This window comes from Triticum urartu, chromosome 1A, assembly GCF_056163025.1.
Source record: "Triticum urartu cultivar PI428250 chromosome 1A, HENAU_Tu73, whole genome shotgun sequence".
NCBI classification, from domain to species: Eukaryota; Viridiplantae; Streptophyta; class Magnoliopsida; order Poales; family Poaceae; genus Triticum; species Triticum urartu.
Genome location: NC_141873.1, coordinates 551044953 through 551117041, shown reverse-complemented (window position 1 = coordinate 551117041; position 72089 = coordinate 551044953). Strand labels below are relative to the sequence as shown.

The following is a 72089-nucleotide window of genomic DNA, read 5'->3' as shown; positions in this document are numbered from 1 at the left end:
GCTTTGCTCAGCCCCTCTTATAGCGTTGTTAGTTGCAGGTGAAGATTGAAGTTTGTTCCTTGTTGGAACATGGAGATGTTGTTCCTTGTTGGAACATGTTTACTTGTTGGGATATCACAATATATCTTATTTAATTAATGCATCTATATACTTGGTAAAGTATGGAAGGCTCGGGCTTATGCCTGGTGTTTTGTTCCACTCTTGCCGCCCTAGTTTTCCATCATATCGATGTTATGTTCCCGGATTTTGCGTTCCTTACGCGGTTGGGTAAATAATGGGAACCCCTTGACAGTTCGCCTTGAATAAAAGTCCTCCAGCAATGCCCAACATTGGTTTTACCATTCGCCCCCTAGCCTTTTCTTTTCCCTTGGGAGTCGCGCTCCTGAGGGTCATCATTATTTTAACCCCCCCCCCCGGGCCAGTGCTCCTCTGAGTGTTGGTCCAAACTAGAGCTGTCGTGGAATTGTCACGGCAGATGTCCTTAGTGTCAGGACTTAGTCGCGAGGCCAACGCATCTATGTGGTAGCTTGAGAGGGGTTGAGCGGAACGAGAGACGCGATGTTTTTACTCAGGTTCGACCCCTCATGGTGGAGGTAAAAGCCTACATCCTGCTTCATTGATATTGATGATGATGATCACAGTTACAAGAGTGCTCTATCTCGAGAGCTATTGTCTAAACCTAACTTGTCCAACTTGTGGAACTTGTGAATCTCGTCCCCTTTGGGGAGCCCTGCCCCTCCTTATATATGTTAGAGGGGCGGGTTACATGTAGAGTCCTATTAGGATTAGGACTAGTCTATCTCTAATACAAACCGGATATAAGTCCAGGTCTTAACTCGTTGTAGGACAAATATTCCTCATGCCTTTCCCCTTAAACCGGCCCACCGTTAAACATGAACCGGCCTTCTGGGCCTTGGGCCTTGTCATCCGTTTGTCCCGCATGCCGGATCACCAGCGAGTCATAAAATCAGGTGGGTTACTTGTAAACCGCCAGGTCAGGGCGGGTCGCCAGTAACTCGCCAAGTGTCAGCGGGGTCTTCAGATAAACCGCCAAGTCCGGCTGGGTTAACTTCCGGCCGGTTTACACCACGGGGTATATCCCCGACATTAGCCCCCAAGGTTTAGCTTGGATTTATTCATGGTAAACTTATACTGCAAAATAAACACAAGAACAAATTTGACAGGTTATGCTCCGGGTTAAGAATTTTTGTAAACCGGTACCTGATCATCCTTAAGTCCTTGTTATTTCCTCCTTCTGGGAAATCCGGGTCAACAGACCAGCTTCATAATCAATTTGCCGACATTGGTTTCTCACAGAGAAATCTTGTGAAGAATAATCCACTTGAGTCGGCTTCCAAAGCACTGGTTTAAGAAATATGGGTCTTGAAATACTTATCTGATATTCAGCCGGCTTGAAGATGTAAAACTTGCCGGTTTAATATTACCAAACTGGTCGGTTTATAAATATTGATGGCACCGGGTCATGTAATTGATCTTCCTGATTTGCTCAAAACTGATAACATGAAGATGTTCCTCCTTATATATGCATAATACATGTAGCCCCCAAGTCTTAAGAGGACAACATAGTGATAACTTAAGACTTGCTCCAATAAGTGTTTCAACCTTGAAGAAATCCGGTTTGTTCATCTCAATCATATAAACTGAATACTCCATATATGTAGCCCCCAAGTGCCGGGTTGTCATGCTTGCAGCAACCTGGGACTTGTAATTGCTTATAAAACTTCAATCAGTGTAACCCCCAAGGGCCGGGTCATTATGCAATAATGAGCAGGGACTTTGTAAATATAAGCATGTAGATTTTAGCAGTGATGTGTAGCCCCCAAGGACCGGCTCAGTAAGATAATATTGAGTTGGGACTTGATATGTACTTCAATGAAAATAACATCATATGATATAACCCCCATCATGGGGCTTGAATCCACATCCACAGGGTTAAGAGCCTTGTGCTTTATCAACTGAGCAATGTACCCTTTAATATAATGGATAAAAAGCTTTGTACCTTGAATTGTTGATAGGAGCAATTGGTAGCCCCCAAGGGCCGGCTCATTATAATATGATGAGTCGGGTCTTTAATAAGACTAGTAAAAATGACTTTGCATTAGCCCCCAAGTATCATGGTGCATGCTTGCAGCGACATGATACTTGTGTATTGGATGTAATCCCAACTTGAATAATGTAGCCCCCAAGTGCCGGGTTGTAAGCCTGCAGCGACTTGGGACTATTCCTTCCATTGCAGAATAAATCATATCCATTGATAAAATAATAGTCATTGCGCTAAAGCGACTTTGAAAACCTCAGTAATACTGGTTATTAATAACCATAAAAATCCAGCCATGTTGGCTATTCAAAATAACATAATCCAGTGAAAACCTTATTCATTCAATATCATAATGAAAATTCAGCCAAACTTGGCTATTTGAATAATATAACCCAATGGTTTATAAGCGCATGATTCCAATGGCGCAATCCAAATATATATATACTGGCGACTTATAGTCCAAAGCCAGGACGGTTTAACAAACCTGTTTCTGCATACAACAAGTTTAAAGTGTCCTGGCGGTTTACCGCCGGACGGGTCATAATGCCCAACATATAACCCGGGTTTATAACCAAGGCTGCACTTAAGAATAATCAAATATGAAATAGATCATACCTGTGACATTGAATCACATTGTTGATTTTACCAACTTTTTGTAGTAAGGGTGATAACCCAAATCTTGAGTACTGATAACTCCTTCCATATTGTGCCGGTTTATGATAAAACCGTGCCGGGTTGTAATAAACGCCGGTTTAACCACATATAATACTGGCGACTCATAGTCAAACCAGACCGGGCTGATAGTCTCCGGATTATAACTTGATCGTGTACTGACAACTTGTAGTTGAAAGCCGAGCTGGGTTGATAAACACCAGTTTACTCCATAATAGGATGGTAACAGAAAATCAAACCGGGCAGATAGCCTCCAGATTAAGATTTGACCGTGTTCAGTCAATTTGTAATTTGATAGTCGAACCGGTTTAAGAATTGTCGGTTTAAAAACGCAACAAAAGAAATATTTATCAAAACAAAATTTCAAGCAAAGGCAATGACAAAACCGTTTTGCAAAAAGAAGCTTATTTGAGCCGATCAGATGGCGTTACCATGGTCGGACACGACCAAGCTCCCGATAGGTGTAGCTATGGTTCAAGTCAGCCAGGTCCCCAAATGAAACCGTGGCATTTATGCCGATCAAGTGGCATGGCAATGGTTCGGGTTCGACCAAGCCCCCAAGTGATTCTGTGGCCTTAGGCCGATCAAGAGGCATGACTGGTTCAGACGTGACCAAGTCCCCAAGTGATCTGGTGGCTCTCGCCTATCAAGAGGTATTGCATTGGTTCAGACACGACCAAGCCCCCAAGTGATATAACATGATGCTTTTGAAAAGCTAACTCAAGGGGTAAACCGGAGGCCCCTTTAGAACAACTCCGTGTAACCACACATGATGTAAAAGAACAGAAACCCCGCTTTATGAAGCAGAAGCCCCCATGTGATCAATAATATCTCAGGCCAGTAAGGCGGGATACCCATGCTTGAACCGCGCATCATGGCAGCAGGTCCTCTTTGGCAATTTTTAACTTTTTGCAAGAGATAAATTTTTCTTGAACCGGGATCTTGAACCGGATATTGAGAGCTTCAAAGCTTTGTGGGAGACATCTTTCCCTTGAACCGGATTTTAAACCGGAATCTTCATTTTCAGCCGAAAAATTTTCTGACGGCCTTTAAACTCGAACTTGCGAGAAGTTAATTCCTTTTTGAACCGGACATTGTTAAACCGGATTTGAGCGCTCCAGAGCTTTGTGGGAGAACAGATTTCCCTTGTACCGGATTGTAAACCGGAATCCTTTTCTGATGACCCGAAACTTCTTCATTGAGCCGGGATTTTGTGACTGTCATATACTTTCTAATCCGGAAATCTTCTGACAGCACGATGTGAATCCGGGACCGGGTTATCTTTCCCTCCAACATATTGGGGTTCTTGACTTCACTGAAAACCGGCAACGTTTGCTAAGTCATATCATTGTAGCCCCCAAGTCTCAAGGTGACTCGAGGAGTTGGCTTGAGATTCTCCATATTTGACCGTGATATAAACTGGCATAACTTGTATATCATTGGCGCTGATAGCCCGATGTGAATCCACAGAAGGTTGAGGTGACTGCGGCGGGTTATAAATGATCACGTATGAGCTATGTCAGCAATTCGGCCAATGGTTCCTTCCAACTGGCGATTTGAAGTTAACCAAACTGTAGTGGTGGCGACTTGTGCGCCTACCCATTGAACCATCCAGTGCAGACGGCGGCTGATAATATATGATAATTTACCTCCAATTTGTTGGAAGAAAACCGGGCTTCCCAAGTAGTGACTTGCTCATAGTCAATAAACAGTTCATCCAGACAAGTGCGGCCCGGTATGTTGTTGTAGACCAGGCCGCAAGAGACGGATGACAAGGACGACCGCAACATCAAAGGCAGTTCGGACAGATGAGTCGGCCGCGGCATTGTAAGCTGGTGCGACGGGGAAGATCGGCACCGGTGTCGTAAACCGGCTCGGACGGGCGAGTTAATCGCGGGCGCGGTCCCGGCAAGCTGATGTAAACCGGGCCACAGGGACGGCGACCTTCTCACGTTCATTCATCGGGTGGTAGGACACGGACGAAACGCCAGTGCAGAACATTGCTAGCACGTGCTCCGTGCCCGTAACATAGCGCCTCATTTGTAATGAACAATTGTCCTGCATAAACAGTATTGCAGACCAAGGTAAAGATAAACTGCTCTTTGATAAAAATAATATGTGCTAATAAAATATATTTCATACGGGTATCACCTGATGTGTTTAGGCCGAAAATAACCCGCCATGAAGTTGATGATAACTGTATGAAGCTGAAATTAATCACGGGTGAATCGGCCGCAGTGTGGTAAACCGGTGCGGACGGGTGAGTCGGCCGTGATGTTTGTAAACCGGCGCGGACAATGAGTCGGCCGCATGCGTGGACGGATGTAAATCGAACAGCGGGGGCGGCGATTTGCATGTGTATCCGTCGAGCAGCATGGCCCGAAAGAACTCCACTGTGAAACTATGCTGGCACGCGCTCCATGTCCGCGGTATAACAATACATTTGTCATAAATAATTATCCTGCATAAAAACATTGCAGCAAAGATAAATTGTTTTTTGACAAAAAACAACATGTGCTAATAAATCAAACTTGGATGGATATCACCTGATTTGTTTAGATGACGGATGACCGTTCAACGCGACAGAGACAGTTTAGACAGAACCCCGGTGGCTCAACACAGCAGAGGCGGCTCAATGCGGTAGAAACAGTGCTCCCGGCGGCTCGGACAGATGCGTCGGCCGCGGCATTGTAAGCCGGTGCAGATGGGTGAGTCGGTCACAAGCACGGTCTCGGTTAGTCAAAGTAGTCCGGGCCGAAGGGCGGCGACTTGCGCGCATCCGTCAGGCGCAATGTTGCCAGTACATGCTCCGTACTTGTGGTATAAACCACATTTGCAATGAACAATTATCCTGCGTTCAAAAACTACAGCAGAGCAGAGTAGTTGTTTCTTAAAGAATACTTAACAAAATATATAGGATAAATATCACCTGATTTTAGGCGACGGATGATCACCATACGGCGTCCGTAGATAATCAAGATTTTTTTTGCGTTGATCCTTTCAAGGTGCAGCGGGGGAGACCCCATCACTGCTCATGGCGCAGCTTAGCGGGTCAACGACGCGGGTCAACAAAGGAGCCCGAGCCCGTGGAGAATCTGCTTTGTCTCTTTCACTGCGCGCAGAATCTGCATGTGATTTGCTTTGTCTCTTTCGGTTGCCACAATACACTCTTCCACTACATGATGTTTCTCCTTGAACCATGTGGAAGTATACGCTTTGATTCAGCTAGTTTTCCTTGGACCGTGACTTCCCTTGCCTAGACTACCTAGACTGCCAGCGGCTTGGAGTCAGATACGGAGCAAGGTGGGTCACGGATCGTGGGTGGCTCTCCAAGTCGTAGCAAGTTTGACTCATGCACGCCCGGCTCTCCCTTGACTTCGTGAGGAGCGCTGGGCGCAGTGGGCTCAAACCGGCCCCCGGCGAGTTGAAGCGGAGCTGACTTGAGGCGCGGCTGCTGCCATGTAGTGGTGGCTCGAAGGTGACACCGACGAGGTGAAGCGGTGCTGTCGGCGGGTCAATGGCCAAGGCAAACCGGGCGGCACGGGGCGCTGTTGCAGCTATAGTGGAGGCGGAAACCACAGCGATTGATTACTCTGAGTCCCCGTTCTTCTCCGGGTCATGGTTGTTTTGACTTTTCCTTCTATGACCAGGTCTCGATGAACATGGCTAGCAAATTGCGGATCGCTTAGTGCAAGTACTATTTGATTCCTTGGATTTCTGCAGCTAGATTGAACAATCATCACTAGCCTTCATCCGTACTGATGTGGACGTGGACCCAAAAAGATCAGCAATCTGATTCAATTGCGAGTTTCTCGATCCCTGAGAAAGATCCCTTCAAGAACTCAACACCACCGTGCGCAGGCCCCACGATGGGCGCCAACTGTCGTGAAATTGTCACGGCAGATGTCCTTAGTGTCAGGACTTAGTCGCGAGGCCAATGCATCTATGTGGTAGCTTGAGAGGGGTTGAGCGGGATGAGAGACGCGATGTTTTTACCCAGGTTCGGCCCCTCACGGTGGAGGTAAAATCGTACATCCTGCTTCATTGATATTGATGATGATGATCACGGTTACAAGAGTGCTCTATCTCGAGAGCTATTGTCTAAACCTAACTTGTCCAACTTGTGAATCTCGTCCCCTTTGGGGAGCCCTGCCCCTTCTTATATATGTTAGAGGGGCGGGTTACATGTAGAGTCCGATTAGGATTATGACTAGTCTATCTCTAATACAAACCGGATATAAGTCCAGGTCTTAACTCGTTGTAGGACAAATATTCCTGATGCCTTTCCCGTTAAACCGGCCCACCGTTAAACGTGAACCGGCCTTCTGGGCCTTGGGCCTTGTCATCCGTCTGTCCCGCACGCCGGATCACCAGTGAGTCATAAAATCAGGTGGGTTACTTGTAAACCGCCAGGTCAGGGCGGGTCGACAGTAACTCGCCAAGTGTCAGCGGGGTCTTCAGATAAACCGCCAAGTCCGGCCGGGTTAACTTCCGGCTGGTTTACACCGCGGGGTATATCCCCGACAAGAGCCCCTTGCAGCGCCACCTCGGGGAAACTCGAGGGCTAGTTTTAGTTGTACGGACTGCTCATCTGAGTGTGCCCTGAGAACGAGATATGTGCAGCTCCTATCGGGATTTGTCGGCACATTCGGACGGTGTTGCTGGATTTGTTTTACCATTGTCGAAATGTCTTGTAACCGGGATTCCGAGTCTGATCGGGTCTTCTCGCTAGAAGGAATATCCTTCGTTGACCGTGAGAGCTTGTGATGGGCTAAGTTGGGACACCCCTGCAGGGATTTGAACTTTCGAAAGCCGTGCCTGCGGTTATGGGCAGATGGGAATTTGTTAATGTCTGGTTGTAGAAAACCTGAAGTTGACCTTAATTAAAATGCATCAACCGCGTGTGTAACCGTGATGGTCTCTTTCTGGCGGAGTCCGGGAAGTGAACACGGTGTTGGAGTTATGCTTGACGTAGGTTGTTATAGGATCACTTCTTGATCATAGTTCTTCGTTCGTGCTTTGCCTTCTCTTCTCTCTCTCTTTTGCGAACAGGTTAGCCACCATATATGCTAGTCGCTTGCTGCAACTCCACCTCATACCTTTACCTTACCCATAAGCTTAAATAGTCTTGATCGCGAGGGTGCGAGATTGCTGAGTCCCCGTGGCTCACAGATTACTTCCAAAACCAGCTTGCAGGTGCTGATGAGTCCGTGCAGATGACGCAACCAAGCTCAAGGAGGAGCTCGATGAAGATCTTGTCCTTTATGTTGTTCCGTTTCCAGTTGATCAGTAGTGGAGCCTAGTTGGGGTCGATCGGGGTCCTTGTCACATTTGGGGTTCTTCTTTTATATTGGTTCCGTAGTCGGACCTTGATTGTATCTGTTTGATGTAATGCTTTATTCATGTAATTGTGTGAAGTGGCGATTGTAAGCCAACTATGTATCTCTTTCCCTTAAGTATTACATGGGTTGTGTGAAGATTACCTCACTTGCGACATTGCTTTCAATGCGGTTATGCCTCTAAGTCGTGCTTCGACACGTGGGAGATATAGCCGCATCGAGGGTGTTACAAGTCGGCTCCTTGTTTTGTAGATTTACACGGAGATGTATTCGATGCCCAATGGTGAACAAGCTCTGGAGCAAGACTAAGAGGGCAAGGACAGTGCGGAGGAGAGCGGCGAGTGGGAGTCACCGGCCGACGATGATGAAGATGAGAGCGATGAGTCGGGCGATGAGGAAGTAGCCGACTCACCGCCTCGTTCTGAACGTCGATCCAAGCAGCACCATGATCCCATGGGAAGGCGCGGTAAAGCTGTGGCGTCGAGTGCTCCATCTCAAAAACGCGCTCGGTCTCCGACTCCAGAATTGGTTGAGAAGGTCACCAAGCAGCCCAAGGTCAATCCTTCGAAGGCTCGGAAGACCTTGCCTAGAATCAAGATGGACGTTCCTGTTGCTTCTGGGTAAATGTTCTTCCTGTATTTTCTTGTTCCGACCGACTTTTTTGTTCTGACCGAGTGGATGATGAACCTTTACAGCCCGACCACGGCTGCGACTGACATGGACATTGACAAGAATCCGGTCGACGAGGAAACCAACGACGCAGCTACCTCCAAAGCCAGTAAGTCTGCCCGATTCGAATTTATTTGGATAATTGGATTGTTTGTCAGCTATCCATACGACTTTCTCTGTTTATTGCAGTTCCACGGGACGTTGTTGTGCTCTCGGATGATGAAGAAGAAGTACCGCTGAGGGGGAGGAGGAGGAAAGACAAGTAACTGGGCGGGAAAGCGCATGAGGTCCAGGTTCTTCAGTCGACCGTGACGCCTGGGGCGGCAGTCGAGCAATCGACAGATTCGTCTCGAACCAACGTCACCTTCGTTGTCCCGCTGTCGACTGGTTGTCCATCAGGATCAGCTGCTCAGACTTCTGCTGCACCAATACAACTCCACGCTTCAGATCCTGCAGCTGCTTCGACTGCTCTGCCAGCATCGTTTTTTACTGTGTATCAGACTCCGGACGACCCATCGACTGCTGCCAAGGAAGCTCTTCTTCAGTTAAATCTTGTGATGGGGAAAATGAAAGTGGTGCATGAGACCAGCCAGGTGGCCTTCAACGCCGGAGCTGCTCTGCAAACCAATGTCCAGGTTAGTTGGTCATATTTCTCGTTTGATCACCCACTGGGGTGTGGCTGTTTTGAAATTGTATAAGTCACTTTGGATCGACTCAAGCTGAATCTTTGAACTAGCGGGGGCACTCTGAGTGCACCCACTGGGTGTAGTCCCCGAGACCATAGTTGACCGCGGGCAGTCGACTGTGGTCTGAGAATCTGAACTTTGTTTTTTACAACTCGCGTTGGGCGGACCATACCGAGTGGAACTAAAACCAGTGGGGGCACGCTAAGTGCACCCACTGGGTGTAGTCCCCGAGACCATAGTTGACTGCGGGAAGTCGACTGTGGTCTGAGAATCTGAACCTCTCTTTTTTATTTTCTTTTTTTTTTATTCGATGGTAGTCTTGGAGTAGCTGTCGCAGTGATGTCTTTCATTTCAGTCGACTGACAAGTCTTATGTGTTGGCCGCAGAAATCTTGTGATCTCGGTGCTCAACTCTCTACACTGAACCAGCAACAAATCAGCCTCAACCTTGATCTGGAACTGGCCAAAAAGAATCTCAAGACTGCTCGCGATGAAGTAGCTGCCATGGGAGGTAACCGATTATGAACTATTTATCTTACTGTTGCTGGCACTTTTCCTTTCCGTTTTTTTTAACCGAGTGACTCCACTCAAGAAGATGTACGTAGTGAAAACCGTCAAATCCAAGCCCGTCTGAAGAATGTTATTTCTTTAGAGAAAATGAAGTAGGCTTTGGAGAAGAAGGATCTGGATCTTGCTGCTGCACAGAAGGAAGCGCGAGAGAAAACTGCGCTTGCCAACAAGAAGCTTGCTTCAGTCGACAAGCTAGAAGAAGAGAATTCCAAACTGAAGACTGTTGTTTCTGATGCCAATCGGGAGGTCGAGCGACTGAAGAAGGACAAGGACAAGCTGACTGACGAGCTTGGGAGCCTCAAAGTTAAGAAGGGTGAGTTGGAATCTTATCTGGGCCAGCTTGCTGCAAAGCTGGTCTTAAACCTTGAAGGTACTGATGGTTGACTGACTTGTTTCTGTCGACTGCCAAGTCTAATTATATCGTCGACTCACCATTCACTCGACTGTGCAGAGTTTTGTCAAGACTTTGAAGCGGAAACTGGGCGGGTCGAGACGGGTCTTGACCCCATAAACTGTCCAGTCAAGGATGATGTTGCGATGAATGTGCTGCGGCTGGAATCTCGCATGGACAGCGCGGTTACTTATCTTGCCTGCCTGAAAGCGGCAATGACTCGGGTTGATGCTGAACTCTGGCCTCAGGCGGAACTGTCCCAAGATCTCGAGTCCCTGATGGCTCGACTGAATCAAATCCCTGACCGAGCGCAAGAATGGAAGAAGTCATCCGCTCACTGTGGCGCTGATGTCGCGTTGTCCCTGGTCCCAGTGCACTGCAAAGACGTCAAAGAAGAAAAGCTGGCAGAACTCAAGGTTGCTAACACCAAGAGACATACTTTCCAGTCCTTCATGGACACTTTCCTTGAAGCCGCCACTCGTATTGCAGACAGCATAGACCTTGACAGTTTCTGCGACCCAGCCAGTCCTTCTCCTGACGCGTGACCGAAAAACATTACGCTCCACCTTTATTTGCCTCGGAATGCCGAGTGACTGTGTAACCGTTAAACTCCTTCGGGCTTGATGCTCGAATACTTTTGATCCGTTGTCTGGAACTTTTAGGATCTATCTGAACTTGGTTTATTTCTGAATATGCTTGTATTTGCCTTCGCGTGGACTTTGCTCTTTGAGATGTAGCCCTGAAGTGGAGACTTCAATCGACCTGCGCCTCGTCGTCCCTGCGGACAGGGATGGAGCGCACGTTGTATTTGTGGCGTAGCTCGGAGAAGAAGGTCGCGGTCGACCTGCACCTCGTCGCCCTTGCAGATAGGGATGGAGCGTACGTTGTACTTGTGGCACAGCTCCTAAGAAGAAGGTTGCAGTCGACCTGCACCTCGTCGTCCTTGCGGATGGGGATGGAGCGCACATTGTATTTGTGGCGCAGCTCCAAAGGAGAAGGTTGTAGTCGACCTGCACCTCGTCATCCTTGCTGATAGGGATGGAGCGTACGTTGTACTTGTGACGCAGCTCCTAATGAGAAGGTTGCAGTCGACCTGCACCTCGTCGACCTAAGGAGAAGGTTGTACTGATTCAGCCACGCTCTGGCTGAGCCCTCTAACATTAAAGGGAGATGCTTCATGGCAACTTCATCGTTGCCACCACCAATCTGTACAGCCACTCGGTAATCCTCAAGCCAAGTGTCAGGCTTGGACTCACCAGTGAACTTACTGACTCCAGTCGCCAACCTGAAGTTGGGAGGAATCACCGCAGCCCTGATGGCTCTGCTGAAGCACTCTGGACCTGAGACATGCACTCTGCTGCTGGTTGGAAAATCTCTGTCGTGGCCTTCTCTGTGAGCTCTGTTTCTGTCGACCAGACCCTGAACGAGAATAGATCTCGCATCAAAGCCCGGTTCCCTGGGGTCGACTAGAATCCTTCGCCCACCACTGTGAGGACATTTGTCATCATACTGCCGAGGCACGTATGACCCACTCCTTGGGGGAGGTGTGGGCACTCGACGACGATCATCGTGATCGAGTTGGTGATCATACTGCTCGCGGTTTCTGTACTGATCTCGCCGGTCCCTACGTCCCTCACGCCTCGGGGGCGATCTCGGGCTATGAGCCGACTGGACTGTGTCTGCAACCACGGATCTGCTATGGATCCTATTCCATGACTGAGATACTGTTGTATTCTGCTCTCCCGCTGCTCAGAGCAAAGCCCGGTTCTGCACCAAACCTCGACCAGCTTCTGACTGGGAAGGTTGAATTGACTCCACTATTCGGGCCGCAGCTGCGAGATTCTGGATCGGAGTTCGGTATACCTGAGTCGGAGGCGGAAAAAGTTGGTGTCGACTGGACTCGGGAATACGCTGCCGAGCACGCTCGTCGAGTGCGCGCTGGAGGTTCTCCAGTCGAGTGCGCTCAGCCAAGTTGGTCAGGCGCGCCTCCTCCAAGGCCTGGGCCTCAGGGGTTTCTCCAACGATAGGAGTGTGAAGCGCATCCATGTTCCGGCGGCGAAGTTCTTCCATCCGCTGCGAAGAGAGGGGTTCGTGGCGGTACTCTTCGTGAACACGCGACGGATCGCCGCCCCCATCGCCTCCGTCTTCACGGGTGAAGCCAGGAGGACTACGTGGTCCATTGACCATCAAAACTTCCGCCGCGGGGTCGCTGCTGTCGCACTCGGATGCAGTCTCTACGGAGCCAGTCGACAGGTCGAACAGGCCGTAGAGAGTTTCGTCGGGTTCGATTGCCGCGACTTGTGGGGTGGCCGACTGGCGAGCCACCGCACGCCTCTGAAGGAAATATGCCCTAGAGGCAATAATAAAGTTATTATTTATTTCCTTATAATCATGATAAATGTTTATTATTCATGCTAGAATTGTATTAACCGGAAACATAATACATGTGTGAATACATAGACAAACAAAGTGTCACTAGTATGCCTCTACTTGACTAGCTCGTTAATCAAAGATGGTTATGTTTCCTAACCATGAACAATGAGTTGTTATTTGATTAACGAGGTCACATCATTAGTTGAATGATCTGATTGACATGACCCATTCCATTAGCTTAGCACACGATCGTTTAGTATGTTGCTATTGCTTTCTTCATGACTTATACATGTTCCTATGACTATGAGATTATGCAACTCCCGTTTGCCGGAGGAACACTTTGGGTGCTACTAAACGTCACAACGTAACTGGGTGATTATAAAGGAGCATTACAGGTGTCTCCGAAGGTAGATGTTGGGTTGGCGTATATCGAGATTAGGATTTGTCACTCCGATTGTCGGAGAGGTATCTCTGGGCCCTCTCGGTAATACACATCACATAAGCCTTGCAAGCATTACAACTAATATGTTAGTTGTGAGATGATGTATTACGGAACGAGTAAAGAGACTTGCTGGTAACGAGATTGAACTAGGTATTGGATACCGACGATCGAATCTCGGGCAAGTAACACACCGATGACAAAGGGAACAACGTATGTTGTTATGCGGTCTGACCGATAAAGATCTTCGTAGAATATGTAGGAGCCAATATGGGCATCCAGGTCCCGCTATTGGTTATTGACCGGAGACGTGTCTCGGTCATGTCTACATTGTTCTCGAACCCGTAGGGTCCGCACGCTTAAGGTTACGATGACAGTTATATTATGAGTTTATGCATTTTGATGTACCGAAGGTTTTTCGGAGTCCCGGATGTGATCATGGACATGACGAGGAGTCTTGAAATGGTCGAGACGTAAAGATTGATATATTGGAAGCCTATGTTTGGATATCGGATGTGTTTCGGGTGAAATCGGGATTTTACCGGAATACCGGGAGGGTTACCGGAACCCCCCGGGAGCTATATGGGCCATAGTGGGCCTTGGTGGAAAAGAGAAGAGGCTGCCCTAGATGGGCTGTGCGCCTCCCCCTTCTCCTAGTCCTATTATGACTAGGAGAGGTGGCCGGCCCCCTCCTCCTCTTTTCCCCCTCCGCGAATCCTATTCCGACTAGGATTGGGGGGGGGGGAATCCTACTCCTAGAGGGAGTAGGACTCTCCTGAGCCCTCCTCCTTGGCCGGCCAGCCTCCCCCCTCTACTCCTTTATATACGGAGGCAGGGGGCACCTCTAGACACACAAGTTGATCCACGTGATCCATTCCTTAGCCGTGTGCGGTGCCCCCTGCCACCATATACCTCGATAATACTGTAGCGGAGTTTAGGCGAAGCCCTGCTGCTGTAGTACATCAAGATCGTCACCACGCCGTCGTGCTGACGGAACTCTTCCCCGACACTTTGCTGGATCGGAGTCCGGGGATCGTCATCGAGCTGAACGTGTGCTCGAACTCGGAGGTGCCGTAGTTTTGGTACTTGATCGGTTGGATCGTGAAGACGTACGACTACTTCCTCTACGTCGTGTCATCGCTTCCGCAGTCGGTCTGCGTTGGGCACGTAGACAACACTCTCCCCCTCGTTCCTATGCATCACATGATCTTGCGTGTGCGTAGGAAAAATTTTGAAATTACTACGAAACCCAACAGTGGCATCCGAGCCTAGGTTATTTATGTTGATGTTATATGCACGAGTAGAACACAAGTGAGTTGTGGACGATACAAGTCATACTGCCTACCAGCATGTCATACTTTGGTTCGGCGGTATTGTTGGACGAGACGACCCGGACCAACCTTACGCGTACGCTTACGCGAGACCGGTTCCCTCGACGTGCTTTGCACAGAGATGGCTTGCAGGCGACTGTCTCTCCAACTTTAGTTGAACCAAGTATGGCTACGCCCGGTCCTTGCGAAGGTTAAAACGGAGTCTATTTGACAAACTATCGTCGTGGTTTTGATGCGTAGGTGAGATTGGTTCTTACTTAAGCCCGTAGCAGCCACGTAAAACATGCAACAACAAAGTAGAGGACGTCTAACTTGTTTTTGCAGGGCATGTTGTGATGTGATATGGTCAAGGCATGATGCTGAATTTTATTGTATGAGATGATCATGTTTTGTAACCGAGTTATCGGCAACTGGCAGGAGCCATATGGTTGTCGCTTTATTGTATGCAATGCAATCGCGATGTAATGCTTTACTTTATTACTAAACGGTAGTGATAGTCGTGGAAGCATAAGATTGGCGAGACGACAACGATGCTACGATGGAGATCAAGGTGTCGCGCCGGTGACGATGGTGATCATGACGGTGCTTCGGAGATGGAGATCACAGGCACAAGATGATGATGGCCATATCATATCACTTATATTGATTGCATGTGATGTTTATCTTTTATGCATCTTATCTTGCTTTGATTGACGGTAGCATTATAAGATGATCTCTCACTAAATTATCAAGAAGTGTTCTCCCTGAGTATGCACCGTTGCGAAAGTTCTTCGTGCTGAGACACCACGTGATGATCGGGTGTGATAGGCTCTACGTTCAAATACAACGGGTGCAAAACAGTTGCGCACGCAGAATACTCAGGTTATACTTGACGAGCCAAGCATATACAGATATGGCCTCGGAACACGGAGACCGAAAGGTCGAGCGTGAATCATATAGTAGATATGATCAACATAATGATGTTCACCGATGAAACTACTCCATCTCACGTGATCGGACATGGTTTAGTTGATTTGGATCACGTGATCACTTAGAGGATTAGAGGGATGTCTATCTAAGTGGGAGTTCTTTAAGTAAATTAATTGAACTTAAAATTATCATGAACTTAGTACCTGATAGTATCTTGCTTGTTTATGTTGATTGTAGATAGATGGCTCGTGCTGTTGTTCCGTTGAATTTTAATGCGTTCCTTGAGAAAGCAAAGTTGAAAGATGATGGTAGCAATTACACGGACTGGGTCCGTAACTTGAGGATTATCCTCATTGCTGCACAGAAGAATTACGTCCTGGAAGCACCGCTGGGTGCCAGGCCTGCTGCTGGAGCAACGCCAGATGTTATGAACGTCTGGCAGAGCAAAGCTGATGACTACTCGATAGTTCAGTGTGCCATGCTTTACGGCTTAGAATCGGGACTTCAACGACGTTTTGAACGTCATGGAGCATATGAGATGTTCCAGGAGTTGAAGTTGATATTTCAAGCAAATGCCCGGATTGAGAGATATGAAGTCTCCAATAAGTTCTATAGCTGCAAGATGGAGGAGAACAGTTCTGTCACTGAGCATATACTCAAAATGTCTGGGTATAATAATCACTTGATTCAATTGGGAGTTAATCTTCCAGATGATTGCGTCATTGACAGAATTCTCCAATCACTGCCACCAAGCTACAAGAGCTTCGTGATGAACTATAATATGCAAGGGATGAACAAGACTATTCCCGAGCTCTTCGCGATGCTGAAAGCTGCGGAGGTAGAAATCAAGAAAGAGCATCAAGTGTTGATGGTCAACAAGACCACTAGTTTCAAGAAAAAGGGCAAAGGAAAGAAGAAGGGGAACTTCAAGAAGAACGGCAAGCCAGTTGCTGCTCAAGAGAAGAAACCCAAGTCTGGACCTAAGCCTGAAACTGAGTGCTTCTACTGCAAGCAGACTGGTCACTGGAAGCGGAACTGCCCCAAGTATTTGGCGGATAAGAAGGATGGCAAAGTAACCAAAGGTATATGTGATATACATGTTATTGATGTGTACCTTACTAATGCTCGCAGTAGCACCTGGGTATTTGATACTGGTTCTGTTGCTAATATTTGCAACTCGAAATAGGGGCTACGGATTAAGCGAAGATTGGCTAAGGACGAGGTGACGATGCGCGTGGGAAACGGTTCCAAAGTCGATGTGATCGCGGTCGGCACGCTACCTCTACATCTACCTTCGGGATTAATATTAGACCTAAATAATTGTTATTTGGTGCCAGCGTTGAGCATGAACATTAGATCTGGATCTTGTTTAATGCGAGACGATTATTCATTTAAATCAGAGAATAATGGTTGTTCTATTTATATGAGTAATATCTTTTATGGTCATGCACCCTTGAAGAGTGGTCTATTCTTATTGAATCTCGATAGTAGTAATACACATATTCATAATGTTGAAGCCAAAAGATGCAGAGTTGATAATGAAAGTGCAACTTATTTGTGGCACTGTCGTTTAGGTCATATCGGTATAAAGCGCATGAAGAAACTCCATACTGATGGACTTTTGGAACCACTTGATTATGAATCACTTGGTACTTGCGAACCGTGCCTCATGGGCAAGATGACTAAAACACCGTTCTCCGGTACTATGGAGAGAGCAACAGATTTGTTGGAAATCATACATACCGATGTATGTGGTCCGATGAATATTGAGGCTCGTGGCGGATATCGTTATTTTCTCACCTTCACAGATGATTTAAGCAGATATGGGTATATCTACTTAATGAAACATAAGTCTGAAACATTTGAAAAGTTCAAAGAATTTCAGAGTGAAGTTGAAAATCATCGTAACAAGAAAATAAAGTTTCTACGATCTGATCGTGGAGGAGAATATTTGAGTTACGAGTTTGGTGTACATTTGAAAAACTGTGGAATAGTTTCGCAACTCACGCCACCCGGAACACCACAGCGTAATGGTGTGTCCGAACGTCGTAATCGTACTTTACTGGATATGGTGCGATCTATGATGTCTCTTGCTGATTTACCGCAATCGTTTTGGGGTTATGCTCTAGAGACGGCCGCATTCACGTTAAATAGGGCACCATCAAAATCCGTTGAGACGACGCCTTATGAACTGTGGTTTGGCAAGAAACCAAAGTTGTCATTTCTTAAAGTTTGGGGCTGCGATGCTTATGTGAAAAAGCTTCAACCTGATAAGCTCGAACCCAAATCGGAGAAATGTGTCTTCATAGGATATCCAAAGGAAACTATTGGATACACCTTCTATCACAGATCCGAAGGCAAGACTTTTGTTGCTAAATTCGGAAACTTTCTTGAGAAGGAGTTTCTCTCGAAAGAAGTGAGTGGGAGGAAAGTAGAACTTGACGAGGTAACTGTACCTACTCCCTTGTTGGAAAGTAGTACATCACAGAAAACTGTTTCTGCGAAACCTACACCAATAAGTGAGGAAGTTAATGATAATGATCATGAAACTTCAGAACAAGATACTACTGAACCTCGTAGATCAACCAGAGTAAGATCCGCACCAGAGTGGTACGGTAATCCAGTTCTGGAAGTCATGCTACTAGATCATGATGAACCTACGAACTATGAAGAAGCGATGGTGAGCCCAGATTCCGCAAAGTGGCTTGAAGCCATGAAATCTGAGATGGGATCCATGTATGAGAACAAAGTATGGACTTTGGTTGACTTGCCCGATGATCGGCAAGCAATTGAGAATAAATGGATCTTCAAGAAGAAGACTGACGCTGATGGTAATGTTAATGTCTACAAAGCTCGACTTGTCGCGAAAGGTTTTCGACAAGTTCAAGGGATTGACTACGATGAGACCTTCTCACCCGTAGCGATGCTTAAGTCCGTCCGAATCATGTTAGCGATTGCCGCATTTTATGATTATGAAATTTGGCAGATGGATGTCAAAACTGCATTCCTGAATGGATTTCTGGAAGAAGAGTTGTATATGATGCAACCGGAAGGTTTTGTCGATCCAAAGGGAGCTAACAAAGTGTGCAAGCTCCAGCGATCCATTTATGGACTGGTGCAAGCCTCTCGGAGTTGGAATAAACGTTTTGATAGTGTGATCAAAGCATTTGGTTTTATACAGACTTTCGGAGAAGCCTGTATTTACAAGAAAGTGAGTGGGAGCTCTGTAGCATTTCTGATATTATATGTGGATGACATATTGCTAATTGGAAATGATATAGAATTTCTGGAAAGCATAAAGGGATACTTGAATAAAAGTTTTTCAATGAAAGACCTCGGTGAAGCTGCTTACATATTAGGCATTAAGATCTATAGAGATAGATCAAGACGCTTAATTGGACTTTCACAAATCACATACCTTGACAAAATTTTAAAGAAGTTCAAAATGGATCAAGCAAAGAAAGGGTTCTTGCCTGTGTTACAAGGTGTGAAATTGAGTAAGACTCAATGCCCGACCACTGCAGAAGGTAGAGAGAATATGAAAGATGTTCCCTATGCATCAGCCATAGGATCTATCATGTATGCAATGCTGTGTACCAGACCTGATGTGTGCCTTGCTATAAGTTTAGCAGGGAGGTACCAAAGTAATCCAGGAATGGATCACTGGACAGCGGTCAAGAACATCCTGAAATACCTGAAAAGGACTAAGGATATGTTTCTCGTATATGGAGGTGACAAAGAGCTCACCGTAAAAGGTTACGTTGATGCAAGCTTTGACACTGATCCGGACGATTCTAAATCGCAAACCGGATACGTGTTTACATTAAACGGTGGAGCTGTCAGTTGGTGCAGTTCTAAACAAAGCGTCGTAGCGGGATCTACATGTGAAGCGGAGTACATAGCTGCTTCGGAAGTAGCGAACGAAGGAGTCTGGATGAAGGAGTTCATATCCGATCTAGGTGTCATACCTAATGCATCGGGTCCAATGAAAATCTTTTGTGACAATACTGGTGCAATTGCCTTGGCAAAGGAATCCAGATTTCACAAAAGGACCAAACACATCAAGAGACGCTTCAACTCCATCCGGGATCTAGTCCAGGTGGGAGACATAGAGATTTGCAAGATACATACGGATCTGAATGCTGCAGACCCGTTGACTAAGCCTCTTCCACGAGCAAAACATGATCAGCACCAAAGCTCCATGGGTGTTAGAATCATTACAGTGTAATCTAGATTATTGACTCTAGTGCAAGTGGGAGACTGAAGGAAATATGCCCTAGAGGCAATAATAAAGTTATTATTTATTTCCTTATAATCATGATAAATGTTTATTATTCATGCTAGAATTGTATTAACCGGAAACATAATACATTTGTGAATACATAGACAAACAAAGTGTCACTAGTATGCCTCTACTTGACTAGCTCGTTAATCAAAGATGGTTATGTTTCCTAACCATGAACAATGAGTTGTTATTTGATTAACGAGGTCACATCATTAGTTGAATGATCTGATTGACATGACCCATTCCATTAGCTTAGCACACGATCGTTTAGTATGTTGCTATTGCTTTCTTCATGACTTATACATGTTCCTATGACTATGAGATTATGCAACTCCCGTTTGCCGGAGGAACACTTTGGGTGCTACCAAACGTCACAACGTAACTGGGTGATTATAAAGGAGCATTACAGGTGTCTCCGAAGGTAGATGTTGGGTTGGCGTATATCGAGATTAGGATTTGTCACTCCGATTGTCGGAGAGGTATCTCTGGGCCCTCTCGGTAATACACATCACATAAGCCTTGCAAGCATTACAACTAATATGTTAGTTGTGAGATGATGTATTACGGAACGAGTAAAGAGACTTGCTGGTAACGAGATTGAACTAGGTATTGGATACCGACGATCGAATCTCGGGCAAGTAACACACCGATGACAAAGGGAACAACGTATGTTGTTATGCGGTCTGACCGATAAAGATCTTCGTAGAATATGTAGGAGCCAATATGGGCATCCAGGTCCCGCTATTGGTTATTGACCGGAGACGTGTCTCGGTCATGTCTACATTGTTCTCGAACCCGTAGGGTCCGCACGCTTAAGGTTACGATGACAGTTATATTATGAGTTTATGCATTTTGATGTACCGAAGGTTGTTCGGAGTCCCAGATGTGATCATGGACATGACGAGGAGTCTTGAAATGGTCGAGACGTAAAGATTGATATATTGGAAGCCTATGTTTGGATATCGGATGTGTTCCGGGTGAAATCGGGATTTTACCGGAATACCGGGAGGGTTACCGGAACCCCCCGGGAGCTATATGGGCCATAGTGGGCCTTGGTGGAAAAGAGAAGAGGCTGCCCTAGATGGGCTGTGCGCCTCCCCCTTCTCCTAGGCCTATTATGACTAGGAGAGGTGGCCGGCCCCCTCCTCCTCTTTTCCCCCTCCGCGAATCCTATTCTGACTAGGATTGGGGGGGGGGGGATCCTACTCCTAGAGGGAGTAGGACTCTCCTGCGCCCTCCTCCTTGGCCGGCCAGCCTCCCCCCCTCTACTCCTTTATATACGGAGGCAGGGGGCACCTCTAGACACACAAGTTGATCCACGTGATCTATTCCTTAGCCGTGTGCGGTGCCCCCTGCCACCATATACCTCGATAATACTGTAGCGGAGTTTAGGCGAAGCCCTGCTGCTGTAGTACATCAAGATCGTCACCACGCCGTCGTGCTGACGGAACTCTTCCCCGACACTTTGCTGGATCGGAGTCCGGGGATCGTCATCGAGCTGAACGTGTGCTCGAACTCGGAGGTGCCGTAGTTTTGGTACTTGATCGGTTGGATCGTGAAGACGTACGACTACTTCCTCTACGTCGTGTCATCGCTTCCGCAGTCGGTCTGCGTTGGGTACGTAGACAACACTCTCCCCCTCGTTGCTATGCATCACATGATCTTGCGTGTGCGTAGGAAATTTTTTGAAATTACTACGAAACCCAACAGCCTCACCCACCGCTGAAGCCTCGATCGACCGGAACGTTTGCTCCGGCGGGCTGCAGGGAGGGAGGTCAGCATAGGAGCCGACCGATACTGAGTCGACGGCTGCCGTAGGAGGACGCCACGGACGCACGCGTGAAAGTGCGTTGCCCCGCGGACGGGGAGCGCCTCAATATCGAGTGGCGCTTCTTGGAGCCAAGCGGATTCGTCGGTGACGAATACGAGTGCGCCGAGACGGATCTCGCGGCCCTCGGCCAAACCTCCGCCTGAAACCATGTTGATGGGGATTGGAAAAATCGCAACTTCTCCAACAAGTCGCTAAGACACCTGCCTCAAGGTGGGCGCCAACTGTCGTGGTTCTAAGTCTGACAGTAGAATGGGGGTAGGAATAGGAATGTAGAGGCAAGATCCTAGCTATGGAGGAGTTGTACATGCGAGTTTTACGAGTTCAGGCCCTTCTCGGAGGAAGTAACAACCCTACGTCTCGGAGTCCGGAGGTAGACGATTGGATTATATGCGTGTGAGTTACAGGAGATGCGAACCCTTGTCCCAGAGGAGGAGGGTGACTTATGTAGAGTGCGCCAGGACCCCAGCTCCCCTCCGTTACACAGGGTTCAATGTTCATAAAGATAGAACGTTACAGGTAACGTCTGTAATAAAGTGCTACAAATGATCATTAGATATACGAGTAAATGCCCGACCGTTGCTGTGCAGAACGGCTTTAGGTCTTCTTGTACGTCGAGTGGTCTTTTACATGGTCGAGTGATTGAATAGTCGAGTGACTCAAAGAAGAAGTAGTCTCCGAGTGAATGATAGGTCGAGTGGATTGCGCTCGGCGCCTTTATTAGATCCACCTTGTTTACTCTTGAACTTCTTTGCTTCTAGGACAAGAACCTTAGGTAGGGCGTATAGGTCAGGCCTATTACTCTATCCCAGATCTATGTCCTCATCACTGTCTATAAGTAGGTATGTAGCTAGCAAGGAATCCTTGCAAGTCTCCGGCCGCAAATCAGTCCCCATGAAATATGTATGTATGGTAATTTTCTCGTAAAAAAAAGAGAAAGAAATATGTATGGTAATCACCAAACCGAATACGTGTGCAGAACGGGATGAGCTACCAGATCGGACACGATCGAGGACCCAAATCGGACCGAGCCAGCACATGCACGTAGAGAAGGAAGAAACAATAACTTAAAGGCGAGTTTGACTTTGACTGGCAAACACACGAAACGAAATCGATTCGGTTTGGTGTACATGAATGCATGCTTGCTCAATAATTTGACGTACGTACTCATTGAATGAAGGTTTGTTTAGAACACATCTAGATGTGACATAGTTATCTTATGTTCATTATATTTGTTTTTTTTGTCTTAGTTTTTTTGTTCCTTATTGCTGTGTTATTTGTGAGAGTTTAGATGTGACATCCTTAAAAAATATTTAAATGTGAACTAAATAAATAGTTTGAATAATGTGCACATGCAACTAGCGATCATACCCTCTCTTTTTTAAACACGATACAATTAAAGTCGCTCACATGAAAGAAAACATCTTAGTTTATTTTATTTAGAGAAAAGTATATTTCTCATCCTTCAACTCTTTCAAAAATATAGAAATCGTTTCTTAACTTCAAAACCAGAAAAGCTTAGTCCTTTTAACTTTTAAAACCGGATAAGTTTAATCCCTCAGGTGGTTTTGTGTGGACGTGGAGTGGTTTTTGATTCAGACAGATGCACGAAAGGTGCTCGGCATAATGCCCATCAAGCAGCAGTGCACATGGGAGGTGAAACACGCAAGCAGTGGCGGCAGTGCATGCCGACGGCGCCCGGCAGTGTGCGCACTGAGCGAATATGACGGCGGCACGGCTCGGTGCGCGTCAGCTCAGTGTCTCCACGATGAGGCTGCCCAACAACAACCTGTGCAGGATGCCGCCTTTCTAGCGTTTCCTGCCTACGTGGTAGCTGCTGGAGTGCTGGAGGCAGGACGATGCTCTTGTGCTCTTGTCGCTGCCACCGCTGGTGCTCGTGCACAAGCGCTCCGAGTATGACTGCTCGTGCAGGCGCTCAAAAAACAAACTTTGCACTTACATTTCTTCAGTTCATGTTGAGCTTGGACTTGACATGGCTGTAACTGGATGGAAGGAGGGCACCAACCGAGACGTTTTACAGGAGACGGGGATCGCGAGCTCCTGCAAGGCGCCGGTGCACATTTGTGTCTGGCAGTTGACTGGTGGGCGCGCGATCTTGTCGTAGCTCAAACTCGCTGCACGTCCGCGTCCCAAGTTTCAAGGCGCCTCATCATGGTCCGGTCCTAGGCATCGAATGCAGCGGAGCCGCTTGCTTCTGCTCCCCGGCGCTCGTCGGCACTGGCCATTTGCCGATGTGGCCGGGCGACAGCAGGATCTCTCGGCATAGTGCCGCCCACGGGGGGCACACTTGTCAATCCCGAGTCAAAAACCACTCCACGTCTGCACGATACCACGGTAAGCGGTATGAGAGACTAAATTTATCCTGTTTTAAAAGTTGAGGTACTTAGATTTATTGGTTTTGAGGTTGAGGGACCATTTGTATACTTTTAAAATAATTGAAGGATGAAAAATATACGTTTCCCTTTTATTTAACACAAAAAGACATCATAATTCATATTCTTCGGTACAAGCCATGTGTATGCGAGGGGGAAGGGTCAACACGGCAGCATCGATCTTCTGATGGGGCCAACTTCGTGTGCAATTGAAAGCATAGAAATGCATTTCCATACTTCTAGAACTACACTTCGTGTAGCCACCAATGTTTTTGCTGAAGAAAGAATCAGTGCTCATCATCACTGGCTAATAAATAAAAAATTATTAATAGATCCATATATTAAGGTATAGAAAAACAGATTTGCTAGCCCTACAGCGGTCCATATAGTTCCAAATTGCATGCCATCATGTCTACGGTAGTACACAATAATCATATACACTAGCTAAGTAAATATTTTCATGGCTTTTAATGGAGATGGCATGTCCACCTCCAAGAGGACGGAGCAGGTATCCAGTGTTGCTTGCACATCTCCCTTGTTGCCAGTCAAGGACGACGAGTAGAGTACGAAGATCTGCCTTGATATGTAGACCACACCATGTTAGATTCAACTCATTACGATTTACGTGATTGGATCTTAAGCCTATTCATTGTATCACCTAATCGCATCGATCAGAGAGATGAATTAGGATTTTACCACCGAAGGAAGCAGTCGATGCGAAGTCACACACATGCTTGATGCAGGCTTGGTGTAGACGGTCGCAACGGGTAGCAATGCCCCTCCGGGCGCCACCGAACTGCCCTAGAACGGCGGCAAAGCTTGGAGATGATCTTCCAGTCGTGCAACGTTCCTCCAGATCGGTTATGGTTTTAGGGATATGGGGAGCAAAAATAAACCGTATGTGAACCTGTCAGAGGTAGGTGTCGGCTGCTCCCTTATCTTTGGCGACTGGGGACCAAAACCACTTGTTGGTTAGGGTGCCCCCGGTCATGGCGCATTAGTTGGGGTAAGGGTAACGTACGTTGGTCATGACCACTCCCCTTAATGACGGTTCATCGAAGAGAAGGTTCACCTTCATACAAGCAGAGAACGAACACGGTGGGACACATGTGGTACCTCGATACAGGAGTAAGCAACCACATGGCCGATGACAAGGACCAGTACCCTGAGTTAACTCGCTCGGTTGGAGGCACGGTTCAGATCGGTGACGGGCGAACCATTGACATCAGAGGGCGAGGCACTATCCTCCTTGAGCTGGAGTATACATGCAACACCAGAGAGGAACCTAAAATCCATTGTCAAATCCTGAGTTTAAGATGAACGGTAACATTAGTACGTGGACCACGCAAGCATCCATATTGCCAATGTATCACACAATAAATCCGCAGCAATATACCATTCAACTTGATAACCGCAACGCTGTCCTTAGTATGACAAGAATCATTCGAATTATTCCAATATAAGTAGTTTTGCGCTGCGTACAAGTACGATTTGAGCAAACATACGCTATGGCCTGGAAGACATATCACCAGAATGCCCAGCTATGTGTTGTATTTTAGCTCACAACATCGACAGACTCAAATCCCTTGTCAATGGAAGCCTTCACTGCATCCATCACAACCTGCGTCTTCCTGGTGATGGCCGGCCACTTCCCCTCAGGCTTGGCGCCGCCGTCTCTGATGCCCTGCACCAGCCTGCAGAACTCCTTGACCATCAGGGCCTCCTGCGGCAGGTCTGTCGTGACGACGTGCTTGCTCGGCTGCGGAACCCATCCGGTGTGGAGCTCGGCGAAGTTCGACCTGGAGGCCACGCTGAACGGGCCGGACTTCTCCTCGTACGGGATGATGAAGTCGGTGACATGGAGCGTGCCGTCCGTGCCGATGACGGTCAGGTCCATGGTGAGGTTGGTGAGGAACGAGCAGTGGAAGGTGGCCATCTTGCCGTCGGCCCAGTAGAGCGTCGCGCCACAGGCGATGAGCACGCCGGCTTGGTTCTTGACAGGCTCAGGAAGCGCGATCACGTTCTTCGGGAGCTCGTAGTCGACGGCCCACAGGATCGCGCGGATGCAGTACCACCCGGCATCGCCGAGTACGCCCAGGGCGTCGAGGTCTGGCTTTACCCTGATGTCATTCTGGAGGAAATCTTCGTTTGCTCGGAAGCTGAACAGACTGTTTATCTGAAGCAACAGAAGAAAAAACAATGGTTTATAGAAGTGCCCAAATTAAGTGAACGCAAACAGTTGTGAAGCTATACTCATATCAAGAAAGGAAACATCACACTGCTAGAGAGTGCAAACAGAGATTGTGGAACCATGCTTATACCGGGTCACTGTAATATTTGTATTAGCCAATCATGATAAGGACTTTCAAGGAATTCTAGAGGACAACGCAGGATGAACAAAATCTACAGCTCAATCAAGAGAGAAGTCCAAGAAACAAGACATCGCTGTCCCTTGAAGTAAACTAAGCAAGGATGGGTAGATGTCATATTAAATTATTACTAATGGTGTCACAAAATTGTTTTGAGGTACTACACGATGACAGGTTCGTCTGAGGTGTTTCCGTAGTTCCAATTGCTAGTAACAAAATGTCATTCATCTTCACTGTGCTCAATAATTAGACAACTGAGATATCAAAAGCTAGATGACGTACCGTGCTTAATAACAGCTTCATTGATTATTTTGTACATAGGATTCGACGAGAAAATGGCATACGGATAGTTTGACGGAAGGAAACAATCGAACAAAATCTATATCTCAACTAAGATGATGGTATCAGGTGCTAGAAACACAATATGATTCGCTGCACATTCCCCATTGTCAATTTGGCAACTATATAAAGGTAGTTGTCGAATCTTGCCGAATGAAGTTTTCATCTCTTTTCTTTTCCATGTCCTTGGTTTCTGCAAACTGAAATTTGTCTTTTTCCTCTGTTATGTGAACATCCTAATTTCAAATTTTATCGTGACATGTGTTGTCAGTATAGGGTTGATCATTGTCAGTAAACATTTGCTCCAGTAGCGAACAATGAATTGGCTCTCCATACCAGATCGTATATTCATATAGTTTTTACTTTTTAGAAGAATTGTTGCAAAGAAGTGTAAGAACATTATGAAGCTATAGACAAATGAGATTAGTACTTTACAATGTAATTTTGCTGACCAAGTGATATTCCCTCACGCATACACTTTGGAACTAAATCCTTTTATCTTCCACCACTATGTCAGACAGAAATTCGGCATTCTTCAATAGGCAAAGTCACCACACAAACCAAATTCAGTAGCAGAGATTCCAAGCATACTAAAGTATCATGTTGTGCTGCTTCAGTGATGGTTGGGAGAAGGTTTGATGGTGAGTTTGTGCTTGCTGCTGGAAGGGGATACGAAAATGTTCAAAATCACTCAACAGCGGAAACACTTGCTTTCAGAGATGGGGTAACAATTGCAGCCAGAGAAGGGTGGCAGCAGATCAATGTTGAAACTGATTGCCAAGTGCTGGTTAGTATGTGGAAGTCTCGGAAGAAACAGAGGTCAGAAATCATGGGCATTCTCAGTCAGATTGATGAGCTCATTTTATCCTTCCAGGAGTTTGATCTGTCCTACTGACCCCGAGGGAGGCAAACTTATGTGCTTAGCATCATGTTAATGGTTGTAATTCTGGTGTGTGGCATGTCACACCTCTAGCCTTCCTTTAAGGTGTATTCAGAACGATCGTGCACTGCTGCATGATGAATAAAATGAGCTCTGTTTTGACTGTAAAAAAAGAAGTTTTTTGGCTACCAAAGGGCAATTAACTAGCCACTGCTGGCTGGATGCAACGACAAACTGCAGTTAGTTCAGAGTTCACTAGAGAATCTTTTGACGCTTAAGCAGATGCACTACAATAGTAAGTCAACCTGACAAGATCCACAAATTATTGGTAATGTATCTCCATCTAGGCCGGCTAGAACACAAATGCAATGGACCACATCAACAATCGAATAGTATTTATCTAGATAGTTACAGAGAACAAAAATTACAGCAAGAAATTCAGCTTGAAGAACTCACAACTCTGACGTCGCCGACGTCGGCGGGGAGGAGCTCGCGCATCTTGGCGGTGCGGGGGTGGTGCATCCACATGGTGGAGTCCATGAACTGGACGCCGCTGGCCTCGCAGGCGGCGAGGATGGCGTCGAGGTCGGAGGCGCAGAGCGCGGTGGGCTTCTCGAGGAGCACGTGCTTGCCCCGCGCGGCGGCGGCGGTGGCCCACTGCACGTGGAGGCTGGTGGGCAGCGGCAGGTATACGGCGTCGACGGCCGGGTCGTCCAGGAGCGCCTCGTAGGAGCCGTGCAGGCGCGCGGCCGCGGGGAGGCCGTTGTCGGCAGCGAAGAGGCGCGCCTTGGCCTCGGAGCGGCTGCCGACGGCGGCCACGGCGGCGGCGGGCGCGGCCAGCAGCATGGCCCGCGCGAGCTTGCGCGCGATGGAGGCGCATCCCATGATGCCGAAGCGCACCGGGCGCGGCGGCTGCTCCTCCGGCGCCGGCGCGGGCGCGGCGGACGACATGGCGGGCGGGCGGGCGGCGTGGGCGCTGGGCGGGCTTGTGTCTGGGGTGTGTGGCGTACGACGAGTGACTCTGTGGGCTTTTTCGACTAGCTAGCCAAGTGCTCACCACCAGTAGTACCTGCAGAGTACCGACAGCCTCTAGGAGAGTGGATTTTTGGAACATGGTTGCATTGGAGGACTTTATTTTAAATAATTTTAAATCACATTTGAAATTTTGAAAAAATTCCGAAGAGAATTCTACATGATCATATGGATGTGGATGGATATTACACATGCGTAAAGTGAAATAAGTAAGCATGTGAGCTATGCAAAAATAGGAAATGACGATATCTAAATAGTGAATAATACATGCACTGCTTATCTTTTCAAAATCACGATTCTGTCATTCAGTGTGTAACTCGCATGGTTACTTGTTTCAGCATCATAATCTTCACATGTGTAACATACATTCATATGAACATGTGGAGTTTTTTTTAGATTTTTTCAAAACTTTAAAATATCATTTTGGCACTGTTCAAAATATGGGACTTCAATGCACCCGTCCATCAAAGTGACTTTTTGAACCTCTAAGGCCGTTTAGTTAGTAGAAACATATCCCCAAAAGAAAACTACTCGTACAAATTGTACTTTTTTTTAACTTTGACGTCCTTTATTAAACAATAGCGAAAAAACTAAATTTTGAACCGCATGAGTTAATCTATGGATCCGAGTAACTATTCGATCCCACTCATGATCCCGCCTTCGACTTTTCTGCTCGCCCTTATCAACCACGCCCAGAATTACGACCGATCTTCTCCCATGATTTAAGGATGGTTCCAATTCTCATTAAAGCAGAAAGATTTCTTCCTGTGATTTAAGGACGGTTTTCAATTCACATTAAAGCAGAAAGTTTATTTTTCATGATTTAAGAATGGTTTTCAATTCTCATTTAAGGAGAAAGATACACGCCTGATTTTTTCCATTTAAGGACAAAGGGATCGTATGTCTTTCTGCGGTAAAAGGATCGTCATAGGTGGGAGAACCCTCAACCTTTCCGCTGAGGATTGAGTAAGATAACCACTAGAATATTTAATCATTTGTCTGAGTTTACTAATTGAGATCTAATTTATAGACATGTGAATCACGCTGAAATATCTGTGCATTGTATAGCATTGTATCAAAGGCGGGCTTGGTGAAAGAGATGTGTTGAGGGAAAATGTGTAATGAAATCTTTACGGCAACTTCTATGTAACACCATGGTAACTTTCGACCCCGGGATATGTTGTTGACAAAACATACCCTTAGGATAAAAGTTGTTCAACATCATACATCGGTAGCTTCTGTGTACTAAAAAAAGCATGGTAATATACGCACAATAGATGATAACTTACTTAGCCCAGTCGTGGTAACTTTTTAATCCGGTGTAAAATTGTTGACCCCCCTGATAACTGATGTAAATAGTAACATAATATACATACAACTGAGTTGATAATTTACTTAGTCTAGCTGTGATAACTTTTTGACCAGGAGGAGTGAGGGGATTGTCGAAAGATCGATGTTATGCATAAGATAGCCTTCCCCCGATCTGTGGACGACCCTATCGATCACACCATCCACGAATAGACAAAGTACAACTCCAGCAATTTGATTGCTTTGTCTTCCAGAGATCGTTCACTAAACGTCGTGCGTGGAGTAGTTTCGTTGCTGAAAAAACACCCTTGATAACTCATGTGTAAATAGCATGGTGATATATACACAACAAAACTGATAACTTAGTTAGCTTAGGCCTAGTAAATTTTTTACCGAAAAAAGTTATCGCAACATACCAACATGAGATTTAGTTTCGAAGGTCTCGGCGCATTGTTGCTTTTATGCTAAAATGACTTTTCGATCGGACCAACGGTTTGAGCTACAAAAAATTTTGAAGTTTCGAAATAGAAGAATCTAGGATGACATCAACTTTTTTGTCCTCTAGTATAGGTATGTATATATCCATGTGGGAGAAGGTTGGAGGAACCATTTTCTATGCCCCGTTAATTTCTGTGTCCATTCATGATGGTAACTTATCTACCACAGACGTGATAACTTAATTAGCCTAGCTCTTGTAACTTTTGACCCTCCCAAAAGTTATCGAAACATATCGTTTTCATATGAGTTTTGAAGGTCTCGTCGCGACGAATCTTATGTGAAAACGATTTTTCACTCAAATATGCAGTTTGAGCTACAAAGTATTTAGAAGTTTTGAATTCGGTGGAATCTCCACTGACATCAGTTGTCCTGTATACATGGAGTCATGCCTTACTTGTCGCGGGTATGGATATATCTAGATGTATTTTAGTTCTAGATACATTCATTTCTGCGACGAGTAATTTGGAACAGAAGGAGTACTTTACTAGATGAATCGTTTGGATTTTTATCTCTAAAATTTAGTGGTTTGGTGAACTATAATCATGTCAATTACAAGAGGGGAAACTTTCCTAATCCTCTCTTGTAAGCTACTCCCTTCGTTCGGAAATACTTGTCTTAGAAATGGTTGTATTTAGAACTAAAACAAGTCTAGATACAGCGATTTTTAAGACAAGTATTTCGGAACGGATGGAGTAGCTAGCTAGATAACTAACGGCTAATCTAAGCGAGCTGATGTTGATCCGTTCCTTTTTAAATTTACAAAGAAGAAGCTAGCTCACGTGTACGTGTAATAAGCTAGCGAGCGAGCGTTCATCACCTTTTCGCTCGATCATTTTCATTGTCGACGACTCGGCATGGCCCCAGAAGCCCCGCTGGACGTTGAATCCATGCCCATGCGCGGCGCCGCGCACTTCCGCGTCGACGAAGCTGCCGTTCTGCTCCGTCAACCGTTCACGGGGATGAAGAAAGTTGTGGGAGTCTCTCACCCGTTGTCGAGGTTCTCATGACCAACAGAGCTCCTGGCACGGGTGAACCGTCTGCCGCGTGTGCTTGCGATGGACGGAACAATCAGAGCGGTGGGAGATAATTACAACTACAGTACCTGTACTATCTGGCACGTAACAAGAAGGTCCTGGCACTCGTGAGTTGCTCCAGTACGGTCCTCATATATGCAGATACGCTCCAAAACAGTCCCCCCGTACGTATCAAGCTACGAACCAGGTTCGACGAGCCCCACGTCATCATGCGGGCTGGTCGACCGCACTGATTCTTAATTTGTAAATCGGCCCCTGCCCACGTGAGTGCGTCCAGTTTGAGCCCAACTGCTCCTTTCGTCTTCATCTCATCCTCCAGGCGACAGCGACGTATGGCGGCGCAGGTGATTGGCAACATCTAGGCGACGAGAGGCGTTCGTACCGGTGGGAGCTCGCACGGCGGCGACGACACGTCGTCCGCCGTGAATGGCGGCATGTGATCCTATACGGCGGCACAGCGGTGCCCCTGTACCCAAGTATGGTAAGAAGATTGGATCACCATGGCTGCATTGGGCATGTTACTACCTCGATTGTCATTTACTAAGTCGTTTTGGTGCGTTCTGCGATACAATTTAGGAGATTTAGGCACACATTTGCTTTGGGTTTACACATATGATTAGGGTTCGATGTCCAATGGCTAAAATTTGAACTTTTTGTTGGTTTAACAGATGCAGGCACTGATTTCTGTACAATTGAGTTCATCCATGGTGGATCTTTCATGGGCACTGGTGGTAATCTGTCATATCTCAATGGTCGCAAGGTCTGCTATGATTATTGTGCCAGTAGTGTTGCTTGTATGGAGATGTTTTATGAATTAGTAGAGAAGGTGTGTTATGAGACCGCAGGAAGAATTCAAATCTATTTGTTGCTGCCTGGGATGCAAGTGAATGAAGATGGGCTCAGGTTGATTGCAAGCAATAATGACACAAAATGCATTAACAAGCTAGTTAGAGAAGGGCACAAATACCTGATATTGTATCTTGTTCATGATGTTGCTTCTGGTGGAGGAGGATGTAATGACGTGTTAGCAAATCCATGTACACAAGCACCTGATGTGATCAGTCCTATGAAGAGCAGGATAAATGTAGAAGGGACAAGAGGAGTAGAAGAGGTACAACGGAGGTAGACGAGGAGTTATGTAGCGAAACTGATAGCGAAGACTTGGATTATGTTCCAGAAATAATTGATAGTGACTATGACCTCAATGATGGTGACGATGATTTGATCAACGAGGATGCAAAAGCTGTCGGTGATGAGAAGAAAGGGACAAGGACAGGGAAGGAGCTAGTAGAGGATCCTAACTCTGAGGATGATAGTCTTGATCTGCCTGAATCAGATAATGATGATGACATTAAGTTCAATTTCAAACATTTCACCGAAGTTGATTTGAAGGACCCCAAGTTCTATGTGGGGCAGGTTTTCCCATCTATTGCATTGATCAGACAGGCCATTAGGGAGTATAGTTGTAAGGAAAGGCTGCAAATAACATTTCCCAAGAATGACAAGACAAGGATTGGAGCTGTGTGCAATGGTGGTTGCCCTTGGTATTTATATGCTTCGTTTGACAATAGAACCAAGGGAATTCAGGTCAAAAAATTTAAAGATGAGCACACATGCACAAAGAAGTGGAGTGTTAAAGCATTCACTGCCAGATACATTGCTGCAAAGTATGTTGACAAGGTCAGAGCAGATGATAAGATTTCTTTGAAGGGCTTAGGAGCAATGGTGCAGGAAGAGTGGAACATGAAGGTTCACAGGCAGAAGCTTTGGAGAGCAAGGAAAATAGCATTTGACATTTTTTATGGTGATGATATTGCTCAGTACAACATGTTGTGGGATTATGCAGCTGAGTTAAGGAGGTCAAATCCTGGTAGTACTTTTTTGTTGCAAGTCGCCGATGATGGTCAATTCCAGAAGTGTTACTTCTCTTTTGATGCATGCAAGAGGGGATTCCTTATAGCTTGTAGGCCTGTAATTTTCTTAGATGGTTGTCATTTGAAGACTCAGTTTGGTGGAGTTTTGTTAACTGCAATAGGAATGGATCCTAATGATTGCATTTATCCCGTGGCCTTTGCTGTTGTGCAAGTTGAAAACACAGAAGCTTGGAGATGGTTCTTGACTATTCTTAAAGAAGATCTTGGCATTGTGGACACCTCACTTTGGACAGTCATGTCTGACAAGCAAAAAGTAAGTCACTTGTACTTGTAATATATGCTTTGGTAGTTTGGTTGCATTTCTTCATATTCTACTATATGCTTCGTAATTAGTAATTATTTAGCACTAATTTAATTTATTCACATCCAGCGTTTAATTAAGGCAGTGCAAGAACTATTTAAAGATTCAGAGCATAGATATTGTGTGAGACATATATGGCAGAATTTCACAAAGAACTTTAAAGGAGAAGCGCTAAAGAATCAATTGTGGAGATGTGCTAGAAGTACTACTCATGGTCAGTTTAGAGAGAACATGGACAGAATGCTAGTTCTTAGTAAGGAAGCTCATGATTGGTTAGAGGAGTTAGATCCAAAAACATGGGTAAGGGCATTTCAAAAAGATTTCCCCAAGTGTGATGTACTATTGAACAACAATTGCGAAGTATTCAATAGGTATATTTTAGATGCAAGAGAACTCCCCATATTAACCATGATACAGAGGATTAAAGGACAGATGATGGGCAGACACTATGGTAAGCAACTGGAGGTGCTGAAATGGAATGGTACCATCTGTCCCAAAGTGAGAAAAAGGTTGCAAAGACATATTGATGCTGCAGCCACATGTCATGCTGATCCTACTGGACTGGGCATTTTTGAAGTGCAAGACAAAAACAGGCAGTTCAGTGTGGACATATCGTTGAGCAAATGCACTTGCAGAAGGTGGGATTTAACTGGGATTCCGTGTTGTCATGCGGTTGCAGCTGCAAGATATGACAATATTCCACCTGAAACATTGGTCCACCCATGTTACTCTATTGAGACTTACCGCAAGGCTTACGAGCACATAATCTTGCCGTGTAAAGATGTGAGTGAGTGGAAAAAAAATGTATGGCAGACAAGTGCTTCCTCCCAAAATTAAGAAGAAAAAAGGCAGAAAGGCGAAGAACAGACGGCAACAACCAGAAGAGACTGAGGGTAGGGCAGGGAGGAAAGTTGGCAGAGGTGGATGTGTTATCCATTGTAGCTATTGTGGCACTGCAGGACATAACATAGGTGGGTGCAAAGATTTCAAATTAGGCCTAAAACCCAAGAGGAAGTTAAGAAAAAAGAAAGTTAGAGCAGAACCTGAAGTTTCCTCCTTCGATGAAGAATACGAGGCCATGACACAAGTAATATAATTGACCACAACCTCCATAATGTTAAATTGTTTTTTACATAGCCAGAAGCTTACTAATTTGTATGGTTTTTGTAATCAGGAGCAGAACATGCAAAATGAGGGTTTATTACAACAACAACCACCTACTTATGAGGCGGAGGTCATTACGACATTAATGGAAGAGGTATCTAATTGATTTCATAATTTTTATTACTACCATCTAGTTCATGACCGCAAGCTAATTAATTTTCCTAAATTATTATAGACAAATGTTGCAAGCCAGATCATAGAACCACCTAATTCAGGCCCTTCACCTCCATCTGCATTTATTGAACAAAATGTCCCAAGCCAACCCCCTGTTCAGCCAACAACTGCAACATCACAAGAAAATGTTCATAGAAAAAGAGAGGTGCTTGCACTGGCTAAACTTAGACTTGCAGCTGAAAAAAAAGAGATTGAAGATCAGGCAAAGTTTGATGCAGCTTTGAACAAGATCGGAGAGGAAGAGCAAAAGATTTTGCAAGCTGCGGAGAAAAGGAAACAAGAGGCAGCAGCAAAAAAGTTAGAGATTGAGGAGAAAAAGAAAGCTGTGCTGAGAGAAAAACAGTTGGCAACAGAAGAAAAAAGGAAATAAATTGAAGAAAGGAAGAGAAAAAGGTTGGCTGAGCAGCAGGAGAAGAAGGCACTTGCAGAGGCCAAAAGGAATGCACTGCAAGCTAAAAAGATGCAAGCAGAGGAAGCAAAAAAAGTGAAGGCTGCGGAAAAGAAAAGAATTGCAGATGAAAAGAGAAAGAAAGTTGAAGATTCACTAAGAGCAGAAGAAATGCAATTTTTTATGATGCAAGAGGATGAGCAGGAAAGAATTAGAGGTTTTAAAGATTATCTTGCTCAAGGTGAGAATTCAAGGCAGCAGGCATGGGAGAAGCAAAATCTGCAGCAAGATACATCCAGGACACAAGATTGGGAAGAGAGAAAGAGACAAGCAGAAGAATGGAGCAGAGCACAAGCACAAGCTGAGGAAGGAAAGGAACAATCCATGGAAGGAAATCTCAGGTTGGCAAGTGAGGAGAAAAGGCAGGATGAATGCCAAGCAAAGCAGAGCACTTTGGAGCAGCCACATCAACCAAAGAGACCTTACTTCAGTCAGGGCAGGACAGATTTTAAGAAACCAAGAAAAAGTAGCATGTTTGATATATTTAGGAAGTAGAGGATATAAGCATTTGACACATGAAGTGTTATGTGTTTTCTTTTGTTAAGTTGCAGAACTTCTTTATTTGCTTCCACCAACCTGTTAAATCTTGGTCAGACTAATCATGTTATGTTCATGATCATGTAATGATCAGGCAAACCTTGTCAAACTGAATGCTTTTGTTATAATGGCATATGATTTCTGCTATTTGTCTGTTCTGTATGAGAACATAGAAACATGCATGATTTAAATGAAGTTCAGTATGCATTGTACTCAACTAGTGGACTTCCAGCATAGTAATAAGCTGACAAACTTGCTGCAATTCCCAGTAAATTTTATACAACATTCACAAGATACAAAATTGCATCCATAAGCTACCAAACTTCATTACATAACATCCCAGTTCAACTTGATTACATAACTGGCCATATTTACATAGGATGCAACTTCCCAGGAAAAGGTAGCATACAAATTTCATTACATAGCATGCCAGTTTGGCAATTTTCCTCTTCCACTTGACATAGTGACATCCTAATTCACTACTATAGTACGTAATACAGATTGAGCCGTCGGCCTCGGCAGGCCCAGTGTATCCACGCTGCTGCAGATCCAAGTGTGTAAGAGATGTGTGCACGTAATGACGGCGGGCTGGCGTCCTCCATGCCCAACTCCGTCGGCTTGACGCGGCACTTCTTCGCGAGGACATCGAGCAGCACTGCCGGTCTCCAACTGCCGTCGCCAGAGCACGTGGCTGCGCGAGTCTGCAGCAGGTCCATCGCCAGCGTGGGAGCGAGGAGCACACGCCCGGTCTCTGGCCGGAGGCACGGCTCGCCGTCGCCGCGGCGCCACACCACCAGCCACCGATAGCACCGCCGGCGCCGCGGGTGCGACGCCCAACCTTGCCGCGGCTGACGGGGGAGCCGACGCTTCTGCCCGCGCCGTAAACGGGGCTCTCCGTCATGCTATCGAGAGGAGAGGAGAGGAATTTGGGGTTTAGGTTGGGGAGGGAATGGGGAATTTTGGCCTACCAGTGCGCCTCCCCTCTGGTTTAAGCAGTTCGGCTCGACCAGTCTGCGCGCGGTCTGGGCCTCGCGCGTACGAGCAGAGTAGCCAGGTTCGTATGAGATAGGTACACATGACCATTTTGGAGCGTATCTGCGTATATGAGGACCGTACTGGAGCAACTAACGAGTGCCAGGACCATCTTGTTACGTGCCAGATAGTACAGGTACTGTAGTTGTAATTATCTCGAGCGGTGGTGATGAGATAGCTAGCTGATGGCTGTGACGGCGGTGGTGATTCTGTGCACGTTTCATATTTCATGACCAAGATTTACCAAGTTTCAAGATCCCTAAAAGCAAAAGAAACTTGGTGATTCCCTGCACGTTTTTTTTTTTTGGTTGCTGAAACTTGGTGCTTTCTTCATCGGTGCATATGAAATTTTGGCTATTGAAACTTACACAAAATTTTAAAACATGTCAAAACATATTGTCTTATATCAAATCCCTCGACACAAGCAACACGAATGTGAAAACGAATACTATATTGGATTTATCATTCAAAAAGATAAAGGAGATTTAAAATTAAAAGACAAAAGAAAAAACATGGGAGGTGGGATTGGTGGAGTTGTGAATAACTATGCATATGGACCCTATCTATAGTGATTAAGGCCTAAAGGACATGCAAAAGGCAAACCAATTTCTGAATCACGAGGCAATTGGGCAGCCGCAAATTTGCGTACCCCGTTCCATGCGTGCTACAAATCCTCTCTCTCATGGACTGCATGCCTATGTCATCCAAACCCCTCGCCACCCCCTCCCCTCTCTTTTCTATTACCATGCATCCACGATGGTGTGAAATCAACACGCCATGGAGAAGCATCGTCGACCTCGCTCCAGGCTGGCGAACTTCTGAAACATGACCAGGATGAAGCTATTGATCGGAATCATGTCTTTGTTTTTGAATCAATAAAGTTCCTTTGGGATACTGAAAAAAACTATTTTCCTCCCGCTCTCGTGAAAGGGGTGCTAGGGCAAAGAACTCGTCCCCTCTAGGCTCCGTTGGCAAGCACATGGATTCGTCTCCCCTTCGCCTGCCGCTCCGGCGGTTGGTGGTGGGGAGGGAAATCTTAGTGCCTCGGCTCAGGCTAGTAGTTTAGGTCAGAGTTTTGCAGTCCTTTCGAGTTTGGACCCTCCTTGAGTTCTTCCATCGGGACAAATTCGGCGGAGCTCCGACATAAATTTCTATTGTCTCCTTGGTGCGGCGCGAGGCTTGGATTTTTCACTGGGCATGGAGACAAAATCTGGCTTCATTCACTTAAGAATGTTTCAAGGGTTCTTCAATGGCGATGATTATGGCTCCAAGGCATTGGTCCTTTTAGGGCATGTGCACGAAGACTTCCCAATTGGCATGGACAAGATCAGGCCGGCTCCGGTAAGGGAGGGGCGACAAACAGCTCATTTTAGCGGTTGTAGTGGTTGTTCGATGGTCGAAGAACCACGATGTAATTCTTATTATTTCAGGGATGATTTATATTTCTAATGAACTTTTATAATAGATATGATACTTTGAAAAGAAAACTCCTTTGCTTTGCGAGATTGTAAAAGCAGGAAAACCTGAGTGAAAAAGTAGGATTTACTTGCCATTTAAGATCCCACATGAACTGCGTAAAGAGATCTTGAAACGAAGGAGTCTGAAACTTTCTAAACGATTACTAGACGCTTACGATAAAAACCATATATTTTTAAGAAACCTAAGGTTTAGTTAGGCGACCTCAAATTAAAAAGTTTGTATAAAATGCCTAACGTTGAGCTAAATACATACTACATCCGTCCTGATTTATTGGTCCTCTTTATAATTTGTGACAAATTTTGATCAAATAGTTAACTCGCAAAATGTTAATGCATGTCAACAAAAATTATATCGTTAGATTCATATTTGAAATAGTTTTCAATGATATACATTTTTATGACACGCATGAACATTTTGTTAGTTAAATTGGTGTTCAAAATTTGGCACAGAATACAATGAGGACTAATAAACCAGGACGGAGGTAGTACTTCCTCGGTCCAGAAATACTTGTTCTAAAAATGAATAAAATGGATGTATTTATAACTAAAATAAATCTAGATACAACCATTTTCAGGACAAGTATTTTCGGACGGAGGAAGTACTGCAAAATTTACACCAATTCAAACGGGAGTAAGAAAAAAAAAAGCTCCTTCCCGTACTTATATAATCCTTTGGAAGGGAACAGGTAGGGCCTGCCGAAAGTCTTCGAGAGCGGTGAATGGGATGGGTGCAGTGGATAGGGGCTTGCGTTTGCGTGCGACCGGCCGACCGGCCACCGGCCTCGGTGACCGCGCTCCAGAAATACTGGCGCGCCGCCCCCAGCCCATGCCGCCATGCGTGACGGGCGAAGGCGCGAGTGCGCAGCCCACGCGGCGGCCATGCGCGCCCGCCCCGTCTGCCCGCCTCGCGTCACCGGATAAGGGAGCCCCACTCCTTCCCCGCTCCCGGATCGCCTTGAGTTCGCTTTTGACTTTGCCGCCCGCCCGCCCGCGCGCGCGCCCATCCCCCTCCTCTCGCGCCAGCAAAAATGTGGACGAGGGCGTCGTGATCTGATCGCCCTCAACTGAACGGAAGGAGGAGTCCCAAGGAAAGTGGCGACCTGCCTGCCAAGAGTCTCTCCGCGGTAAGGTACGTGTTCTTGGTGTGCGGGCTATGGGGTGCGCTCCCCGTGCTCGACGGAATTCCCCCGAGAGAGACAGAGAGATCCTAGCCCTGCCGTTCAGCTCTTTGGTCTACTGGGCGCAGCAGCAAAGGGGTAGCCTTGCTGCTGAAACGGCAGAGTTTTTTTTTCTTCTCCGGGGAGAAGAACGGATTCCTTTCCCATTAGCTACCACAAATCGAATGCATTGTTCACTGGCGTGAATTCTTTTCGAGCTCGCGTGGGCAGTATACAGAGCATTCAGTCCTTCATGGTGTTGCCTGCTATGGTTTATCTGCTTCATTCAGCTGTAATCTTTTGGTGTTCTTGCCGAGTTATGTGGCAGTAGAAAACCACGACAAAAAAGCCTGAAGTGCAACTAGTGTCGGCACTATGAAAGGGGCTACTTTCCCGCTGAAATGGTAATGTTTTTCTTGCGGAATGGAAAAATGACTTCCTTCCTCGCTAAATCGTTACGAGTCCATTAGTATGACCACGAGGAATGCCGTTTCACTAAAATTGCAGTAGATTGATTTCGTGTCAACATGCGACTCTAAGCTTTTGGCACTCTAATTCTGAATTATGTATGTGCTAGAACCTTCAAGAGAAAAACAGAGCACCAGAGCACCAGTATTACCACTCTACTTTAGACTACCTAGGATTGTTGCTATTAAAGACGCCTTGCCTGATGCTATGACTGTATAAGGAGCGATGATATCGTGTCAACGGCACACACCCTCCTCTGCTAGTACATGCTGACTTGCTGATACGATCCTGTTTTCTAGGGCGAAAGAGAATCAGCAAGAGTGATATGCTCGCCATTATTCGCTATCTGGAACTCAAATGGAGGACTATTTTGAGCGCATCCTAAACCTTGCTTGGCAGTTACGACAACACTTGACACAATTCATAGGTACCAAGCTCAGCCTACAATGTTTTGATCGATTTAAATCATCAGGGAAACAGACTTGCTGATAGTACAGTACACATTGCTGTCTTGTTTATTTGTTGATTCTGAATCACCGTTTTGTCAGTTAACCTTCTCTAGAGCAAACTTATTCTGGCATATGACTTTGTTTCTTAGATACTTAGGTACTAGATACTAGCAAGAATGTGTTTCATCCACTCTAGAAGAAATCTGATCAAGATGGGAGTTTTCTGTACAGTGTTGTTTCTGTTGAGTTGTTTTCCTTTATTTTTATGTGCTGGTATTTTTTTTTCTTCATAGAAAATGTGTTTGGGTGCATTGATTGGATTCCTCAACGGCATGAAGTCCAATTCTCTGCTTACTATGGAGGATCATTGCCTGACACTGGAAGATATGTTCATGGACAGAGTTCTGCGTTGTCCATTAGCAATACCACAGAAGAGTTATCCATTAGTAGTACTACAGAAGAACAGGCTGCACATAGGATATCTGAGATCACAATTTTCAGAAATGGCGTATCCGAAATTTGTCAAAGGTTTAGTATTCCTGTGCCTTCTTTAATAAGTTAAAGTTAATGCTTGCATATAGTAATATTTCTTATCACACTAGCTAACCATGTGTTTTGATCAATGCTGTTTCTCACGTCCACTTTGCAATTTTGTGCTATCAGATCATATGCTAGCTGGTCATCCTATATTTTGCGTGGCTATAGATTGGGGGAAAGATTGGCACTCCATTTGCGAGGGCTGTGCAGTCTCTTTGTAAATGAGATTAATACCAAACTAACCAGGTTGGTTACCTTTTCCTGACTTCCAACTTCTTTGTGTTGATCCAAGTGCTCAAGTCCATTCAGTGAAACTTCTGTTCGCAGATGGTTGCTAAGATCTGGTGCATGCTCACAGGTCCTTGCACCGTTTCTGGACAACATTACAAGGCTCTTCTGAAGATATAGGGTGGTTGCAAAGAACTCAAATGTCGCTTTATTCAGTTGATGGCACATCTCGCTTTCAGGAGCTTTTGCATGATGTCAGGTGAACTGTTTTCCCTGCCTAGTGAAGTGTCAGTTAATAAGGAAATGGCATAGTGTTTAGTAGGAGTATTATTCAGTTATTCTTTTGCATTGCGTTGTGTTTTTTTCAGAAATGGCATGCATTACCTGCCTGATACACTGGTTTACTTGCTCATCCCTGGTGAGACATCTTTCTCAGTTTTCACAGATAACCTTATTATGTCATCGTAGCTTGATGGTGACTCGCAGCGTTCCTCTATGCAGGCCTTTTTAGCAACCACAGTCCACTTTACTTTCTCAACACTAAAAGATTCTTTTCAAGGATGGGGCTTACTTGCCATATTGCAAAGATTCATAGTGAGGTAATTCAGCTCAACAGGGTGGCATACAAGATCTTTCTAGTTTGTCGACCTATATTTGTTTCGTGTTGTGCATGTGCCGTAAACCAAGGAATGTCCGTCTCTTTGATTCTCATATCTTCCTCGTATTTTCTGCAGTGTATACTTTACAAGTTTGTGTTTCGTTCTGTCACCCCCTGTAGGTCTGCACTTACCTTCCATTTTGTTCAGGCATCAGTGGAGAAAAATGCACGGGAACTGAAACTATACATCGAGGAGCTCTACTGGGGATCTGGCAAACAGGTTTTGCTCCTCGGACATAGCAAGGGCGGAGTGGATGCGGCTGCCGCACTCTCGTTGTACTGGTCCGAGCTCAAGGGCAAGGTTGCCGGTCTGGCACTGGTTCAGAGCCCGTATGGAGGCACCCCAGTGGCTTCCGACATCCTTCGAGAAGGCCAGATCGCTGACAGGGAGACGAGGAGGATCATGGAACTGATAGTGTGCAAACTTATCAAGGTCTGTCTGTGTTCCCTTCATTTCATTACATTTCATATCATGCATATTTCCTAACAAGTGGACGAACGCAGGGCGACATGAGAGCTCTGGAGGATCTCACGTACGACAAGAGAAAGGACTTCATTTCCAGGCACAGGCTCCCGGTGGACGAGCTGCCGATCATCTCCTTCCACACGGAGGCCAGCACTGCCCCGACGGTGCTCGCGACGCTGACCCGCATCGCCCAGGCCGAGCTCCTCCCGCTGCTCGCGGTGGCACCCCTGCCACGCTTCCTGTCCGAGTATGCAGAGTCATTGCTCGCTTCTCTGAAGCTGCCCGTGGTGATGCCGGTGTCGGCCGCGATGGCGGTCACCGCGCTCCACCTGCGGCTGCGGTACGGGGAGAGCAGCGACGGCCTAGTGACGCGGCGCGACGCTGAGGTGCCGGGGTCCGTGGTGGTGCGGCCCGAGCGGAGGCTGGACCACGCGTGGCTGGTGTTCTCGACACGGAGCAGGCGCCGGGCCGAGGCCGACGCCACCCAGGTGTGCGAGGCCCTGCTGGCCATGCTCGTCGAGATCGGCGGCAAGAGACGCCGCTGCCTCATCGAGGAGATCGTTACTTGAATTATCATTTCTCTCTCTGCTTGTTTGTTGAGCTAGAACTTTCGATATGGAGTACAATTACAGATTTTTTTTTACAGCAACAAGACTTTATTTCTCAAATGATAGTGGCAGGAACTGTGAATCTGTCTTCATCTTCAGTTAGCTGTAGCAGCACACCTTCAGTTAGGCAACGGCTGAGATGATTCGAGTGAGTCAAGGAACATGCCAACACCCCTTGCAGCACCCCCATGACAAACCCTCAGCGAAGTTGCTCCCCTTGCACACCTTCAGTTAAACATCACTATTATCCATCAGGCTGCTAGGATTAGCATTATATGAGTTCCATCAGACTGTCCAACTCCTCTCCAATTTCAGTTATAACTAGAGAGTGACGAGGGCCGATCACCGCGCACTTCAGGGTCACGGCTCAAGTGTCAAATCCTATTGCCGAAAGTTATTCTTTGGCGAACAACATAGTCGGTCTAAGTTATTCTTTGGCCAAACCTGATGGATAAAATAGCTAGCATATACTACCTGCAAAAAAAAAAGGTAGCATATGGTATTAAGTGTGTAATATTTGGCCAACTTACAACCATATGACCGTAGAAGCTAGGCAGAGATCTACATGAATTCAAAATCCTACTGTCCTCCTTTGCTAAATTCAGTTTTGTTTTATGAAAAGGGATTATATTCCAGTGACACCGTGGGAAAAAAATTTTGTTGATTGATCTGAGTCTCTCGACGCGCCCTGGTATGCTCGTTCAACCGTGCCGGTTTGGGGTCCTGAGTGATTGTTCTTGCTTGTCTTCGACATGCTCTAGTGCTTGTCTTCGACATGCTCTAGTTTCGGTGTGGAATAGGAGCTCCCAAGGGGCTCAGACAATGACCAACCTTTGACATCGAGTCCGAAATGTGAACATTTTCATATCTTAAATCACGATTTTTTCAAAAAGTTGTGAACATTTTTTAAATCCCATAACATATTTTGAAATTCATGATTTTTTCAATTTTTTGAATATTCTTAAACTCATGGATTAAAAAAGCTGAAATTTATTTCAATTTTGTGATTATTTTTATGAAATCTATGAGTACTTTTAAAATTTTAATTTTTAATTTTTTAAAATTTGCAACCGTTTTAAAAATCTAAGCTTTTTTAAACCCATTAACATATTTTTCTTTAACAAACATTTTAAAAATAAAATTATAGATGCATTTTTTAATAAGATATCAATGGAGCATGCCGGAAAAAATATGCTAAGCAAGTGAGTGGACCAGGGAGCCGAGCTGAGTGAGCATGAGCTTCTTGGGTCGCCCCATACGAGTGTTATAGTAGCAATTACATGGTTTCGGTGTGGAATAGGAGCTCGCGACAGGCTCACACAACAACCGGCGATTGGCATCTTGCCTAAGTGAGAACATTTTCATATTTTAATGTATGAACATTTTAAAAATTGTGAACATTTTTTTAAATCCCAGAACATATCTTTAACTTTATGAACATTTTTTTAATTCATGAATATTCTTAAAGTTCATGAAAATTATTAAAGTTTGTAAAATAAAATAAAATTTGTGAACTTTATTTCAATTTTATGAATGTTTTTTATCCATGAATATTTTAAAAAGATTGAAGCATTTTTAAAATTTTCCATAGTTTTAGAAACCCAATAGTTTTTAAAGTCCGTCAACATATTTTGATTTAAAAAAAATTCAAAAGAAACATTACCCACCTTTTATAAGATCGTGGATCACGGGGCCGAGCTGAGTTAGTGGGAGCTTCGTGGGCTGGCCCATGCGAGCGTTCATGTGGTAGTTTCATGGTTTTCGGTGTGGTATAGGAGCTTCGAAGGGGCTCACACAACGACCGATGGCTGGCATGGAGGCTGAAATGTGTAAGGACACCATGGCCACGCAACGAGCAACTCCATTCTCTCCCAGAACATATAATGCCTCTAGCAACACCCCAACACAATATACAAATGGAACACCACTAGAAAGTAATTAAAGGCCAAGCCAACGCAGGTAATGAAAACAAAATGGAACAACCGATCGTAGTAACCTGCTAGAGAAAAAAAATGACATTTCTACAAGTAAAGACCACAAAGCGCATTTAACCTCTAGTATGTACTAATCAATCGGTGCATGTATGGATAAAAAAAGACATACATAATAAACTCTGTAAAACATGTGTTGAGTCAGAATTGAAAGCAGATACTAATCCAATTCGGCCAAGGAACCCTTGTCCGTCGCAAATGCGGGAACTTTTTCTGCATAAATGGATGAACGACAAACACCATCAAGTGTGCAAACAAAGTGGCTATAAGAAGCATATAGTTACCAAATTCAGTCTGACTAAACATGGCTCGCAGAAGGCGCACAACGACGCGACTAGTTTGGTTTGATGCGGAGGATGGGAAGCATGGGAAAATCCCCTGTCGACTCGTCACAAAGCCGAGGGCTATGGTGCTTATGCCGGCCTTGTCCACTGACTCGGAAAGCCCATATGCGATGGTGCATTCCGGATCCGATAGATCTCCGGTGCATGCCTTGGCGTTGCTGGGTTTCTCGTGGTGAGCAGTTTCGTTGGCATCTACAAGGGCCTCCAATAGGCTGAGCACCATTTTTCATTTATTTGGAGTATCTTCTGCAAAATTTCAGCACAATTATATTATCTCGTGCTCTCTTATTGTATCAACGTGGATCAATTGTACTGAACAGGAAACCCAGCCTTGGAGTAGCATTGTTGCTTTATGAAAAAAAATATACATGGTTATTAATTAAAAAAAAAACTTCAGCCCAGTAACAACTCGCTGTGAATCAATTTTAGTCGCCCCCAAACCGGACGGTGCAGCACCCCGCGGAAAAATTCCAAAATTCCCGCCAGCCGCGGCTGGTTTCCTGTTGCCTACCATCCCGTCCACGTCATCGATCCGAGGCACCGGCGTCTCCACCAATCAGCGCGCACCTCCTCCCCGCTATATACCCTCCCCACCCCCGCCTCTGTTCCCATCACCAATTCCCCACCTCCCAGCCAAACACCTCACCCCTCTCCCACCTCCGAAGCAGCAGCAGCAGCCATGGCCCCCAAGGCGGACAAGAAGCCGGCCGCCGAGAGCAAGGTCGAGAAGGCGGCGGAGAAGGCCCCGGCGGGCAAGAAGCCCAAGGCCGAGAAGCGGCTGCCGGCGGGCAAGACGGCGTCCAAGGAGGCCGGCGGCGAGGGGAAGACCCGGGGCAGGAAGAAGGGCAGCAAGGCCAAGAAGGGCGTGGAGACGTACAAGATCTACATCTTCAAGGTGCTGAAGCAGGTGCACCCCGACATCGGCATCTCCTCCAAGGCCATGTCCATCATGAACTCCTTCATCAACGACATCTTCGAGAAGCTCGCCGGGGAGTCGGCCAAGCTCGCGAGGTACAACAAGAAGCCCACCATCACGTCCAGGGAGATCCAGACCTCCGTCCGCCTCGTCCTCCCCGGCGAGCTCGCCAAGCACGCCGTCTCCGAGGGCACCAAGGCCGTCACCAAGTTCACCTCCTCCTAGACTGATGAACTGATGATGCGTCCGTCGCCTCTAGTTGGTCTCTGTATCTGCATCTCTGTTAACTCTGCTTATCTCTCTGCAAGTAGTGCTGGTAGTCTGTGCTGGGTGATTGCCAACGCTTCGTTGGCTCGTTCCTCGTTGGTTGTGAGGACCGAAGCTTCTGCTTTTGACAAGCTGATATCTATCTAGAACTGAAGTTGTGGTGGTACTATACCTGTGTCAGTGATGGTCTGGCTGATGTTTGCTTGTCTACTCTTCTGAAACTGAATTTTGGTTGCTTACATCGTGTTACTATCTGTGAGTAGTGCTACATCACTGTTAATTTATGGGAGTTCTGTTGCTGAATGCCCGTTGACACTTCGGTTGGCTCGGAAGAACCGAATTCTGTGATGATTTAGAAATGATGGTGCATTTCTGTGTTTGTGATTTGATTTTTACAGTACTGGGTAGTACTTGGAACTGAATGGCAAATGCAAGTTGTTTTTGAGGAAAGTGAAATGTGAGTTACTGTCCAATTGTACTGCCTTGCTGCTTCGGAGGTTAGACACTTGTTCTGAAGGATTACATGCTGACTTGTTCTGACCATGTTATCCCTGTGCTGGAATTGGAGTGTTGATGTCAGAGAGTTTTTGGTTTCAGATTCCTTAGATACCAAGTCTTGTGCAGTTGCGATTAGTGTGTTCTTGGATTCAAATCTGGTTCTAATATAACCTGCTGCAGCATGAATCAATCAAACAAATGCTGCCCCACCCATTCGCTCATATATCAAACTTACCTACAAGCATTCAGCACATCTAACCATTGTTTTTGTCATCATCTACATTTAAGATAGCAGTAAATTTCTAGAAGGAAGGGGTTAAGGCTTGGAATTCGAACTGAATCACGTACTCTCTCAAGTATCAAGGCCGTCACCAAGTTCACCTCCTCCTAGACTGATGATGCGCCCGTCCCCTCTAGTTGGTCTCTGTATCTTATCTCTCTGCAAAGTAGTGGTGTAGTAGTACGTATGCTGGGTGATTGCCAACGCTTTGTTGGCTCGTTGGTTGTACTGAAGTTGCTGCTTTTGGCAAACCGATATCTATCTATGAACTGAAGTGGTGGTACTATGTCTGTATCGGTGATGGTCTGGCCGATGTTTGCTTGTCTACTCTTCTGAAATGTCTGGCCATTTGTATTTTAGTTGTTCAAATCGTGTTACTACCTGCATGTAGTACTGCATCGTTACTGAATTTTATGGGAGTAGCTGAACGCCTGCTGACGATTGGGCTTGCTCGCTGGTCGTAAGAACTGAATTCCGTGACCCAAACAGAGATCCAGAATTCATTTCTGTGCCGCTGATTTGATTTTTACTAGGTTCTTCAACTAAATGTTGCAAGTTGGTTTTGAGGAAAATGAAATGTGAGTTGCTGTCCAATTGTACTGAACAAGATGAGGCTTCTATGCACATTTGGTGCACCATGGAGCGGAAGCAATCGTCTTGTCTTGTGGCTGTGGTAGTAGCTTCAGACTTGGCTGGCATCATGGGCAGGGCACCAACTTCACCTCGTCCTAGAGGTTTGGCTGCTGCTGCTTCTTGCGCTCGTTTCAGGCTTCGTATAATTACATGCTATCCTGTGTTCTGACCATGCTATCCCACTGTAACAACTGTCTTGGAATCGGAGTGTTGCTGTCAGAGAGTTTTTGGTTTCAGATTCCTTAGATACCAAAATCTTGGGCAGTGACAATCAGTGTGTTCTTGGATTCAAATCTGCTTCTAATCTAACCTGATGCAGCACGAATCAAGCAAATGCCGCTGCACCCATTCGCTCTACATCAAACTTACCATCATTGGGGACAAGGGCGTGTAGTACCAAGGTTGGCATCACAATGCACATGAAAAATTAGTGCAAATATTTTGAAAAGCATGAGTGCCAGACATCACATTTCACAGGAAGAACTCATACAAATTAATAAAATTATCTGATGACAGGATTTGATAAACCGACCACAACAGCTCGAATGCGTGGCAGAGTTCCAGGGGTAGAAGCCACATATACACAAATATATCCAGATCATACACAACCTCAAATAATATGGTCTGAAGCTCACTTATAGTGTCAAAAAACATCTTACATTTTGGGACGGAGTGAGTAGTACGTAGCTCTACAACTACTTCGAGTTTACATGTGGGCACATGCGCATGCATAAATCATCTAGGAAACTCAAACACAAGATGACTTGCAGGGCTGTAGACATAAGATGATTTGTCAACATTCTTGCAAGGTCCACGCGCAAGATGGGGCGATGCCATTTTGTAGTCAGTAGGAAGAAAAAGAAACATTGTATCATTTCAGATGGTGTGTTCTGAAACTTCTTCGTAGCATCCACTCGCATATGTTTCTTTTACCAGGGATGTGCCTGAAAAAGAGGCATAATTAAGTGGGCCATGATGATTCTATATACAAGAGACTAGTAAGTACCATTGAGATATGAACAGACTTTACTCGAATCCTGGTAGCGGGACATCTGATCGAGGAAAGTTGCTAAATCATTGAGATACGCATATGTTTCTGTGCATGGAATAATTCTTTTCCTTCCCTATTCCTACTCTTCCCATTTCTTTATTACAAGCATTCAGCACATCTAACCATTGTTTTTGTCATCATCTACATTTAAGATAGCAGTAGATTTCTAGAAGTAAGGGGTACAGGGCTTGGAATTCGAACTGAAATCGCATACTCTCTCAAGTATGGAGTAGAGCTCATTTATCTTAATTATTTCGTTTTGAATCAACTGAAAGTATTTAAAAAATACCAAGATTCATTGGTGCAGTGTCTGCATTTTGGAGGATTTATTCAAACAATACAGTGAAAAGATATTATGTAGTTGATCTACTGGATACAAGATATGTTCATATAGATGAAAAGACAAGTTGACCTACTGGGTACAAAATACCACTTGTTCATTTAGATGAAAAGATACTATACAGTTTTTTGAGTACTGCATAGCCTAGAAAACATTATCCTGGTGGATTCATGAAATATAATGGCCATGCTTGATACAGAAGACATAAACTGAACAAACTGGAGCTAAAAGATGCTTATTTTGATTTCTCATGGGCATAATAATTATTACAATCATAAGAAAGTTTGTTGCCCTTTGATAAAGTTGGGATATGTTTTTAACTCACTCAAGAAGATGTATCCAAAAAGAACTATCCTTAAAAGGCCAAAGATAGTATATACACTGGGCATTCATAGAAAGTATCTCAAGAAGCATTACAAAAGGATGGCAAACCAAATGCAAACACACACCAGCTCCATCAACCCAGAATTTGATTCATAGAAATTCATTCGCAGCAGCATGCAAACAAGTCAAGTGCATTTAGTGAGCTAAAAACCTGAACTGGAATGCATGATACCTGTTTTTTCTTTCCTAAAAAAGGAAATGCATGATTCCTGTGGCTTCGTCTGAATATGCTGGGCACCCTTCTCTTCGCCAGAAGCATTAGTAAGCCCCAGCTCAGGGACATTGCTGACCCTGTAACAAATGTGGGCGAGGAAATAAACATCCTCAGGTCGATTTCACCACTATAATTTTGCAAACCAAACTATATGTTAATTTACTGACCCAACATCAGCCACAAATACATATCACTATTATCAAAGCCAGAAGCATTAGTAAACCCCAGCCATTTGACAGGTTGAGGTTCTTGCCACACACACAACATGTCAGTTTTCTCACAAGTTTCCTCAAGAGTATATAGCCATCAAGGAAGAGAAAGCAACCAAGGCAAACCACAAAGATGCCAGGACGACCCAGCGAAAACGGCAGCTTTACAAAGACACATGGAAAAACCATGATACTGCCGTCACAGTTGTTCCTTATTTTGCCTTTGCTGGCATCTCAGAACCTGCAGCACACCTCGGCTGAAGATGCTTAGAGACCAAGGGCGGCTCTTGGCCGCTTTCTAAGAGGCATCGGTTCACCAACATTGCTGAAGCGTGCGCAGGGAGGTTGCAAACCTGCTGGTTGACATCTTGAAACCTACGGTTATAAGACCCAATGAAGCAAGTCAGTGCTCTGAATCAACACGTACCAACTTAAGCAAAGGTAAAAATATATAACTGGAATCCTCATTATCTAATGCAACTCCCAGCACAAGAAGATATACATTCTGTCTGATGCTATTCTAGCACTAGCAACGGAAAAGCACCCATGGTTTTCGACATCACTGTATCCTATACCCCATACCCTATCTCTACTTTACTGCTCCCTAGTAGGAAATCACAATGTTTCCTTTGCAAAGAAGGTTTTAACTGGCCAAATGAGCACTCTCAATACATCATAAATGGAGCACACACAAAAGAAGCATAGCCTACACTACACAGTAGGCCTGAATGCTTTATGGGGGTTATTTAGCTACACCTACGAGGAGAGACCATTTCATAAACATGCCAGTTAATTTGATGGGATACACATGTAACACATTCACCCACTATGAAAATCAATATCGTTGTAGGAACAGTCACATGAAAAACCGAGGAGATCAGGAGACAATTCTTTTCGCAGGTCGGAAACAAGTAAACCATAATCATAGACAGAGAGTTAAACTGTTGTGCTCCTCATGGTTTAACACTCAAAACAACAGGCTTGTTCTTGTGAAGATTTATGACCGGCTTTATCGCAAACCAGCCACATCATACCAATCAGTAATAATGTGAAACTGAATACCACAGTCAACAAAGGTGACAATAGACAACTTTCTCAGCTTGAGGGTTAATCAACAGATGGCAGCCTGACTCATTGCGATGGGTATCTACATATGACTTAAAGCCTCTTCGTTGGCAGTACTTCCCACAAACTAGGCATGCATACACAATCAAATTTGGTAAAGAGATTGAGCAGAACTTCTCAAAGTCAAATTCGAGGACCACAAAACAGGAAAAAAAATAGACGGGCAGCATCAACAACCATGAGAATGCAGAATGGCTCGTTCAACCACAAACTTTGCTGAAGAGGGTATCTGACATGTGTGTTTGCACAAAGTAAAGCACGGGAGTGATTTACTACAATTAATCTGCACAAAGTATCATATCATGCTAGGGATCCGCACAGCGCGTACACGACCTGGAGGCATAGCGTCATGTAGTGTTTCACCGGTCGGGTCGACGCTTCATCCGCATTAATCGCCCTGTTCAAAACGATGGTGGCAATGACATGGGGCCGGTACGACATGTGTCGACGGCGGGGAATGGAGCAGATCCGTTCCTTGATTAACTCCATCTTTTATTCTAGTGTTTGCTTAGTGGAGAAGATGAAGATGATCTGATGCAGAACAATAGCCAAGTGGTCAAAAGTCAAAAGTAGAGTACAGAAAAGTAGCTTAAATCACATAAGACCCTATTTGAAAAGAAAAAGGAAATCCCTTCTTAAAGTAACTTCTTTTTGTCTACTTATATACTGTGTATTATAAGAAAGTAATTTGACCCCGCCCCACAACCGTACACCCATTCTGTACTCTACTGCTACTCGCTGATGGTCGATGCAAGGGCTCGAGCCGCGGACGTGGGCCCAAAGAGATGCCGGCCCAGCAGGCCCTCTCGAATGCCAGCCCAGGTTGCAGATCGCGCAGACCAGAAGACGGAAAACCGAGGGTACGTCTTCGCACCGTGCCGTGGTCTCCTCTTCCCCCAACGGTCCAATCCAAAGCGGAACGCGGCGGCGGCTACAGGCGAGCGGCGCGTGGGGGTATCGTGTGGTGGGGCGGATGACGACCGGAGGCGCCCCTCCCTCAGCGGCGACGACCGCAGGCGCTCCTCGACTCGGCGCCGACAAGATCGACGCGCTTCCTCACCGCCCTCGTCGAGCGCAGGTTCGCTTCGGTCCCTCCCGTCCTCTCGCGCCGTGGAAACTCGGATTGATTAGCGTGCGGCGCAGGTGGTTAAGAATCTTACAACTGATGGGGTTATTGTTCTTCCATCAACATGGGCGACCCTAAGCGAGGGATAGATTTGCGCGGCAACATCGTGGTCGAATATGGCATGAGGATCAAGATATGCGAAGAAGTAAAGCAAGACAGACCTGTAGTTTTGATCGACGGCGCATCGATGATGTGTTGCAAGGACCTGCTGGGCTGCCCCACGTTCATGAGCCGCATCGTCGGTGATTGCGGAGCGGTCGACTTGAGTTCATCGGCAGTTGAGGACACGGTCTAGGTGACAGTGGAAGTCGTAGTATAGGAAGTGTGCACCGGCATGGATTTGTGCCGTGGACAGCCCACAGGAAGGAGGAAGACGAGGAATTTTCCTGTCAGCGGTTCGTTACACAGAATATGTTCCTGGCACCGCTCTGCTCCAGCTAGCCGAGGAGGACGCAGCGAATCGTCTTGCTGCCTTGATCCAAAAATCAGAGGTTGTAACTAGCTTAGCAGGCCCGGATTATGTATCAGTTTCTCTCAACAGAGAATCTTACAGCTGCCTGCCTGCCTTGTTTGACAATCTTTGCTTCTAAATATGAATATACTAATAAGGCTATCACAATTAAATTAGGAACTATTGCCAAAGGAGCTGAGCTGCTGCTGCATCAAGGAGCAAGAGAAGTCTATGCATGCTGTACACATGCTGTTTTTAGGTACGTTTTTATGCCCATTCCATAATTTGTCTAGTAGGAAGTATGCTAGATGAACTGCTGAACTTGCTTTGCTATTGGGAAGGCCCATCACCGCACTAAATACGTAGTTACAGACTTGTTCCATGGAGCTGAGAGTTTGATGGAACCAAGAGTCTGCACCAATTTGTGCAAGCAATTCAGAAAGTGCGCACTGTGCTGTTATTGTCAAACATTGTATGTCGGATCTAAACTACAAATCTGGATAGATACAGTAACTTAGCAAAACAGCAGGGAAAAAGAATTCAGTGGTGACAATTACCAAATATTTGATGCTATGCAAAATTTGGTTTAAACTTATTTGTGGCGTTAGATTCGTGTCATGGAAATGTGAATAATTATGTTGTCTTGTTGCAATTTTTGTCGTTAGATGCTTGTCCAAAGTGCAAACCTTCAATAAAGCTTGGAATAATTATGTTCTCTTGTTGCAATTTTTGTTCATTAGAAAAGGCTGAGATGCAATCATTGAACTTGAATTTGAGCCATATGTTTTATTGTGTTATTCCGTGGTAACATGTTTAGCGCTGATTTCTTACAAGTTACAAGTATGTTTCACATCCTCTTTTCAGCCCACCGGCCATCGAGAGATTATAAGTTGGTTTGTTTTAAGAAGTAATCATCACAGAGACTATCCCCTCGAAGAAGCATTGAAGACTTTGCTGAGCAAGGCAAGTAACCTACTTTGATCATGTTGAACCCATATTTGCATTACACACTTAGAATTATTTTGCATGGATAAAGTATTGTTTACTAGTATTGCTATGCTAAGTAAATTAGCTAGGGTTTAGCTAAGCCCTATGTGCTTGATATTGACACCCCTTTGACATTTTTAATACTCCTCATTTCTAAACATAGGACTACATACCCACTGGTCATAAATAAATGTGGGTCATAGGTGCAAGTTTAATAGTATTGCTTAGCCATGCAAGTCACACAAATCCTAGGACTTGGGAAGAATCTTTGTTACTCATAAGTGTATTACAAAAACCCATGGGTGCCACTAATGCCCATGGAATGAATCTAAAAAAATAAGGAGATGAAGTGGAGATGTTTTCAAAAAGGTACAGTGTGCAGTCACCAACCTTACATGTGCAAGCACATTGCCACAATATGAGGCGGGGCTAGATTTAGTACCTTGGTCGGTCTAGTGTAGAGCCCTCACTAGGTGGATACCTTATACACGTGACAAGAGTGGACAATATCAATCACGGGGACTCTATACTAGCATCGTTCTTGAGATTAAAATGGTTTGATTGTTCAAATCGCATAGACCTAGCACCAAGAGACCTTCAAGATGCAAAGACCTGAAAGCATGGACTTGTATCGATGTGCATAACTTACGGAATTGCAAGAGCACCACTTAAGAACCAACAACTTTTGATTGGAATAAAGCCCAACATGAGAATGTTATTTTAGAGCTACTAGGTGAGCATGACGATTATTATATTGATGGATAATATGTCTTCAATTAATCTTGAAACAATTTTAGGGTGTAGTCAATTGGATATATCAGATTTATATAGGTTAGATGAGAGTTTGCAACACCAATCATGATTATGATAATTGGTGGATTATTGGAGCATCTGGGATTGGATTAGTAGTAAGGAAAGAAGCATTTTGAAGTAACACAACTTGTGTTTCCTTTAGGCTAATGAGACTTAGCAACATCAATCATGATTATGAAAATGATGGATTATTGGAGCATCTAGGATTGGATTAATAGTAATGAAATAAGGATCTTGGAGTAGCACAACTTGTGTTTTCTTTAGGTTAAATGATATAGCTACTTGGATTCTAGGATGGAGATAACTTTGGCACTCGGATTTTTGATGTTTTGATCTAATCTTAGTAGCTTGCATGTGCCTCATATGGATATAATCATGAATATGATACATGTGGATCAGAGTTGTTAGACGTAGGTGACTTTGGTGTCCCTTCCCAAGAATGTTATGAGTACAAGATCATCACTTTGGATTAATTTGAAGAGATGACAATTTTGATGGTATGTGATAACCTTGTGGGAGTTGGGCTATGTGAGCCTCAATAGTTGGCATTAGAGAAACGGTGTTTAAGTATGTTATGGTGAACTTTCATCCTCACACCCAAATCCTATCAACCCTTAAGTCTCACCAAGCCATGACTTGGTCGAGCCGCGACAACGGAGTTGGATATTAAGCCTAAGGATGTGGCCCTTGGACTAACCCTTACACTCCACCTATTATAAACATCATGAGCAACATGTTCATGAGTTCTTGGACAAGTTTGTGGTTATCATAATTGATGACCTCTTGGTGTATTCTCCCTCCGAAGAAGACCATAAGCAACACTTGAGAATGGTTTTGGACAAAATTCAAGGACCCCAATTATATGCCAAGTTCAAGAAGTATAAAATTTGGCTAAAAGAAGTTGGGTTATGAGGAGAAAGTTTGTATAGACCCGTCAAGGATAGAATCCGTAACCAAGTGGAGGGCTAAACGAATGTGAAGTCAGAAGTTTCAAGTTTCCTCGGACTTACGGGTTATTACCGCAAATTTGTGGAAGACTTTCGAGCACCACTGATGACTTAACTCCTGAAGAAAGACAACACGTTTGAATGGATGCCCAAGTGTGAAGAGATCTTCCTAGAGTTTAGAAAAGGTTAACAACTGATCCGTCCTTAGCCACCCCAGACATTTATAAGAGTTCTAAAATTATTGTGATGCATCTAAGCATGGACTTCGTTCTGTCTTGATGTAAGAAGGAAGACTCGTAGCCTATCTATCAAGGTAACTACCTCCTCATGAAGAGAACTAACCTATCGATGATTTGGATCTAGCAGCAGTAGTGCATGCTTTAAGTATGTCTTCTTCTAGATGAACTTAAATATCAGAAAAAGAAGATGGGTAGATTTAATCAACCACTATGACTTTGATATCCATTACCACCCAGATAAGTGTCATAGTGGATACCTCTCAGCAGGAAGTCGTGTACCTATCCTGCCTTGACCAAGCAGAGCAATTAGTGCTACTTGAAGGTTTCGATAAGTTTGGCGTAGAGCTAGTGAGTAGTGGCTATCTCGCTAACTTCAATATTAGGCCCACTCCTAGGTTGAATCAATAAGAATAGAAGAAATCAGTTAAATGATCAAGCATGGGAAAACCCTACATTCTCAAAAGACAAGCAATGTGTTCTTTGGTTTGGAGGTCGCATCTGCATACCTAACCAAGAAGGTTTGAAGAACTGGAATCTACAAGTAGCTTGTGGCACCCCTTTATTCCATCCACCTAGGGAGTACTAAGTTATACCAGGACCAAAGGAGTTCCTAGTGGAATAAAATGGATATAGTTAGGTGATTGTGATCTTGAGGAGATAGTCAAATATGTTCGGTTGATTATGAAATTCTAGGTCTAGTATGAGCATGATGATTATTATATTGGTGGATAAATCAAAATTTTAATTAATATTGAAACAATTTGGATTTTAGTTAGGTGATTTTGATCTTCAAACGATGGTTAAATATGTTCGGTGGATTAAGGGATTTAAGTCTATTGGGCGAGTATGCCGATTATTATATTAATGGATAAACAGATCCTTAATTAATCTTGAAACTATTTGTATTTAGTTAGGTATAATTGTGATCTTGAACCAAATTTCACGGTGGATTGTGAGACTTTAGGTGGATTTAGTTAGGTGATTATGATCTTGAGGAGATAGTCAAACGTGTTTTGGTGGATTATCAGATTTTAGGGCTAGTAAGTGAGCATGATGGTTATTATATTGGTAGATAAATAGATCTTTAGTTAATCTTGGAAATATTTGGATTTAGTTACGTGATTGTTATCTTGAACCAAATATCGCGGGGGATTATGATTAGGTGGATTTTGTTAGGTGATTGTGATCTTTAGGAGATAGTTAAAAATGTTCGACGGATAAGAGATTTTAGGTCTAGTATGAGCATGTCTACTTTATATTGGTGGATAATATATTTTCAACTAATCTTACAACAATTTGGATTTAGTTACGTGGTTGTTATCATGAAGCAAATTTGACGATGGCTCATGAGTTTTTGGTGGATTTAGTTAGGTGATTGTGATCTTGAGGGAATAGTCAAAGATGTTTGGTGGATTATGATACATATCTTTAATTAATCTTGGCAAAAATTGGATTTAGTTAGGTGGTTGTTATCTTGAAGAAAATTTGACGATGGATTATGATTTTTGGTGGATTTAGTTAGGTGATTGTGATCTTCAACTAAATTTTATAGTGCATTATAAGATTTTAGATGGATTTAGTTAGGTGATTGTGCTCTTGAGAAAATAGTTAGTGAGGATGATGATTATTCTACATGAGTGACCAAGACGATGATGCCACAAAGAGTTAGTAGGCTAGGAGAGGTGGACAGACCGGCTGCGGCGGCATCAGAGGAAAGGTGAAGCCAGTCAAGCTCCCAGAGGGCCTGGGAGTTATAGCTTCGAGGTCTAGGAACAAGTAGAGCATCTGTGTGAGGATCGTAATCATAACAAATGTTAAAGTCAAGAATGACCCTACAACCAGAGTCAACAATCTAACCACCTGAAATGAGCTGCATGGGTCGAGGAATATGAGCAAAACTAGGATCATGGAAAGACGAAGTGCTAAGAGTGCCTCGACTATCGACTGGGAGGGGAGTTCCTAAGAACATGAACATAAGAATCTGGAGGTCGAATGGTAGACAAACTGGAAGAATTAGACGAAGAAGCACCAGTCGATGAAACTAGAAGAAGTGGATGTCAAAGTCGTGCAATTTTTGTTCCTCGTCGATCTGGCTTGGTGTCCTTCCCTTGTATGCGGGTTATGTGTCACGGACTTGATGTCGCATCCTACGTTCCTTGTTGGGGACCCTTGGCCCCGGCGACAGGTAGCGTCGTGCACACATCCTGTGGGTTAGACATTGTGGTGCCGACTGCCCCTGCTCCTGCTTCACCGATAGGTGGTGCTCGAGCGTTCGGCTATGGCGGCGCCCAGCAGGGGAACATGGGTTGTGGGATTGAGGCAGCACACAAAGCAACCCGTAGCCAAGCAAAGGGTGCCCAAGCGGACTGGTGTGGGGCGGAGAGTGCACGAGGGGTGTGAGGGAAGTGATGAAAATGTCGTCGGGAGTGGACTGTCACCGCCGTCAGATTTTGAATTTGGAGTCGAGCGGTGAGGGGATGACTATAGGGGAAGCGAGGAAGGCATGAAGAGGGCACTTCAAGGAGAAATGCATCATCCACCCTATGCCTGTGCGTCAGCTGTGATGGTGGACGGTTGTGGGCAGATCTGATGTCTGCACGTGGATCTACTGCTCGGGATGGCATGACATGATTGTTTTGGAGCGAGGTGCCACAACTATCGTATTGTGTGGGTGAGTTTGGAGAGATAGAATTCGTGTTACACTCTAGTCTAGGCCTTCAACTCTACCAAGTGCAACTTATTTAGAGTTTATGCTCTCTCAAGCTCAAGCCTGTCTCTGAACCAAATCCAGCCCAAGAAACCGCCTAGCTATAAAAGTTCTGATAGCATGGACTTATAGTGATGTGCTTAACTTATGGATTTGTAAGAGCACCGGTTAAGCGCCAACAACTTTTGCCTGGAATAAAGCCCAACATGAGATTGTGATTGTGTTAGTTAATCATTTTACATCCTTAAGCCCCAACATGCGGAAAGTTGGGTGGTTCCATACGAAATTGTTTGGATGAGTTATGGTTGGAGTCTGATGGTGATGTAGAAGTGATATTCAGGAGATAGTCAAAGATTTTTGGTGGATTATGAGATTTTAGGTCTAGTTGAGCATGGTGATTATTATATTGGTGGATAAACAGATCTATTAATCTTGAAACAATTTGGATTTAGTTAGGTGATTGTGATCTTGAACCAAATATCACGATGGATAAATAACTTTAATTGTACATATAAAGATCCATAGTCCGTTAATAGAACTTGTGGTTTATATTGGATTTAGATAACCATGAATTTGGAGTTTATTTAAATCATGGTTAGATGTTGGTGGATTGCTTTGTGTTAAATTCACACATTTGGAGATTGAAGTTGGAGAACTTTAGGGTGTATCAGATTTGTATAGGTTAGACGAGAGTTTGCAGCACCAATCATGATTATGATAATTGGTGGATTATTGGAGCATCTGGGATTGGATTAGTAGTAAGGAAATAAGAATTTTGAAGTAACACAACTTGTGTTCCCTTTAGGCTAGATGAGACTTAGCGAAATCAATCATGGTTATGAAAATGGTGGATTATTGGAGCATCTGGGATTAGATTAATAATAAGGAAAGAAGGATCTTGGAGTAGCACAACTTGTGTTTCCTTTAGGTTAAATGATATAGATACTTGGATTCTAGGATGGAGATTACTTTGGCACTCGGATTTGTGATGTTTTGATCTAAGCTTAGTAGCTTGCACGTGCCCATATGGATATAAACATGAATATGATACATGTGGATCAGAGTTGTTAGACGTAGGTGATTTTGGTGTCCCTCCCCAAGAATGTTATGAGTACAAGATCATCATTTTGGTTTAATTTGAAGAGATGGCAATTTTGATGGTATGTGATAATCTTGTGGGATTTGGGCCATGTGAGCCTTGTAACAGTTGGCATTAGAGAAACTGTATTTAAGTATGTTATGGTGAACTTTCACCCTCACACCCAATCCTACCAACCCTTAAGTCTCACCAAGCCATGGCTTGGTCGAGCCGCGACAATGAAGTTGGATATTAAGCCTAAGGATGTGGCCATTGGACTAACCCTTATACCCCATCTATTTGATGAACATCATGAACAACATGTTCATGAGTTCTTGGACAGGTTTGTGGTTACCATCATTGATGACCTCTTGGTCTATTCTCCCCCCGAAGATGATCATAAGCAACACTTGAGAATGGTTTTGGACAAACTTCAAGAACCCCAATTATATGCAAGTTCAAGAAGTATAAAATTTGGCTGAAAGAAGTTGGGTTATGAGGACATGTTTTGTCCATAGAAAGATTGTTAATAGACCCATCAAGGATAGAATCCGTAACCAAGTGGAAGGCTAAAGATTGTGAAGTCAGAAGTTTCCTCGGACTTACTGGTTATTACCGCAAATTTGTGGAAGACTTATGAGCACCATCGATGACTTAACTCCTAAAGAAAGATAATACGTTTGAATGAACGCCCAAGTGTGAAGGGAGCTTCCGAGAGTTTAGAAAAGGTCAACCACTGATCTGTCCTTTGCCACCCCAGACATTTATAAGAGTTTTAAAATTATTGTGATGCATCTAAGCATGGACTCCGTTCTGTCTTGACGTAAGAAGGAAGACTCACAGCCTATCTATTAAGGCAACTACGTCCTCATGAAGAGAACTACCCTACTCATGATTTGGATCTAGCACCAGTGGCTATCTTCTAGATGAACTTAAACATGAGAAAAAGAAGATGGGTAGATTTAATCAACCACTATGACTTTAATATCCATTACCACCCAGATAAGTGTCGTAGTGGATTCTCTCAGCAAGAAGACGTGTACCTTTCCTGCCTTGGCCAAGCAGAGCAATTAGTGATACCTGAAGGCTTCGATAAGTTTGGCGTAGAGCTAGTCAGTAGTGGCTATCTTGCTAACTTCAATATTAGGTCCACTCCTAGGTTGAATCAAGAAGAATAGAAGAAATCAATGAAATGATCAAGCATGGGAAAGCCCCGCATTCTCAAAGACAAGCAATGTGTTCTTTGGTTTGGAGGTTGCATCTGCATACCTAACGAAGAAGGTTTGAAGAACTAGAATCTACAAGCAGCTCGTGGCACCCCTTTATTCCACCTAGGGAGTACCAAGTTATACCAGGACCAAAGGAGTTCTTAGTGGAATGGAATGCATTTAGTTAGGTGATTGTGGTCTTGAGGAGATAGTCAAATATGTTTGGTTGATTATGAGATTTTAGGTCTAGTACGAGCATGATGATTATTATATTGGTGGATACATCAAAATTTTAATTAATATTGGAACAATTTGGATTTTAGTTAGGTGATTTTGATCTTCAAAAGACGGTCAAATATGTTTGGTGGATTAAGGGATTAAAGTCTATTGGGTGAGTATGGTGATTATTAAATTGGTGGATAAACAGATCCTTAATTAATCTCTAAACTATTTGTATTTAGTTAGGTATAATTGTGATCTTGAACCAAATTTTACGGTGGATTGTGAGACTGTAGGTGGATTTAGTTAGGTGATTATGATCTTGAGGAGATAGTCAAAGGTGTTCGGTGGATTATCAGATTTTAAGGCTAGTAAGTGAGCATGATGGTTATTATATTGGTAGATAAATAGATCTTTAGTTAATCTTGGAAATATTTGGATTTAGTTATGTGATTGTTATCTTGAATCAAATATCGCGAGGGATTATGATTAGGTGGATTTTGTTAGGTGATTGTGATCTTAAGGAGATACTTAAAGATGTTTGGTGGATAAGAGATTTTAGGTCTAGTATGAGCATGTCTAATTTATATTGGTGGATAATATATCTTCAATTAATCTTACAACAATTTGGACTTAGTTAGGTGGTTGTTATCATGAAGCAAATTTGACGATGGGTCATGAGTTTTTGGTGGATTTAGTCAGGTGATTGTGATCTTGAGGGAATAATCAAAGATGTTTGGTGGATTATGAGACATATCTTTAATTAATCCTGGAACAAATTGGATTTAGTTAGGTGATTATTATCTTGAAGCAAATATGATGATGGATCATGATTTTTGGTGGATTTGGTTAGGTGATTCTGATCTTCAACTAAATTTTACATTGGATTAGAAGATTTTAGGTGGATTTAGTTAGGTGATTGTGCTCTTGAGAAAATAGTTAGTGAGCATGATGATTATTCTACATGAGTGACCAAGACGATGATGCCACAAAGAGACAGTAGGCGAGGAGAAGCGGAGAGACTGGCGGCAGCGTCATCAGAGGGAAGGTGAAGCCAGTCAAGCTCCCAAAGGGCCTGGGAGTTATAGCTTTGAGGGCCAGCAACAAGTAGAGCGTCTGTGTGAGGATCGTAATCAGAACAAGAGTTAAAGTCAAGAATGACCCTGCAACCAGAATCAACAATCTAACCACCTGAAATGAGCTGCATGGGTCAAGGAATATGAGCAAAACTAGGATCATGAAAAGACGAAGTGCTAAGAGTGCCTCGACTATCAACTGGGAGGGAAGTTCCTAAGAATATGGACATAAGAATCTGGAGGTCGAATGGCAGACAAACTGGAAGAATCAGGTGAAGAAGCACCAGTCGGTGAAACTAGAAGAAGTGGGTGTCGAAGTCGTGCAATTTTTGTTCCTAGTTGATCTGGCTTGGTGTCTTAACCTTCTATGCGGGTTATGTATCACGAACTTGATGTCGCATCCTACGTTCCCTTGTTGGGGACCCTTGGCCCCGGCGACAGGTAGCGTCGTGCACACATCTTGTGGGTTAGACATTGCGGTGCCGACTGCCCCTGCTCCTGCTTCGCCGATAGGTAGTGCTTGAGCGTTCGGCTATGGCGGCGCCCAGCAGGGGAACACGGGTTGTGGGATCAAGGCAGCACACAAAGCAACCCGTAGCCAAGCAAAGGGTCCCCAAGCAGACTGGCGCGGACCGGAGAGTGCACGAGGGGTGTGAGGGAAGGGGTGAAAATGTCGTCGGGGGCGGACTGCCGCTGCCTTCAGATTTTGAACTTGGAGTCGAGCGGTGAGGGGATGACGATAGGGGAAGTGAGGAAGGCAGGAAGAGGGCACTTCTAGGAAAAAGGCATCATCCACCCTATGCCTGTGCGTCGGCCGTGATGGTGGATGGTTGTGGGCAATCCGATGTATGTACGTGGATCTACTACTCGGGATGGCATAACATGATTGTGATCTTGAGGAGGTAGTCAAATATGTTTGTTGATTATGAGATTTTAGGTCTAGTATCGGTTTGATGATTATTATATTGGTGGATAAATCAAAATTTTAATTTATATTGGAACAATTGGATTTTAGTTACGTGATTTTGATCTTCAGAAGATGATGAAATATGTTCGGTGGATTGAAGGATTTAAGTCTATTGGGCGAGTATGGTGATTGGTGGATAAACAGAGCCTTAATAATCTTGAAACTATTTGTATTTAGTTAGGTATAATTGTGTTCTTGAACCAAATTTTATGGTGGATTGTGAGACTTTAGGTGGATTTAGTTGAGGAGATAGTCAAAGGTTATTAGATTTTATGGCTATTAAGTGAGCATGATGATTATTATATTGATAGATAAATAGATCTTTAATTAATCTTGGAAATATTTGGATATAGTTACATGATTGTTGTCCTAAACCAAATATCGCGGGGATTATGATTAGGTGGATTTTGTTATATAGTTAAAGATGTTCGGTATATATGAAATTTTAGGTCTAGTATGATCATGTCTACTTTATATTAGTGGATAAATATGTTTTCAATTAACTTACAACAATTTGGATTTAGTTAGGTGATTGTTATCTTGAAGCAAATTTGACGATGGATCATGAGTTTTTGGTGGATTTAGTCGGGTGATGTTTGGTGGATTATGAGACATCTTTAATTAATCTTGGAACAAATTGAATTTAGTTAGGTGATTGTTGTCTTGAAGAAAATTTGATGATGGATTGTGATTTTTTTGGTTATTTAGTTAGGTCACGGTGGATTATAAGATTTTAGGTGGACTTATTTAGGTGATTGTGCTCTTGAGAAAATAGTTAGTGAGCATGATGATTATTCTATTGATGGATAAATAGATCTTTAATTAATTTTGGAGTAATTTGAATTTAGTCAGGTGATTGTTATCTTGAACCAAATTTTACGGTGCATTTTGAGCTTTTGTTGGATTTTGCTAGGTGATTGTGATCTTGAGGAGATAGTCAAAGATGTTCGGTGGATTATGATATTTTAGGTCTAGTATGAGCATGGTTGTTATTAGATTGGTGAATAAACATATCTTTAATTAATCTTGGAACACTTTGAATTTAGTTAGGTACTTTAGTGATTGTGATCTTGAAGCCAATTTGACCATGAATTATGAGTTTTTGGTGGATTTAGTTAGGTAATTGTAATCTTCGAGAGATAATCAAAGATGTTTGGTGGATTAAGAGATTTTAGTTCTAGTACGTGAGCATGGTGATTATTATGTTGGTGGATAAACATATTTTAATCTTGGAACACTTTGAATTTAGTTAGGTCATTGTGATCTTCAAGCAAATTTACCAATGGATTATGAGATTTTAGGTGATTGTGATCTTGAGGAGATAGTCAAAGATGTTCAGTGGATTATGAGATTTTTAATCAAAGATGTTTGGTGGATTAAGAGATTTTAGTTCTAGTACGTGGGCATGGTGATTATTATGTCGGTGGATAGACATTTTTAATTAATCTTGGAACACTTTGGATTTAGTTAGGTGATTGTAATCTTCAAGCAAATTTATCGATGGATTATGAGATTTTAGGTGATTGTGATCTTAGGGAGATAGTCAAAGATATTCGGTGGATTATGATATTTTAGGCCTATTATAAACATGGCCACTATTATATTGGTAGATAAAGCCTTCAGTTAATCTTGAAATAATTTGAATTTAGTCAGGTGATTGTGATCTTGAAGCAAATTTGACGACGGATTTTGAGTGGATTTAATTAGGTAATTGTGATCTTGAGGAAGTATGAGTTTTTGGTGGGTTTATGAGTTTTTGGTGGATTTAATTAGGTAATTGTGATCTTGAGGAGATAGTCAAAGATGTTTGGTGTATTATGACATTTTAGTTCTAGTAAGTGAGTATGGTGATTATTATGTTGGTGGGTAAACAGGTTTAATTAGGTGATTGTTATCTTCAAGAAAATTTACGGGTGGATTATGTGATTTTAGGTGGATTTAGTTAGGTGATTGTGATCTTGAGGAGATAGTCAGAGATAGTCAAAGATGTTCAGTGGATTATGAGATTTTAGGTCTAGTATATGCATGGCTATTGTTATATTGATGGATAAACATATCTTCAATTAATCTTGGAATAATTTGGACTTAGTTAGGTGAGTGTCTTTTTAAAGCAAATTTGACAATCAATTATGAGTTTTTGGTGGATTATGAGATTTTTTTTTGCCTAGTATGAGTATGTTTAGTATGTATTGGTGGGTAAATATATCTTTAATTATTGGAACAATTTGGATTTAGTTGGGTAATAGTGATCTTGAAGCAAATTTGATGATGGATTATAAGTTTTTGTGTGGATTTACTTAGATGATCATGAGTAAAAATGATCAATAAATTATGAGATTTTTAGATCTAGTACATGAGCATAATGATTATTATATTGGTGGATAAGCTAATCTTCAATTAATATTGGAACACTTTTGATTTAGTTAGGTGATGGTGACTTGAAGCAAATTTGTCTATGGATTATGATATTACAGGTGGATTAAGTTAGGTGATTGATGTTGAGGAGATACTCAAAGATGTTCGATGGATTATGAGCTTTTAGGTCTACTATGAGCATGGCTACTATTATATTGGTGGATAAAAAGATCTTCAATTAATCTTGCGACAATTTGGATTTAGTTAGGTGATTATGATCTTGAACCAAAATTCATGGTGTATGATAAAATTTTAGGTGAATTTAGTTAGGGGATTGTGATCTTGAGGAGATTGTCAAAATGTTAGGTGGATTATGAGATTTTAGGTCTAATATGAGCATGGCTACTACTATATTGATGGATAAACAGATCTTCAATCAATCTTGCAACAATATGGATTTAGTAGGTCATTATGATCTTGAACAAAAATTCATGGTGGATTATAATTTTTTGGTGGACTTAGTTAGGTGATTGTGATCTTGAGGAGATAGTCGAAAAAGTTCGGTGGATTATGAGATTTTAGGTCTAGTATGAGCATGGCTACATATTGGTGGATAAATACATCTTCAGTCAATCTTGCAACCATTTGGATTTAGTTAGATTATGATATTGAACCAAAATTCATGGTGGATTATGAAATTTTAGGTGGATTTAGTTAGGTAATTGTGATCTTGAGGAGATAGTAAAAACTGTTCGGTTGATTATGAGATTTTGGGTCTAGTATGAGCATGGCTACTATTATACTGGTGGATAAACATATCTTCAACTAATTTTGAAACAATTTGGATTTAGTTAGGTGATTGTGATCTTGAAGCAAATCTAACGATGAATTATGAGTTTTTCTTTGATTTAGTTAGGTGATTGTGATTGTGATCTTGATGAGTTTGTCAAACATGTCCGATGAATTATGAGATTTTAGGTCTAGTAAGTGAGCATTTGGTGGATAAGTAGATCTTTAGAGATTGGCGCGTGGACAACAGGAAACAACCGGACTTGTGGAAGATGTCGTCCAGGAGACACCGGTGACGATGTCTCTTTAGTTAGCACCCCACAACAGCAACCATCGCCCAACACCACGCCACCGCAAGCCACGCGAGACCGCCAAGGCAACCAACACCAGCTTCCAGTCTAGTAGACACCATGTTCACTCAGTCAGCAATTCCAAGGAAGGGATGATGTCGCGCCGCCGCTCCCAGGTCCGACCTAGGGGACGGTCAAGGCCTCCAGGGAGGAGACATCGCCAGCCACACAGGAATTTTCTTGGAGCACCTTGTAATAACCGCGCCGCCGCGAAGCAGAGTGATAACCCACAAGTATAGGGGATCGCAACAGCTTTCGAGGGTAGAGTATTCAACCCAAATTTATTGATTCGACACAAGGGGAGCCAAAGAATATTCTCAAGTATTAGCAGTTGAGTTGTCAATTCAACCACACCTGGAAACTTAGTATCTGCGACAAAGTGTTTAGTAGCAAAGTAATATGATAATGGTGGTAGCGGCAACAAAAGTAAAGACAACAAAAGTAATGTTTTTGGTATTTTGTAGTGATTGTAACAGTAGCAGCGGGAAATTAAATAAGCGTAAACCGGTATATGGAAAACTCGTAGGCACCGGATCAGTGATGGATAATTATGCCGGATGCGGTTCATCATGTAACAGTCATAACATAGGGTGACACAGAACTAGCTCCAATTCATCAATGTAATGTAGGCATGTATTCCGTATATAGTCATACATGCTTATGGAAAAGAACTTGCATGACATCTTTTGTCCTACCCTCCCATGGCAGCGGGGTCCTATTGGAAACTAAGGGATATTAAGGCCTCCTTTTAATAGAGAACCGGAACAAAGCACTAGCACATAGTGAATACATGAACTCCTCAAACTATGGTCATCACCGGGAGTGGTCCCGATTATTGTCACTTCGGGGTTGCCGGATCATAACACATAGTAGGTGACTATAGACTTGCAAGATAGGATCAAGAACTCACATATATTCATGAGAACATAATAGGTTCAGATGTTAAATCATGGCACTCGGGCCCTAGTGGCAAGCATTAAGCATAGCAAAGTCATAGCAACATCAATCTCAGAACATAATGGATACTAGGGATCAAACCCTAACAAAACTAACTCGATTACATGATAAATCTCATCCAACCCATCACCGTCCAGCAAGCCTACGATGGAATTACTCACGCACGGCGGTGAGCATCATGAAATTGGTGATGGAGAATGGTTGTTGATGACGACGGCGACGAATCCCCCTCTCCGGAGCCCCGAACAGACTCCAGATCAGCCCTCCCGAGAGGTTTTAGGGCTTGGCGGCGGCTCCGTATCGTAAAACGCGATGATTTCTTCTCTCTGATTTTTTTCTCTTTGAAAGCAAATATATAGAGTTGGGTTGGCGTCGGAGGGCATCCAGGGGCCCACGAGGTAGGGGGGGCGCCCCCCACCCTCGTGAGAAGGGTGTGGGCCCCCTGGTCTTCATCTTTGGCGAGGATTTTTTATTATTTTTCTAAGATGTTCCATGGAGTTTCAGGTCATTCCGAGAATATTTTTTTTCTGCACATAAAACAACACCATGGCAATTCTGCTGAAAACAGCGTCAGTCCGGGTTAGTTCCATTCAAATCATACAAGTTAGAGTCCAAAACAAGGGCAAAAGTGTTTGGAAAAGTAGATACGACGGAGACGTATCAACTCCCCCAAGCTTAAACCCTTGCTTGTCCTCAAGCAATTCAGTTGACAAACTGAAAGAAAGAAAGAAAAACTTTTACAAACTCTGTTTGCTCTTGTTGTTGTAACTATGTCAAGCTAGCATTCAAGTTTTTAGCATAGATCATAACTAACCATATTTGCAATAATTCTCAGGTCTCATAATTACTCATATCAATAGCATAATCAACTAGCAAGTCATAATAATAAATCTCGGATGACAACACTTTCTCAAAACAATCATAATATGATATAACAAGATGGTATCTCGCTAGCCCTTTCTGAGACCGCAAAACATAAATGTAGAGCATCTTTAAAGATCAAGGACTGACTAGACATTGTAATTCATGGTAAAAGAGATCCAATCATAGTCATACCCAATATAAATTAACAATGATGAATGCAAATGACGGCTGTGCTCTCCAGCTAGTGCTTTTTAATAAGAGGGTGATGACTCAACATAAAAGTAAATGGATAGGCCCTTCGCAGAGGGAAGCAGGGATTTGTAGAGGTGCTAGAGCTCGGTTTTGAACTGGAGATAAATTGCATTGTGAGCGATATACTTTCATTGTCAACGTAACAACTAAGAGATGGCGATATCTTCCATGCTAAACACATTATAAGCGATTCCCAAACAGAATGGTAAAGTTTATACTCCCCCTCCACCAACAAGCATCAATCCATGGCTTGCTCGAAACAACGAGTGCCTCCAACATACATCAGGTCCCAGGGGGAGTTTTGTTTGCAATTAATTTTGATTTAGTTTGCATAAAGCATGGGACTGGGCATCCCGATGACCAGCCATTTTTTCGTGAGTGAGGAGCGGAGTCCACTCCTCTTGAGAATAATCCGCCTAACACGGAAGATAAGGACAACCTTGGTTGATACATGAGCTATTCGAGCATACAAAACAGAATGTTTATTTGAAGGTTTAGAGTTTGGCACATACAAATTTACTTGGAACGACAGGTAGATACCGCATATAGGAAGGTATAGTGGACTCATCTGGAATAACTTTGGGGTTTAAGGGATTGGGTGCACAAGTAGTATTCCCGCTTAGTACAAGTGAAGGCTAGCAAAAGACTGGGAAGCGACCAACTAGAGAGCGACAACAGCCATGTACATGCATTAAAATTAATAAACATTGGATGCAAGCATGAGTAGGATATAATCCACCATGAACATAAATATCGTGAAGGCTATGTTGATTTTGTTTCAACTACATGCGTGAACATGTGCCAAGTCAGGTCACTTAAATCATTCAAAGGAGGATACCACCCCATCATACCACATCATAATCATCTCAATAGCATGTTGGCACACAAGGTAAACCATTATAACTCATAGCTAATCAAGCATGGCACAAGCAACTATGATCTCTAATTGTCATTGCAAACATGTTTATTCATAATAAGCTGAATCAAGAACGAGGGACTCATCATATTTACAAAAACAAAAGAGGTCGAGTTCATACCATCTTTTTTCATCTCAGTCAGTCCATCATATATCATCATAATTGCCTTTCACTTGCACGACCGAACAATGTGAATAATACTAAGAGTGTACGTGCATTGGACTAAGCTGGAATCTGCGAGCATTCAATAAACAGCAGAAGACAAGGCAATATGGGATCTTGGTTAAATCAACAATAATGCATATAAGAGCCACTTCAACAATTTAATCATGGTCTTCTCCTACTGACCCCCAAAGAAAAGAAAAGAAATAAAACTATTTACACGGGAAAGCTCCCAACAAGCAAAAGAAGAACGTGAAATATTTTTGGGTTTTCTTTTTAATTATTACTACTACAGCAGAAAAATAAACTACTACTATTTTTTTGGGTTTTTCTTAAGGTTTAACAAACACACAAGAAGAAAGCAGGAAAAAGAAAATAAACTAGCATGGATATTACAGTGAAAGAGTATGAGCACCGGCATTTAGCAATGAGTGTGTGTGAACATAAATGTAATGTCGGTTAGAAATACGTACTCCCCCAAGGTTAGGCTTTTGGCCTAAGTTGGTCTATGGCCACGGCTGGCCTGGCGGATATCCATAATAATAGTTGTTGGGGTCGTACTGTGATGAGGAAGAAGAAGGCTCCGATTGCCACTGGCTGGCAATCATCTCCGGATCCCACTGATAGTTAGACTGCCGTGCAGGATCAAATTGTGGTTCCAGTTCTGGCTCCTCGGCTGGTGCAGGGTTCCGGTAGGCGTGAATAGCCGTCAACGGAACAAGGTACGTGCCTACAGTCAAATCAAACAAAGAAGGAGCAGGCAAGATAATAGTCTCAGGGTGATGTTTGTAAAAGAACAATTGATATTTAAGTTCTCCTGCCCTATTCTTAACAATAAAATCATGTGCCACCATACTTTTATGATCTAGATAAACACGGGGCAGCACCTTTTCTTCCTTCTCAGCATGCCTAATAGGTATGTTAAAATGTGCAGCTAGGCGTGTAGCATAGATGCCTCCAAAGATGGGACCCTTAGTATGGTTCATACTTAACCGTCTAGCAATAATACCGCCCATACTAAAAGTGTTATCACTGTATAAACCGTGGTGCAGAATAATTATATCAGGTATACTAAGGTTTCCACAGTTTCCGCGTCCAATTAAACAACGACTAGCAAATAATGCAAAGTAACGTAAAACAGGAAAATGTATGCTAGTGATTCGTGCATCGGAAACCTTCCTAGTTTCTCCTACAGTGATAGTATCAATAAACCCAGCCACATCATCATAATGTGGTTCTTCTGTCTTGCCCTCAAAAGGGACTAAGCAAATCCGACAGAAATCATAAAGTGACATCTCCTTATGCTCATCATATAAATGAAACTCCACCGTAGGTGGTGAGTTCCTAGAATGAAAATGAAAGTTTTGCACAAAAGTATTTGTGAGTAAGAGATACTGATCGCATTGGTCCTGGAGGAAAGCGGTGAGGCCTGCATTATGAGCCAATTCATGAAAATCTTCATAGATACCGGCTGCTCTCAAGAAATCATCAGAAGGCCATTCACACGCCCGAATCTCCGCGGTGCACGGCAAATTATACTTAGGCTTCGGTGCCTTTTCCTTTGAGCTTTGGCTCGATGAGCCCCTCAAAAATCTCGTCATTATTTTTCTGAAATAATCTGAAATTTTTAGTAACTTCAAATAAAAGTGAACCAACTTCAATAATATTGATAGCAACTACTCCTACAAGTGCCTAGAGCCTAAATCAAGCATTAGGACTACTTGGGACCATATAAATTTGACATGCAAGCTCAAGAACATGGTCACCTATGCAGCACAAATTTGCAAAGAATAAAGCACTAGAACAAAAACTAATTGGACCAATGGAGGAGTCACATACCAAGGAACAATCTCCCCAAGCAGTTTTGCAAGAGGTGCTTTGAGCAAGGAGATCGAAAATCACAGCAAAAGTGGCTGGAACTCGTGCTTGAGTTGGTTTTTCGTGTTTGTGAGAGACAGAGGAAGAAGACGGGTGCTGGGATAAGTGGAGGAGGGCCACCGTGGGCCCATGAGGCAGGGGGCATGCCCTAGAGGCGGGGGGGGGGGGGGCGCCCACCACCCTCGTGGCCAGGTGGCAGCTCCTCCCGCGGTAATTTTTGCATAGTAAATCCTCAAATATTCCCAAAAAAATCATATTAAATTGGCATGTCATTCTGAGGACTTTTATTTTCGGGATATTTTTATATTGCACAGATAAGTCAAGAAACAGATAGAAAAATACTATTTTTACTTTGTTTAATATAAATAACAGAAAGTAAAAGTGGGGTACAGAGGGTTGTGCTTCTAGTTGCATCCATCTCATGCTCATCAAAAAGAATCCACTAACAAGGTT

At 44.0% G+C, this 72089-nt stretch overlaps 3 protein-coding genes and 1 pseudogene across 4 annotated transcripts; 3 read left to right on the top strand and 1 right to left on the bottom strand.

Annotated features, from left to right (window-relative positions):
* Positions 1 to 25312: 25312 nt before the first annotated feature.
* Positions 25313 to 28514, bottom strand: LOC125528666 (putative oxidoreductase At4g09670). The gene is made up of 2 exons (XM_048693111.2): positions 27988 to 28514; positions 25313 to 26119 (listed from the first exon to the last, which is right to left on the bottom strand). Exons 1-2 carry the CDS (start codon positions 28480 to 28482, stop codon positions 25499 to 25501), a joined length of 1116 nt encoding a protein of 371 aa, XP_048549068.1. The 5' UTR covers positions 28483 to 28514; the 3' UTR covers positions 25313 to 25498.
* Positions 28515 to 31829: 3315 nt separating this feature from the next.
* On the top strand, positions 31830 to 35346 carry LOC147992581 (uncharacterized). The gene is made up of 8 exons (XM_087539073.1): positions 31830 to 31884; positions 32072 to 32514; positions 32901 to 33169; positions 33600 to 33662; positions 34010 to 34119; positions 34598 to 34725; positions 34813 to 34896; positions 34978 to 35346. Exons 1-8 carry the CDS (start codon positions 31830 to 31832, stop codon positions 35344 to 35346), a joined length of 1521 nt encoding a protein of 506 aa, XP_087395199.1.
* A 3833-nt stretch (positions 35347 to 39179) lies between these two features.
* LOC125528631 (uncharacterized) lies at positions 39180 to 43126 on the top strand. Of its 2 annotated transcripts, none has more exons than XM_048693081.2 (9): positions 39180 to 39595; positions 40396 to 40523; positions 40839 to 41073; positions 41209 to 41328; positions 41441 to 41569; positions 41679 to 41728; positions 41812 to 41909; positions 42117 to 42401; positions 42473 to 43126. In XM_048693081.2, exons 2-9 carry the CDS (start codon positions 40454 to 40456, stop codon positions 43001 to 43003), a joined length of 1518 nt encoding a protein of 505 aa, XP_048549038.1. In that variant the 5' UTR covers positions 39180 to 39595; positions 40396 to 40453; the 3' UTR covers positions 43004 to 43126. The 2 variants fall into 2 exon arrangements, with proteins under 2 accessions (XP_048549038.1, XP_048549033.1); XM_048693076.2 differs by having other exon boundaries at positions 39181 to 39600.
* Positions 43127 to 45984: 2858 nt separating this feature from the next.
* LOC125528660 (histone H2B.2 pseudogene) lies at positions 45985 to 46729 on the top strand (annotated as a pseudogene).
* The last annotated feature ends 25360 nt before the right edge of the window (positions 46730 to 72089 follow it).

Excerpts from the sequence above, each read along its gene's own strand:
- LOC125528666 (XM_048693111.2), bottom strand. The coding sequence starts at position 28,482 with ATGTCGTCCGCCGCGCCCGCGCCGGCGCCGGAGGAGCAGCCGCCGCGC. Across the intron at positions 26,120-27,987 it reads ACGTCGGCGACGTCAGAGTT|ATAAACAGTCTGTTCAGCTT; the intron begins GTGAGTTCTTCA and ends CTGTTGCTTCAG.
- LOC147992581 (XM_087539073.1), top strand. The coding sequence starts at position 31,830 with ATGGCGGCATGTGATCCTATACGGCGGCACAGCGGTGCCCCTGTACCC. Across the intron at positions 32,515-32,900 it reads GGACAAGAGGAGTAGAAGAG|AATGACAAGACAAGGATTGG; the intron begins GTACAACGGAGG and ends ACATTTCCCAAG. Across the intron at positions 34,897-34,977 it reads TTACGACATTAATGGAAGAG|ACAAATGTTGCAAGCCAGAT; the intron begins GTATCTAATTGA and ends AAATTATTATAG.
- LOC125528631 (XM_048693081.2), top strand. The coding sequence starts at position 40,454 with ATGGAGGACTATTTTGAGCGCATCCTAAACCTTGCTTGGCAGTTACGA. Across the intron at positions 40,524-40,838 it reads ACACTTGACACAATTCATAG|AAAATGTGTTTGGGTGCATT; the intron begins GTACCAAGCTCA and ends TTTTCTTCATAG. Across the intron at positions 41,074-41,208 it reads GTATCCGAAATTTGTCAAAG|ATCATATGCTAGCTGGTCAT; the intron begins GTTTAGTATTCC and ends TTGTGCTATCAG.